The 69588-nt window shown below is 52.3% G+C and overlaps 1 protein-coding gene and 1 long non-coding RNA gene across 4 annotated transcripts in view; both read right to left on the reverse strand.

The window, feature by feature from the left end:
* Nucleotides 1–10059: 10059 nt before the first annotated feature.
* Nucleotides 10060–51380, reverse strand: OLFM1 (olfactomedin 1). Of its 3 annotated transcripts, none has more exons than XM_064171261.1 (6): nt 51140–51380; nt 35071–35220; nt 27218–27373; nt 23237–23456; nt 15341–15447; nt 10060–11992 (listed from the first exon to the last, which is right to left on the reverse strand). In XM_064171261.1, the coding sequence occupies exons 1-6, from the start codon at nt 51203–51205 to the stop codon at nt 11318–11320; spliced, it is 1374 nt and encodes a 457-aa protein (XP_064027331.1). In that variant the 5' UTR covers nt 51206–51380; the 3' UTR covers nt 10060–11317. The 3 variants fall into 3 exon arrangements, with proteins under 3 accessions (XP_064027331.1, XP_064027330.1, XP_064027332.1); XM_064171260.1 differs by lacking the exon at nt 51140–51380 and adding an exon at nt 36970–38185; XM_064171262.1 differs by lacking the exons at nt 35071–35220; nt 51140–51380 and adding an exon at nt 31229–31294.
* A 10010-nt stretch (nt 51381–61390) lies between these two features.
* Nucleotides 61391–69588, reverse strand: part of LOC135190188 (uncharacterized) — a 16119-nt gene continuing 7921 nt past the window's right edge. The window contains exons 2-3 of the long non-coding RNA XR_010308445.1: nt 69354–69472; nt 61391–61466 (exon numbers count right to left, since the gene is read on the reverse strand). This is a non-coding gene — a long non-coding RNA (uncharacterized LOC135190188). The remainder of the gene's footprint in view (nt 61467–69353; nt 69473–69588) is intronic.

Raw genomic sequence — 69588 nt, forward strand, 5'->3', positions numbered from 1 at the left:
CTGATTCTATGATTCTATGATTCTCATTGCAGAATTGCAAGACAACTTTAATTGAATGCCTCCTTCCATAGGAGACTTCCCTGAGCTGAGGTCAGCCCCTCGGAGTGCCCCTTCGCAGCCGCAGTGTGCCTGTTTCACTGTGCCATGCCATGGCCAATTTGGTGGGAAGAGGAGACAGCTCAGGCCATGGAGAGGGAAAGCTTTAACATTGATTCAAAGTGACAGTGCCCTGGTGTGATGTGACTGGTAAATACTAAATTGCCACAGATGGCAGAGTTATGTTTCCTTTCCCCAAGGTCCCTTGCCTGAGTTGCTGGGACTTGCTTGGTGCATTTGAGGAGGGACCCACACTGCTGCTGCAGGTACCTGAGTTTAGTTTGTTTGGGTTTTTTTTGGGTGGTCAGGTGCTTAGAAAGTGATTAAAAAAAAAAAAAGGGGTGGGGGAGGAAATATGCACAGAAGGGCATACAAAAAAGTGATCCAGAAAATGATGAGGTCTTTAAAAGCCAGAGGAGAAAGAGCTCAGCCCTTGTCTGGTGAGAGGGAGATGATTCATAGAATCAGTCAGGGTTGGAAGGGACCACAAGGATCATCTAGTTTTAACCCCCTGCCATGCCCAGGGACACCCTACCCTAGAGCAGGCTGCACACAGCCTCAGCCAGCCTGGCCTCAAACACCTCCAGCCATGGGGCCTCAACCACCTCCCTGGGCAACCCATTCCAGCCTCTCACCACTCTCCTGCTCAACAACTTCCTCCTCACCTCCAGCCTCACTCTCCCCACCTCCACCTTTGCTCCATTCCCCCCACTCCTGCCACTCCCTCACAGCCTCAAAAGTCCCTCCCCAGCTTTTTTGGAGCCCCCTTCAGATCCTGGCAGGCCACAAGAAGGTCACCTGGGAGCCTCCTCTGCTCCAGCCTGCACAGCCCCAACTCTTTCAGGCTGTGCTCACAGCAGAGCTGCTGCAGCCTTCTGAGCATCCTCCTGGTCCTGCTCTGGACACTCTCCAGCATCTCCACAGCCCTCTTGTCCCAGGGGCTCCAGAGCTGGATGCAGGACTCCAGCTGGGGTCTCAGCAGAGCAGAGCAGAGGGGGAGAATCCCCTCCCTGGCCCTGCTGGCCACACTGCTGCTGCTGCAGCCCAGGCTCTGCTTGGCTTTCTGGGCTGCAAGTGCACACTGCTGGCTCCTGCTGAGCTTCTCGTCCAGCAGCACCCCCAAGTCCCTCTCCTCAGGACTTCTCTCCAGCCACTCATTGCCCAGCCTGCATTTGTGCTTGGAATTGTATTTATGCTTGGGATTGCCTCAACCCAGCTGCAGGACCTTGCGTTTTCATTACAAAAAGCATCCTCAAAGCTAGGAGGATGCCGAGGGCCAGGAGGGATGCAGCATCCTATGGACAAAGGCAGTCACACAGATAGCCCAAAGCCTCTCTCTGGGAGTCAGCCAGTGGTCTGAGATGGATCCAGTCCAAAGCTGTTTCTCAGGGTCATTTTTACCTCCTCTCAGAGGACAACAAAGCCATGAAGTGGCTATAGCTGCCAGTGCAGCAGCACTCCTTATGTAACCACTCCTCTGCTCTTCTCTTTTCAGGCTCTTTTTGTTTTTCCATGGAGGTTTTTTTTTTCCTATTTCTTTCTTTGGACAGCTTTGCTTCCAAAGCAGCTTGGGAATCCAAATGCCATGTTCAATAGAGATCAGCTGGTGGCTTTCTGCCATCCCAAAGAACATAGGCACCGTGTTATCGCAGGTGCTCGGTGCCGGGGCTGAGAACAAAAGCCTCTCATCACACATGTCCACTTTGGCACTGTGCTGTTTGTCATGGCTTGACAGGTCTCTCCTTACAGCTCTGCTGCACACCAAAGCTGCTTCCCCACGGTGCTCTGTGTCCTCCTGTGATGCTTATACAACGCACACTTAATGGGATGTGAACTTATTTGTCCTGATGGACCTGGCGACTGTTTGGCAGGAGGGAGAAGGTGTTTGGGGGTTAGCTAAAAACTCTGGGTGCTGGTGCCTGGTCTGCTGCAGAGAAGCTGCAGCCCTGCTTGATGCTTGGGTGTGATGAAGGTAGCCATCTCTTCCCATTTGGGTGTCACTTTCAGCAAATCACCTCATTGCTGCCTGCAGCTGCCTGCAGGGAGGCTGTAGCCAGCTGGGGTTGGGCTTTGCTGCCAGGCAAGCAGCAACAGAAGAAGGGGACACAGCCTGAAGCTGCACCAGGGCAGGTCTAGGCTGGATGTTAGGAGGAAGTTGTTGTCAGAGAGAGTGATTGGCATTGGAATGGGCTGTCCAGGGAGGTGGTGGAGTCTTTGTGGCTGGAGGTGTTGAAGCCAAGGCTGGCTGGGGCACTTAGTGCCATGGTGTGGTTGGTTGGGCAGGGCTGGGTGCTAGGTTGTGCTGGCTGAGCTTGGAGCTCTCTTCCAACCTGCTTGATTCTATGATTCTATGCTTCATCCCTCTCCAAGTCAGCAGAACCATTGCTGTTCCTCCTGCTTCATGTTTGCTCTGCAAATTTGAGGCCGAGCACGACCCTAGGCATGTAAGTTGCCCACTCATCTTCCCCCTTTCATCTTCCACCACAGCAGATAAGGCCATAGACTCATCCAAGGACCTCAGGTGAAGCCCTGGAACAGGCTGCTTAGGGCACTGGTGGCATCCCCATCCCTGGAGGGGTTTGAAAGCCATGTGGATATGGTGCTGAGTGACACAGTTTAGCAGCAGCCTTGGTAGCACTGGCTTGGACTCAGTGATCTTCAAGGTCTTTTCCAGCCTAAATGGGTCCATGATTTTTTTCCTTCTGTATTGCCCTCTGGTAGCTGCACTCTCCCAGCTAACAGCTTGTGCAGTACACTGAATGTAGTCCATGCCCATCTGGCTCTTATTTATTCTTGAGGGCCCTGATCCTTCAACGCACTGCTGGGAGGAGCTGAACCTCAATTGAAGGGTCTCAGCCCCAACCATCATCTGGCAGGGACACACCCAGGGTAGACTGACACAAAGAGGGCTATGTCCATTTACTTTTGCAGTGCTATAAAAGCAGTCATTAGGAAATCAGCTTCTAATTGCCCTCTTAATGATCCTTAACTCTTCCCCAATCCATTCAGGGAGCATCATCTCCGTCGTGGCAGGTACAAAAGGAGAGCAGCTTCGCTGACGATGCTTTATGACTCTATTAAACCCCAGGATTTTCCACGAGTAGCTCCCAGCTCCTCTAGCTGCATTTCCCCAGCGAAGGCAAATGTGTGTGTGCTGGTGGAGGTCCAAGGCAATTTGTAAACACCAAGTATTTAAAAGGCTCACCAGTTCGAGAGAAGTTTTAATTGGAAGCTCAACAAATTGCTTCGCCACATCTCGGTGCTTCAGCATGGAGCTCGCAGATAATGAGGAGCTAATTAAGGGGCCAGGATTCTTCTTCTTCTTCTTCTCCTCTCTCTCTTTTTTTTTATGATAGCTGTCTCCATATGGGCTCTGCATTCAGTGCTTGCAGAGCTAATGAAGGTCACAGAAGCAACAGTAAAGGAAGAAAGGAAAATTTTTAGCTCTCTGTGTTGTGACGATGCTAAGCAACAAGCCAGTAGAGCTGCTTGGGTTTTAGGCCAGGTGCTGAGCAAACTTCATTTAATTCAAGGGGGTGGGCTGGGGAATCATAGAGTTAACCAGGTTGGAAGAGAGCTCCAAGATCATCCAGTCCAACCTAGCACCCAGCCCTATCCAGTCACCCAATGGCCATGAGAAATGTAGAGGGGCAGATGAGAACAGGCTAAGGAGAGAGGCAGCAGAGATACTGCAGGGTGTATGTACTGGAAACAGTCAAGGTCAGGTTGTCTTGTGCTCTGAGCAACCTGATCTAGCTAAACATGTCACTGCTCATTGCAGGGAGGGCTAAACAGGATGACCTCTAACCTAGCACCCAGCCCTGCCCAACCAACCACACCATGGCACTAAGTGCCCCAGCCAGCCTTGGCTTCAACACCTCCAGGCACAGAGACTCCACCACCTCCCTGGGCAGCCCATTCCAGTGCCAATCACTCTCTCTGACAACAACTTCCTAACAACATCCAGCCTAGACCTGCCCTGCCACAGCTTGAGGCTGTGTCCCCTGCTTCTGTCCCTGGCTGCCTGGCAGCAGAGCCCAACCCCACCTGGCTGCAGCCTCCCTGCATGTAGCTGTAGACAGCAATGAGCTCTGCCCTGAGCCTCCTCTGCTGCAGGCTGCACACCCCCAGCTCCCTCAGCCTCTTCTCACAGGGCTGTGCTCCAGGCCCCTCCCCAGCCTTGCTGCCCTTCCTGACCTGCTTGAGGTCATCGTTCTGCTGATGGGATAGGACAAGAAGCAATGGATGGAAGCTGCAGCACAGGAGGTTCCAGCTCAACACAAGGAGGAACTCCTTGCCTGGAAGGGTCCCAGAGCCCTGGCACAGGCTGCCCACAGAGGTTGTGGAGTCTCCTTCTCTGGAGACTTTCAAGGTCTGCCTGGATGTGTTCTTGTGTGCCCTGAGCTAGATTGTGTGATCCTGCTCTGGCAGGGGTTTGGACTGGATGATCTCTTTGGGTCCCTTCCAACTCTTAACATCCTGTGAGCCTGTGAAGGACAGCAGTGGTGTGACACAAAAAAATGAAACAGCTCCAGTTCCTTACTCATTTATGAAGCTGGGACACATCAGGGTTGATGGAGTTGGGGGCAGAACTTGGGTACTGCATCAAAGCAAATCCCTCACAGCTATCTAGCTGAGTGCTTTGGAATTCATCCCTTGTGAAATATTAACACCACACAAACACAACCTCCCCCCCCTCCCCTCCACCAAAAAGCAGGGTCAGATGCTCCTCTGAAGTTGCTGCCTGACTCCCATGCCTAAATTTGGACCAGCAAGCCTCGTGCATCAAATAATTAAGTCATAGGCTATAGAAAGCAATCCTCTGGGATGTACTTGCCTTTGAATGGCTCATCCACTTGAGAAGTAATACACAGCATTAAGGATATGACCATATGGCATCCATTTATAGCCCATTGCACTAGGGGCAAACAGGACAAAGGTACACCCCTCAAAGCCCTTTTTTTTTTGGTTGTGGTGTTTTCTCTCTCTCTCTCTCATCTCATTAACTTTGGGTACATGCTACAGGAGGGGGAAAAAAAAAGCTTCTCTGCCTTTGTTGTGTTCAAGGACGTTTTGTGCTGTTGAGTCCTGGCTTAAGAGAAGCGAGGGAGGAAAATGAGAATCTAAATGTGGCTGTGCCCTAAAGCAAACAACATTATTTTGCCTTTCCCTAATTCAATTTACTGGTGTGTGTGTGTGGATCAATTGTTTTGAAGCCAACCTGGTCCTTTTGTCCTCAGATCTTGCCTAAGGAAGCTGAGTTTGGGTGGTTCGGTGCTTGGCAGCCCTTTGGTGTGGCAGTGTGGCTGGGTGGGGGCTGGCAGATTTGAGCGGTGCTCTGGGCTACCTGAAAACTCCCCCCAGAAGTGGGCAGATTGGCTGGGACAATCTCCATGAACAGCTGTCTACAACTACTTGGCCCCTGTTGGCCAGTTTAGGGTCACCTGTTGTGGTGCTTTCAGGGGTTCCTGTCCACTCTTCCTCACAGCTGCCACCTCTGATGTTGTGTACTCCAAAGTGGCACATGAGATTTAGCCCTTGGTCTTCAGCCCAGCCCTTGGCAGTCCTCTGCCATCAACCTTCTCACTGGCAGGAGCAGCCACTGGCTGTGCTAACCTGCCCTAAGCTTCAAAAAGTGCCTCACTGAGCAGAGACTGAGCTGAGAAGTCAAATCACTGGGCAGGATCAATCCTGTTCCAAGCCAAAGGAGGACAAAAGCCCAGCTGCTGGGACAGCAACCTGCCTTAAAGAGCAGCTCAGCATAGAGTTGCAGCTACCAGCGTTAAGACCATGCAGGAGAATCACCCTGGTGCACTTGAGGAGCTGTGCAGGGAGCAGGTTCCCTGGCATCAGTGCCACCTCATTGATTGCAGCAGTTGCTGGACCCAGCTCTAGATCTATAACCTCAGCCTCAGCACTCTCCCCTCTAATGAGTTTGCACTGAAGAAATGCAGTAATTAAGGAGAAATGACTGTGGCTGCCTTACAGCTGCTTGGCTTTAACAGGTTTCTCATCTGCATCGAGGATCAATACTGCTGCCAATTACACCATGGGGCTCTAGCCCACCTTTCTAGGCTTCTTGGAGGGGAAACCACTGCTTAGGATTGAAGACATTCACAAGCCTGGCAGGCCAGGGCCTTGGAAATGTGGTGTGTAGCACAGACAGGAGTCCTCAGAGAGCTGTCCCCATTCTGGATCCAGCCAGCATGCAGTGCTGACACTGGGCAGTATCTCAGCCCCCTGTGGCTGGCTCAAACACCCAAACATCTACATGTGCAGGATCATTCACTGCTCGTGGTTTAATCCAGCTCTGAGAAAGCACATTGCACTGCTTTTTGTCTCTCCCCTCTCTGCTGATTGTCTCTCCCCTCTCTGCTGCAAAGCCCAGCAGGGCCTTTCTGCTAGGGCTGAGAGGTTGCAATCACTGTGTGCAGTTTGCAGCAGTCACTGATTGCTTAGATTCAATTTTCTGACCTCAGTGCTCCAAGCTACCTTCCAAGGGCCTTAATGAACCAGACTGCCCTGTTCCAAGGCTGAGCCTCATCAGTGACCAGAGCTGTTCATCCACTGCTTGCCTGAAAAACCACCATGCCTGCTGGTGCTGAACATGGTGCCCTGCTTCTCTGCTTGGTTAAGAGGCAACAGCAGTCTAGTGACACCAGAATGAGACCTCTGCAGCTTGCACAGCTACCAAACATTCTTCCTGCCCATGAGATCTAGCTCAGTGGACTCCTTGGGTGGGCACTGAAGGCAGGATGGGTCATGCCCTTTTCCCCTGGGCCAGCTGGGATGTGGGGATTGCTGAGTGCTGCACTCCTTGGGGCAGAATGGAAAGAGAGGACTCACATCTGCCATCAGAAGGAAAAAAGAAGGCACCTTATACCTTGGATCAGAGGGGAAAGACAGGACCCCACATCTTGCACTAGAGGGGAGAGATGGGAAACCTCAACTCCCACCAGAGAAGAAAGCTGGGACCCCACATCTCTCACCAGAGGGGTAAATAAGGAACCTCTCATGTCCCACTGGAGGGGAAAGTCAGGACCTCCCATCTTCCATGAGAGAGGAAAGAGGAGACCTCACATCTCCCACCAGGCAGTAGCAACAAGATGAAGCTGCTGGTGGTGCTGGGCTCTTAGCACACTGAGCCCTGCCACCACGACAGCACAGGGTGGAAATGTGTAAGAGGAGAGCAGAGAGGTGAGGATCTATCAGAGAGGAGCATGTCAGCATTCAGCATCTTAAGCTTCAAAACACCAAGAGCTTTAGGAGTGTTCAGCTGGAAAAGTGTCTCAGATCATTTCAAGGTGCTTGCTGTGGTGCTGCAGCACCCTGTGAGGCTCCTGCTTTGGCAGAAGCAAGAGGAAAGGATTGTGTTGAGTGCTCAGGCCCCAGCAGATGGTTGTCATAATGAGCATCTCAGTGCTTGCACTAAATGGAAGGAGATTTTTACTAGCCTAAGACTACAGCAAATTAAAGATGAGCAGCACTCTGAGAAGGAAAATGATCCCTTTGCATCCAGCAGCCCAAGGCACCATGGCTCCATCTCAAACAAAAGCAACATTCAGCATGATTTCCCCTTGCTGTAGCACTGCTACCAGATGCTGTCACCTCCTGAACTCCACTGGCAGCCCCGGGGATGGGGTGATGCTGAGCACAGCAGCTGGAGCCCCTGTCCACATCAGCAGTGACATTAGCCTCACTGCAGCCACTTTGGCAGCAAAGAGTGGCAGCAGGAACACAGGCAGGATTTCATCTCCTTGAAGGACTATCAGGTCCAAATGCAAATGGGGAAGCAACCCCATGGTGTTAGCCAAGAGCCAAACCCTCCACTTCTATCCTCTCACCCTCAGCTCCTACCTGCTGGTCCCTCCAGCCCCCAGCAGCAGCCACACACCAGGTCATACTTGAGTTGTACTCAGCTCACATTGATTGGAAAGGTAAGGGAAGATGTGAGGAGCAGCTGAGGGAACTGGGGATGTTCAGTTTGGAGAAGAGGAGGCTGAGGGGAGACCTCATTGCCCTCTAGCACTCCTTGAAAGGAGATTGGAGTGAGGTGGGGGTTGGTCTCTTCCCCCAAATAACTGGTGATGGGATGAGAGGAAATGGCCTCAAGCTGTACCAGGGGAGGTTTAGGTTCACTGAAAGGGTGGTCAGGCATTGGAACAGGCTGCCCAGGGAGGTGCTGGAGTCGTCGTCCCTGCAGATGTTAAACACCCTAAATCACATGGAACAGGCTGCCAGGGAGGTGCTGGAGTCACCAGCCCTGCAGATGTTAAACACCCTAAATCACATGGAACAGGCTGCCAGGGAGGTGCTGGAGTCATCATCCTTGCAGATGTTAAACACCCTAAATCACATGGAACAGGCTGCCAGGGAGGTGCTGGAGTCACCAGCTCTGCAGATGTTAAACACCCTAAATCACATGGAACAGGCTGCCAGGGAGGTGCTGGAGTCACCAGCCCTGCAGATGTTAAACACCCTAAATCACATGGAACAGGCTGCCCAGGGAGGTGCTTGAGGATCTATCCCTGGAGATATTCAGAGTCAGCCTTGACAGGGCTCTGGGCAACCTAATGCAGTGGAGGATGTCCCTGCTCCCTGCATGGGAGTTGGACTGGATGATATTTGGAGGTCCCCTCCAACCCAAACCATTCTGTGGTTCTAGGATCCTATGTCCCTGCTTAAGGGATCTTGAAGCTCCCAGCCCAGACCATTCTATGACTCTGTGATTTAGTGGCCATTGAGTTGATGATTGGACTTGATGATCTTAAAAGTCTTTCCCAGCCTTAATTACTCTATGAATCTAGGATAGCAGCTGCTCAACAATCACCCCAAACCCCCTCCACTAGTTCCTGTTCCCCCTTCACTAATTCCCGTTCCCTCCTCACTAACTCCTGCTCCCTCTCCACTAACTCCTGTTCCATCTCCACTAATTCCCAATCTCCCTTCACTAATTCCCCTTCCCCCCTCACTAATTCCTGTTCTCTCCTCCCCTAATTCCCATTCCTCCTAATTCCTCTTCCTTCTCCACTAATTCCCCTTCCCCCTCCACTAATTCTCCTTCCCCCCTCACTAATTCCTGTTCTCTCCTCCCCTAATTCCCATTCCTCCTAATTCCTTCTCCTTCTCCACTAATTCTTAGTCTCCCTTCACTAATTCCAATTCCTGCTCACTAATTCCCATTCCCCCCTCCCCTAATTCCCATTCCTCCTAATTCCTCTTCCTTCTCCACTAATTCCTCTTCGCCCTCCACTAATTCCCATTCCCCCTAATTATTGTTACCCTCTCCACTAATTCCTATTCCTCCTAATTCCTTCTCCACTAATTCCCCTTCCCCCTCCACTAATTCTCCTTCCCCCCTCACTAATTCCCATTCTCCCCCACTCCTAATTCCCATTCCTCCTAATTTCTCTTCCTTCCCAACTAATTCCCCTTCCCCCTTCACTAATTCCTATTCCCCCTTCCCATAATTCCCATTCCTCCTAATTCCTCTTCCTCCTCCCCTAATTCCCCTTCCCCCTTCACTAATTCCCATTCCTCCTAATTCTTCTTCCTCCTCCACTAATTCCCCTTCCCCTTTCACTAATTCCCCTTCCCCCTTCACTAATTCCCATTCCCCCTTCCCCTAATTCCCATTCCTCCTAATTCCTCTTCCTCCTCCCCTAATTCCCCTTCCCCCTTCACTAATTCCCATCCCCCCTTCCCCTAATTCCCATTCCTCCTAATTCCTCTTCCTTCCCCACTAATTCCTCTTCCCTCTCCACTAATTCCCCTTCCCTCTCCACTAATTCCCATTCCCCCTCACTAATTACCATTTCCTCCTCCACTAATTCCCATTCCTCCTAATTCCTCTTCCTTCTCCACTAATTCCTCTTCCCCCTCCCCTAAATTCCCCTTCCCCCTCCCCTTATTCCCCTCCCCCCTCCCTTACACTTGCCAAAGCAAAGACAAGGGAGCAAGCCGGGAAGTCTCCTGGTCATTTTTATTGTTCCTTAGGTAATTGTGGAGAGTACAAAGTTTTCCTCTTTAAAAAAAGAAACCCCAACAAACCACAACCCAAACTGATTACCTTCCCACTTCCCCACACTGTGCTTCCCACGGGAATCTGCTGCCACAGATCTTCTTTTGCTTGTTCATTTACTTCCAGAGAAGCCACTTCCAACCGCCGTTAATGCTATGCAGAGAGTACAACAGGAAGAGGATATTCTGGTAACCATCAGCATGAAGTTCGTTAGCTGTGTAGAAGGGTGAACACTGAATTCAATTTTTATTAATGACCTTTATTTATTGTTCCTTCTTTTGTTTTGGTCCCCTCCCCCCCCCCCCACCTTTAGAAACAAACCCATCATCCATTAACCCCAAACTACAGCATTGCATTTACGACATCCATTGCATTAAACTGGACATGAACAAAGAGTTTATTGGTTTTTGTTTGTTTTGCCACCTCTTGGTAAGTTAAACAGACATACATCATACAATATAGCTGCTGAATACAGAAGTTCAAACAATATGGGTACAACAACTTGTTCAGAATACATACTTGAAACCGTCGTGTTTAATAGTCACTAAAGACACAGATCCATGAGCTACTTCGGGGCTCGGCGCGCTTAACTCTAAGTGACGAGAACACAGTTGAGAGACAGCAGCTGCAATGGAAGGGAAACTAACCTCTGATAAGGCTTGTTCAGACAGCAAGAGCTCCTCATCAGGTCAGCTTGTCCCGCTTCCAATCACAACTCACACCTCCATCACAGCTGACCAGGATGCCAGGGGAATGTCCATGCAACCCACCACACGGAAAAGAGGGAGTCTCCCAAGGATAAGCTTCCAACAGTCATTGCCTTACTTCTTTAGCGCGTACTACAGGTTTGCTAGCGGAACAGAAACGAAACCAAACCCCCAACTGAAGTGGTTCTTTTTAAGTGCAGTTCCAGCTGCAAGGAGATGGTTCTTTGGGAGTCTGTAACACAGGGCCAGGCTTCTAGAAACATAGAGGGAATGCTGATCTCTCAGGTTGATGCTGAAGAATCAGCTGTCGCCTTGGTCTTAATTTCGGCAGCTGTTTGCACCTGTCCTTGTTTAAAGTGTGTTGCCTTGCCCTTAGCATGGGTTTTGTTTTTCCAAAATGAGTTTTTCTCTTTCCCTTCCCTCCCTCCCCTATTTTTTTTTCCCCTTTTAATTCCTTTGTTTGTTTCTAAATCAGTTTCTGAACCAGGCTGGACTACAACTCATCGGACCTGATGACGTGGAAGAGGGTGACGTTGTAAAGTATTTGGTGCCCGTTGTTCCAGGCGTAGAGGGCCCGATCCTTGGGGTTGTAGTCCAACATGGAAATGTGTGAGTACTTGTTTTGGAAGGGGATGTCGATGTACTCATAGGTGGAGGCATTGGTCTGGTAGGCATAGTGCACCTTGGTCCCTCCCGAGTAGCCGTTGGTGACGTAGAGCGTGCCGCAGATGATGAAGGCTTCCCCGGCGCTGCGTTTCGGGTAGCTGGTGTTCCAGGTCTGCAGGCTCTGCAGGGTGTTGGGGTCCAGCTTGCTGATGACAATGTTGCCTGCGTTCTGGTTGGTGGCGTAGACGGCCCAGAGCCCGTTCTCATCCACCATGAGGTCGATGTCCGAGTGGCCGCCCCAGGCGTAGTGGTACATGTTGTTGTAGCCGGCATAATCCAGGCTGCGGGTCTTGAGGATGGTCTCTGTTTTCAAGTCAAACCTGATGATTATGTGGCTTTGGTATTTGTTGAAGTAGATAGAGCCATTGTAGACCACTTGGCCGGTGCCTGACCAGGGGTGGGGGAGGCGGTGGGAGGTGAAGTTGTCGGTGTTCATGAAGTCGGCCATGGATTTGTACTCGCGCACGAAGCGGTTGTTGTGGTAGCTGTCCATGTACCACACCTGCAGGGGCAACAGGAGCAGCAGCTTAGCAAACAGCTGGCACCCACACAAGCAGCAAGGTTGCAAAAGGACTCTGAGATCATCACCTTCAGGGATTGGGAGAATGGGTTGGGTTGGAAGGGAGCTTGAAGATCATCCAGCTCCAACCTCCCTACCACGGGCATGGACACCTCACACTAGTCCAGGTTGCTCAAGGTCCCTTCCTACTGGGGGAGGTTTAGGCTGGATGCTAGGAGGAAGTTCTTCACAGAGGGAGTGATTGGCAATGGAATGGGCTGCCCAGGGAGGTGGTGGAGTCACTATCCCTGAAGGTGCTCAAGAAAAGACTGGATGAGGCATTTAGTGCCATGGTCTGGTTGACTGGATAGGGCTGGGTGCTAGGTTGGACTGGATGAGCTTGGAGGTATCTTCCAACCTGCTTGATTCTATGATTCTACCCAGCCTTCAACACTTCCTTTGCTCTGCTCTCATAAGACCCCACCTGGAGTACTGTGTGCAGTTGTGGAGCCCCCAGCACAAGAAGGACACAGAAGTGTTGGGGCAAGTCCAGAAGAAGTCATGAAGATGCTCAGAGGGCTGCAACAGCTCTGCTATGAGGATAGGCTGTGAGAGTTGGGGCTCTGCAGCCTGAGGCACTTAGTGCCATGATCTAGTTGACTGGATAGGGCTGGGTGCTAGGTTGGACTGGATGATCTTGGAGGTCTCTTCCAACCTGGTTGATTCTATGATTCTGGTGAAGAGAAGGCTTGGAGGAGATCTTGAAGTGGCCTTCCAGTGTCTGAAGGAGGCCCTACAGGAAGACTGGGGAGGGACTATTGACAAAGTCTTGTAATGACAGGAGGTTTAAAGTGGCAGGGGGAGATTGAAAGTGGATGTTAGGAAGAAGTTGTTTGCAGTGAGGGTGGCGAGACACTGGCACAGGTTGCCCAGGGAGGTTGTGGAGCATAGAAGCACAGAATGTGATCTTTGATGGAGGTATTCAGGACCAGGCTGGATGAGGCTTTTCAAGCCAGGTTGGATGAGTTCTTGAGTGACCTGTTCTAGTGGGAGATGTCCCTGCCTATGGCAGAGGGGTTGGAACTGGCTGGGCTTTGAGTTCCCTTCCAACCTAAACCACTCTATGAAACATCCACAACCTCCCTGGGCAACCTGTTCCAGTGTCCCACCACCCTCTCTGTCAATAATTTCTTTTTAATATCCTGTCTAAATCTGCCTTTCTCATGCTTCAATCCATTCCCTCTTGTCCTGTCACTACAAGCTCTTGTAAAAAGTCCTTTCCTGGCTTTCTTTAGTCCCTCTCAGGTATTGAAAGGCTGCTCTAAGTCCCCCCTGGAGCTGCCTTTTTTCCAGGCTGAACAGCCCCAACTCTTCAACCACCCAACCAAGTTCAACCATTCAGTTGAGCCTTTTGACCATCACCTTAGAAACTGAGCTGGGAGTAAAACCCAGAGCCAGGAATGCAACCTGCTGGAAAATGATGTGTCCAGCACCTGCCACCTACACCCTGAATAACACAACTGAATAACAAAGCTTTTCCAGGGGGTGACATGGCATCCTCCCAGGAAGCTGGGAGCTTAAGAGGATCCCTAGGAGTGCTGCATGACCCTCATTGCCCTTCTAGAGGGTAATTAACAGCTTTCCTCTTGCTAAACCCAGCAGGTTCTGTTGCTGCTGCTTTGCAGCCTCACCATGGCAGCGCTCAGTGAGTGATACCAGCTGCTGGGCAGAATTCACTGTCTTGGCATGTGGAAATGATGGATGCAATTCCTCCTTGTCATGGAAATTCAGGTAAAATCCATATTGGTTTAGAAAACTCACATACTTCTGCATCAAAAGCTGAAAGCAAGGCCACTCAAAAGATGAGCAAGACATCAAAACCTTGCTGTAGGTAACTGAGAGGAGGGGGGAGAGATTTTAGAGCAGTTCATTAGGGACATTGTCTAGACTCCACCAAAAAAAGAGGAGCTTTTGTCATATGAAACCAATCCTGAGGCAAATGACAAAGCTCTGCAGTTAGCATCAAGAGGAAACCTCCAGCCAATGAGTGACATTCTGTATGCTGTGGCTGCCAAGAGAGCTGCTTGCTGTAGAAATTGTTTAGGAAGGAGGAGAAAACAAATGAATTAAACAGCAAGAGGGAAGCCTTTAAGGATGTGGATCTGGGGGATGTTGCAGTGCAAACTGCTTTTGCAAGGCACTGTGCAAAACCTGACAGCACTGGCTCTGCAATGGGACTGCCTCCAGGGTCCCTCAGAGGAGCAGACAAACATTTATACCCAGTGTGAGTGTGGCAACTGCTCCTAGCTGCTGGGCTTTGAAAGTGGGGTCTGAAAAACCTTGGAAGGTGGTCTTCCAATTTTTCAGGGTCACCTTCCAAACTTTGAGGGTCCCTTCCAAACTTTGAAGGTTGCCTTCCAACCTTTGAGGGTCCCTTCCAAACTTTGAGAGCCCTTTCCCACCTTTGAAGGTCCCTTCCAACCTTTGAGGGTCCCTTTCCATCTGATGCAGTCTGAATCACTGCTGCACATGCCCTCCCAGGACCCACCACCCAAGCTGACTTCTCCAGAGCATCCCTCGTCTTAGCTGCAGAGAGCTGACCATGAAGCAAAGCTCCCAAAAGAGCTACCCCAGCACAGCCCTTGCTGGTGCCTTCACCCCTTGCAGAAGGATGCTGCAGGCAGCCAAGCTCTGGTTTTGGTTTGCTGCCTGCAAATCCTCAGCAAACAGTTGAGACATTTTCCATTCCATCAGTCATGGGAAGCCTGGATTGATTTTCAGCCAGTTATTGGCCTCCTACCTCCTTGGGATCAAAATTGAATGGTCTGAATGGAACAACAACAACAAAAGACCAAAACAAAGCAAAACAAATCTCTCTGGCTGCAGTCAGTTAATTCCTCACAACAATGAAGGTGGAGGATGGAGAACAACTGCAGTCAGATGACATTATCAGAGGCACCGGCAGCAGAAGAGCAGCAGAGGCTACAATCACAAGTCCCTTTGCTTGGCCCCAGATCCCTCCTGCCTGCCAAACCCAGATGAGAACCCCAATATTTGACTGGGGGGCACAGAGCTCATGGTGACACTTCTGAGATCATTCATGCTCATCACTGCAGAGAGCTTCACCGACCCTGGGAAGGGACTGCTGCGCGGAGCTGCTCAGCCCCCTCCTCTTCCTCCCTCCCTGTGGGCTCCTCAGAGCCTTCCCACTCCTGAGGAGTCCAGCAGAGCCCTAAGAGGTGAATTAAGACCTTCCACAGGGCACAACTTGGGCTTTAGTGCTTGGCTGCAGTGTCCTCAGCCACTCTGGTGGGAGGTGGGAACAGAGAGATGAAGCTGTTGCGGTCTTACCTTGTTCTCTCCCTCGGGGGCAAGAGGGTCTGTCATCCACGAGCCAAACCGGGACCCCGAGGTCTTAATTGTGATGGGGTCACTTATTCCTGTCAGCTTGCCACAAGCTGGAAAAGAGTGCAAGGCTGGTGAGCACCATCCTGGCCACCACCAGGGCTTCTTTGGCCACAGGTCTTTGCCAGCCAGCCCCAGAGCCCCAGGGAGAGACACCAGAGCTGGCCACCACCAGGGCTTCTTTGGCCACAGGTCTTTGCCAGCCAGCCCCAGAGCCCCAGGGAGAGACACCAGAGCTGGCCACCACCAGGGCTTCTTTGGCCACAGGTCTTTGCCAGCCAGCCCCAGAGCCCCAGGGAGAGACACCAGAGCTGGCCACCACCAGGGCTTCTTTGGCCACAGGTCTTTGCCAGCCAGCCCCAGAGCCCCAGGGAGGGACACCAGAGCTGGCCACCACCCACACCACTCTGCCCACTGCTCTTCCTCGCTGGTGGGCAGCTCTGCTTTTATTCAATCAGAGGTAATTAGGCTAAGAACAACCGCTGGATGCTTTTGCTTGTTTCATGCCTCTTAATATCCTTATCACACTGCCCTGAAAAACAAAGCAGCTTTCCTGATCCAGCCACACTGCTAATGTCACAGAAGAGAAAAATGAGAAGGATTAGCCAGGGTTGAGTGGCCAGGTGGAGAAATTGGCTGAATTAGAACATTTCTGCCCCAGTAGAGTGGCTGGAGCCAATATAAAGAGACCAACGTGTCTGTTCCAGCCCTGCTAGAAACAGGCATGCAAAGGAGGCAAAGAAAGAAAGGTAGGAAATTGTATGCAGTGTAAATTTCATCCCTGCAAAGATCATTTACCAGCTTCTACCAGCAGCCACCTTCTCTGTTCTCTATCCTGTCTGCACACTTAGGAGACACTAATGAATTCCTCCTTTCTCCTCCTCCAAGAGAAGAAGCCAAATGCAGCAGGATGGAAAGCAGGAGGTGGAAATGTCCCAGGGGTTCCTCAGGAGCTGCTCTGGGAATCCTGCCCAGACTCAGCATCCCCACAACAGGGACACACAGAGCCATCAGCCAGGTTTAGAAGCATCCCCAAGTGCTCCACACCGTTGGTTTCATGCTATTGCACTCAGTGGGGGCTTGCCAGCACATTTGCAAGCTCAGTTCTGTGTCTGCCTGTGTTTTTAATACCTAAACAGGAGATGAAGCAGCAGCATCTCTCCTCCAGCTTGCTACGCCGGTTGCCCGTGGCAGGTTGTTTCCCTTCCCTGGTTCTGTCCCCTGACACTGAACCCAGCATCTCCCTGAGGACACCCTCAAACAGATGCCTGCAAAGCTACAGCCTCAGCCATGCCTGGAGTTCCTGTTGCCAACAATATCCCCAAGTCTCAGCAGCAAAGCTGCTGCTCTGCATTTTGGGAATGAGGGGCAGTGGAGATGAGGATGCTGCAGGAGAGACTGGGAGTTGGTGTGGGATGGTCTGGTGCTACAGGAGTGCTCATTTAAAACCTGGACACATCCAGGGCAGAGCTGCTCCTGAGCTAATGGAAGCAGCAGCAGCAGGGGGACAGCCACAGGCTGGAGTTCAGGAGATGTTTCCTGACTTTTTTCATGTGGAAGCCTCTGGCAGGCTGAGGAAGGGGAAGGTGGTGGCGCTGGGATGAGCAGCTGCCCTGGGTGTTAGGTTTGCTGAGCTGCACTGCCCAGTGAGGGGCACCCCAAGGCCAGGGCTGCAGGTGGGAGCCTGTGGAGGTGCTGCTGAGTTCTTCCAGCTCAGAACAAGATTCTTGTGCTCAAAATTACCAAGTAGAATCATAGATTGGTTTGGGTTAGATGGGACTGTTAGAGGTCATCTTCTTTAGCCCTCCCTGCAAAGAGCAGTGACATGTTTAGCTAGATCAGGTTGCTCAGAGCCCAAGACAACCTAACCTTGGATGTTTGCAGCACATGCACCCTACAGTGTCTCTGCTGCCTCTCTCCTTAGCCTGTTCTCATCTGCACCTTTACATTTCTCATCATGGCCACAGGATGACTGGATAGGGCTGGGTGATAGATTGGACTGGATGATCTTGGAGCTCTCTTCCAACCTGGTTGTTTCTATGATGACACAGCTCTGAGCTGTGGCCAAAAAGGCTACCTTAGACTGGTGCATAAAACAGATAAAGATATCCTTGCTATGCATCAGCACAACATGGCCAAAGGGACCATCAATCTCCCCACAGCCTTCAGACAGCAGGCAGATAAAGAGATGCCACCAAAGAGCAGAGAGCTTTCCTGGCCTCACTAAGACATAATGCAGGGGAATTGGTCCTCCTGCTCGTCTGCTGCATTCAAAAGCTCAGCTCAGGAGGAGAGCAAGATGTTGACAAAGGGATGCAAGGGGTTAAAATAATAAATGCCCTAATGTCTTGCAAATTAGCCTTGCAGAGGAGCAGCCTTGCTCTAATCACAGATCTGCTCAACACTGCCTTCCATTATCACAGCCCTCCACTGCTGCCACTTTATCTCTCCCTTTCTATTTCCCTGGAGAGAAAGGTTGTGTAAAAGCTCATTGATATAAAAACAGGGAGGGGGAAATAAAGCAGCAAAGCAGCCAGCAGCAGCTGATAAGGCTGAAGTGGTCTTGTTTGCAAGCAGCGAGGCTGCGTCTGGCACACGGTTAGCTGGAGGCACAGCCACAACAGCTCTTCAGCCATGCAAGAGGGTTGCTTTTATGCAGGGCAAGGGGTTTTCTGCCTTGGCATAGATCTAACAGAGGCACTCAGGTGACAGGGGCAAAGTTTAAAAGGCATTTCTTAAGCCCCCCTGGTTGGCAAGGTCCTGGCAGGTCTCGCCGGCTCAGGGATGGAGAACTACAGCCCCAGAGAGCCTCACTAACTTCTGCTTCTGGACTCCATGGTTCTGCTTGGCCTGCTCCACTTTGCCATGAAGACAAAATCTAATCCTCCCCATCCCCACCCACCACAGCAGGAATTGGCCTTCAGCTGATGGCTCATGCCTTGCCCTTGCCTCTGCTACCTGACTGGGAGCTCCTTTATCCCCAACACATCTGGGACAGGCTGGCAAGGCTCTGTCCCAACCCCTGCACTAGGGAAAGCTTCTCCTATCAGGCAAACACTAGCCTGGGGAGCACATCCAAGTGAAATTCCCCCTTGAGTCAGGCAGTGACAACCTCTCCACTGCTCCAAGGCTCCTGTTAGGAGCACTAATGGGAACATTAAAATCCCTGTATAAATAGTGATCCTTCAGAGAGTAAACAGAATAACAGATTGACTGTGCCATTATTGATTCCTTTCTCCCTTCACACACATGCCAGGCTCAGGAAGTGTTTTCACTATTGATCCATCAATAACACTTAGGAAAGCCAAAAATGCAAACCAGGACTTTGTCCAGGAAGGAAAAGGCTGCTGCACTGCAGAGCATACTAGAGGATGGGGAGAGGGAAACTGGATGGGAATGTAGCAACATTCCCTTCTCTTGTCCTATGCTTACTGCAGCAGCTCGCTGAGCCTGTTCTGGGGGCTCTAAGCTAAGGCATTCAAGCTCAAACTTGATGGGGTCCTGAGCAATCTGATCATAGAATTAATCAGGTTGGAAGAGATCTCTGAGGTCATCCAGTCCAACCTAGCACCCAGTCCTGGACAAGCAACCAGACCATGGCACTAAGTGCCCCAGCCAACCTTGGCTTCAACACCTCCAGGCACAGAGACTCCACCACCTCCCTGGGCAGCCCATTCCAATGCCAATCACTCTCTGGCAACAACTTCCTAACAACATCCAGCCTAGATCTGCCCTGCCACAGCTTGAGGCTGTGTCCCCTTGTGCTGGTGTTGATAGCTTGGCAGAAAAGCCCAACCCCACCTGGCTACAGCCTCCCTGCAGGCAGCTGCAGACAGCAATGAGCTCTGCCCTGAACCTCCTCTGCTGCAGCCTGCACCCCCCCAGCTCCCTCAGCCTCTCCTCACAGGGCTGTGCTCCAGGACCCTCACCAGTTTTGGTGCCCTTCTCTGGACATCTTCCAATACCTAAATATCTCTCTTAAATTGAAGAGGCCAGAACTGGACACAGGACTCAAGGCCTGGCCAGTACTGAGTACAGGGGGAAGAATCTCTAGTTGGAGATGTCCCCCCTCACTGCAGGGCAGCTGGACAAGATGACATCTGAGGGTCTCTTCCAACCTGATGCATTCTGTGATTCTGTAACCCTGACCTCTAGCAAGCAGACACTCAGCACTGCTGGCCTGTGCAGGAGCAATTCTAAGCTCAAAGTTGCTACTTGAACCATCAGGTGGATCCCTTTGAGCAGCTGATTTGCTGCAAACAGCAATCCTCAGCAAACAGGACCTCAGCATGCGGCAGTGAAAGTGTCTGGGAGGTTGTTAGCCAAATTTAGCTCAATTAAGTGCCATTTCCACTGGTGTGTGCTCCAGAGCAATCAACACCATTGGAAATTCAATCCATGCTGCTTGCTGTTAAGTGACCAAATAAATCACCCTCCTGGGTGAGCAGCAAACCCTCCCAGGTGAGCCCTTGTAAGACTCAGAGTCCATCTCTGCCAGCACCCAGGGGTGCTGCGATGCCCTGAGGTAGAAAGGTTGCCCTGACCTCATGGTTATAGAGAGGGCAAGAGAAGAAGTGGCACAGCCAAAAAGCCCAAAGAAAACCTCAAAAAGATTCCCCTCAAACCCTCAGAAGCTTCTAGAAAATGTTGCCTGCAAGAGCAAGGATGAGAGCTCAGCCTTACCTGGGCTGCTGCCTTGGGTGGATGTCCCAGCTGGAGAACCTGAGCATGAAGGGGATGTGATGAGCCAAGACCTGGCCCAGAGCAGAAGGAGCTAATGGTCCAAGAGCAAATTCTGTGGTTTATGAAGGTTTTTAGGGAGCTACTTCTTAAAGCCTCCCCAGGAGGATCATTGCAGCTTCTCTGCTTCTGGTGGAGTCAGCTTGGGCTGGGCAGCTCCACCAGGGCAGGCTGTCCAGGGGCTGTGGGATGGGTCTCTTTAGAGAACTATCCCCAGGAAAGTAATCCTGCAATCCCAGTTGTAGAATTTTTGCTGCTGCTCTTCCCTCTCCATATCACCCACAGCTCCTTTTCATCCTCAAGAGATGGGCTGAAGGGATGCAGCAAGCAGATCCCTCCTTGGCCACCATCTCCTCTCTCCACGCTCTCCTCTGCCTTTGACAGGGGAAGAAGGGGAGAAGCCATTTGCAGGGAAGAGCTGCCTTGTGCTGGCTAAGTGAGGCTCCCAAGGGGGTTATTATGTAACCTAGGTCAACTGGCCACTCCTGGGCCTGTTCTCCACCCTTTCTTACCTTACCCACTGCAGGACTGTCAGCCCTGGGACGTTTGCATGGTCTCCACATGACAAACCTCCAGGCGCTGCTAACACAGCAAGCACCAAGTCACCACCTCCATCATTTCTGTCAGGGAGAAATTCAAGTGAGGAAGGACAAGGTCAGGACTTCCCTGACAAGCCCCAATCCTGCTGCCTTCCCTGTGGCCATCACTGGGCAAGGAGAGGGACCACAGACACGGAGTGGAAAGCAGTGGCACAACTCTCCTCAGCCTGTTCTGCCCCTGAAGCAAAGCTGGGCGAGTCAGAGCTCATTAATAAATGAGAAACCAGGCTCTGCCCTCTTGCTTAGCTGGGGCAGGGGTGGCCAGACCTGCCTGCCAGGCAGCTCCTCAGGGCTCTCTGGGTGCATGACTTGTAGTTCAAATACCTTTGAGCATCCAGACTCACGTGGAAATTCAATTCCCTCTCTGAGTTTTCGAGTGAGAAGTAATTTATAGAATCATAGAGTAGGTTTGGTTGGAAAAGACCTTCCAGATCATCAAACCCAACCATTAACCCAGGTCACCACTAAGCTACATCCCTCAGAATCACAGAATGTCAGGGGCTGGGAGGGACCTTGAAAGCTCATCCGGTCCTGCCCCCCCTGCCAGAGCAGGATCACCCAGAGCAGATCACGCAGGAACACATCCAGATGGTTCTTGAGTATCTCCAGAGAGAGCTATTCAGGGCAGCCTGTTTCAGTGCTCTGTCACCCTCACAGTGAAAAAAATCCTCCTCAGGTTCACATGGAACCTCCTATGCCTCAGCTTCCACCCATTGCCCCTTCTCCTGTCACTGGGCATCACCAAGAGGCTGGCTCCAGCCTCCTGGCACTCACCCCTTACAGTGAGGAGGTCACCCCTTCGTCCCCTCCTCCAGAGAGGTGGTGGAGTCACCGCCCCTGGAGGTGTTGAAGCAAAGCCTGGATGAGGCACTTAGTGCCATGGTCTGGTTGACTGCATAGGGCTGGGTGCTAGGCTGGGCTGGATGAGCTTGGAGGTCTCTTCCAACCTGGCTGATTCTATGATTCTGATTCTCTCCAAGCTAACAAGCCCCAGCTCCCTCAGGCCCTCCTCGCAAGGAAGATGTTCAACTTCCTCAGCACTACATCTGCACAGCTTTGAAAGCCCTTCAGGGATGGGGACTCCACCACTGCCTTCAGCAGCCTGTTCCAGGGCTTGACAATCCTTTTGTGGAAGAAATTGCTCCTCGTGTCCATTCTAAACCTCCCTTGGCAAAACTTGAGGCCATTTCCTCGCATCCTATCCCTTGTTACTCAGGAAGAGAGACCAACCTCCACCTCACTCCAACCTCCTCTCTGGGACTTTTAGAAAACAAGGTGGTCTTTCCTCATCCTCTTTTTATCCAGGCTAACCAACCCCACTTCCCTCAGCTGCTCCTCACAAGCCTTGTGCTCTGGAGGGGCTGTACAAGGTGTCAGAGGACAGGATGCACTCACAGGGGGAACAGAGGGCAAGTGTCTGCTTGCAAAAGTGTGGAGGCATCTAGAAACAAGCAAAAGCAACCCCAGCAGCAGAGACAAGAGAGAAACAAAGTGTTACCTTGCCAAGGGTACAGAGTGCTCAGAAGAGATCAGATCTTCCATGGAGTTACCTGAGAGTGTAATTTCCTACGTGCTACCGAAATAGACTGCAGAGCAGTTAATGTGTTTAGGTTATCTAAATTGCTTAACAAGAAAGTCAATAATGGAAGTAGAAATTAAATCAAGTCAGAGCTAGGCCAACCAACGGTGGGAAGATCTCCTGCAGCTGCAGAAGGCAGTGCCCTCCTTCCCCCCTTCTCCACCCTCTGTTCGGGGTCAGGGGCTGGCTTCTCAGCGGTGTCTCCCCGCAGAGGACCCACAGGCTGCAGTCAGTTAAGACTCCCTGGATGAGATTACAGCTGAATCTCTTGATGGGTTAAAGCATCGCTGGTTGGGTGGGGCTCCATCTCCATTCCATTCCACCTCCATTCCATTCAGGGAATGGCAGAGATGGGGAGGATTGACATCCTGCACCGGGCCAAACCACCAACCCACGCCAGCTCCCCCATGCTCCTCTCAACAGGGGACTTGCAAGATGCAAAAGAAAAGGGAAAGGAAAGGAAAAGGGAAACTGAGTCACAGCCTGCAAAAACACACACACACAGAGGCTACTTGGAGCTGTGTGTGGAGACCTTTGCTGGCCTGCTAGGTCCAGCAACAAGAGCAGACAGGGATGCAGAAGCGAAATGGGTGCATGTGTTGGCTTTGCATAAGCGCCGCTTGCCAGGCGCCACCCTCCGCTTATGCAAACGCTGCCCACACTCACATGCCTAGGTCAAGGGCCTGATCCTGAAGCACTTACACCACGAGCAACGTGGCTCACGCAAGCAATCCTCAGCAGGACTACCCCCGAGGCGAAGGTTACTCATAGGGTAACTGTTTACAGGATCCAACCTGGCTGTGCCAGCTCATCCCTCACAGCCAGGCCAAGCCCAGGGAGATGTCCACTCTAACATCTCTGCCTCCGAGGAGGGATGAGGGCTTGGTGCTTTTAGCCAGTGCCACCATGTCGTTCTGAGCCTACCTAATTTTTGCATGCATGCACGAAGCCTTTCTTCAAGATTTGACACTCTGTTCTGAAGCTCTTCGTAGTCATAGGCGCCAATCTCTTCCTGGAGTTCGTTTAGAACTGACGTCAGATTCTGGACCTCCTCTTTAAACTGCAATACCAATTTGGCATCGGCTTTGTACTCTTCCAACACTGGTATCAAAGGCCTAAGTTCCTCCATTTTCGCTTTTATTGCCTGCAAGGTTAAAATAAGCTTGGTTCAGTGCTATGCTTGCAAAAATCTGCAACACTCTGCCTTTGACCTGGTCGCTTTTTTTTTCCTACGTGGAGCGCAAGGTTTGATTTAGTCCCACCACTATTAAGCATTCCAATTGGCTTTAGGTTATGATTTGGGTCCAAAAGGATGGCTTGGGAAAGAACAGTATTAAACAGGCTGCAGAACACCAAAATATTTGGGAAAGGCCTTTATTTGTCATCTTTAGAATGCAACATCTTAGGGTTACATGCTTCAGGTCACATACACAAAGAGTTCGGTGGTTGGGTGGTTGGGGTGGGGTTGGGTTTTTTTGTGGTGTTTGTTTTGTTTTTGTTGGTTTTTTTTTTTTTTGTTGGCTTTTTTTTTTTGTAGGGTTTTTTTTTTTTGTCTTTCTTTCTTTCCAAAACAAAAATAATCATCATCATAATTCAAATCAAATCATATATATTATATCTTCTATATTATATATGCATTGACAAGGGTTTCAAACTAGTCGTGAAATGCATCTACCATCTGCATGCAAAGGAAGGTCTCGGTTGGGAGATTCAAGGTTCCTTAGGGAGATATGGTGCTAATTTGGAAAAGAATTGCAAGGAGGGGAGGGAAAACAACAAAAGAAAGGAAAGGAGGAAGGGGAAAAAGGAAAAAGATTAAAAAAAACAAAAAGGAAGTAAATCAATGCATGGTGCAAAATGCTCTGTGGCCCTCTTTTCATGGTTACATGGGAGTGAACTGCTTCTTCAGTCACTGCAGCATTGAAAAAACTTGCTTTTAAGTTAGCCCTGTAAGCAAGAAAATGAAATACTGTTGAGGATCTAGCTCACTAACCTGCCTTATATAGATAGCCATTCATAGACAATTACTCTTAACAGAACTAAGGAGAGAGAGAGAGAGAAAGAGAAAAGGAAAAAAAAAAAACAACCAACCCCAAAAACAACCCAAAACCAACACGAGAGCTCCAAACCACTCACATTTTAATGCTGGCATTAGCAGAAACAAAATGCTGTGGCTGTTAGGGGGACAAAAAAAAATATGCTGCTTTGGCAGCAAATCAGACCAGGAACAACAACAATATATATATATATATATCTAAAAATGCTGCTTTGGCAGCAAATTAGACCAGGAACAACAACAACAACAATATATATATATATATATGTATATATAAATGATGCTTTGGCAGCAAATTAGACCAGGAACAACAACAATATATATATATGTATATATAAATGATGCTTTGGCAGCAAATTAGACCAAGAACAACAATATATATATATATATATATAAATGATGCTTTGGCAGCAAATTAGACCAAGAACAACAACAACAAAATATATATATATATATATAAATGATGCTTTGGCAGCAAATTAGACCAAGAACAACAACAACAAAATATATATATATATATAATAAGGAGGAAAAAAAAACCCCAACACAATCAAAATCCCTTTGCTAATTTTTGCCTTCTTTTGCTAGAAAGAACATTAAAAAAAATAAAATCCAAGTCATTATTAAATTTATTTCAGAGAAATGAAGACTTTTTTTTTTTTGCATACAAAAAGCACTGACTGTGATTTTTTTTGGGGGAGGGGGAGGGGAGGGAGGTTGTTGTTGGTGTTGTTGGTGTGTTAAATGATGGCCTCCTTTAACGGGCACAGTAGGCAGCATTTTGTTGAAGGTGCTTTGCTCCAGCAGCTAATGAGTAGACATCAATATGCATGCACCTAGCCCTTCATGAAGCATGGATGGATGCCTGGGTGCTGCTCCAGCTGCTGCCCAGCAGGGTGTCAGAATTCAGGGTTGGGGGTAGCTGGCTTGGGGGGAGGGGGGGGAGGTGGGTGTGAAATTTGGGTCTCAAGCTTATTTTAGTTATGCTCCTTCCCATCCCATCCTATTTAAATCAAGAAGGGTTTTACCCTTCTCTTCTGGATCCTTTTCTGAATCCTTCAGGAAGGCTGGAGAGGAACTTTTCATACCACCTCCCTGGGCAGCCCATTCCAATGCCAATCACTCTCTCTGCCAACAACTTCCTCCTAACATCCAGCCTAGACCTCCCCTGGCACAACTTGAGGCTGTGTCCCCTTCTTCTGTTGCTGGGTGCCTGGGAGAAGAGCCCAACCCCACCTGGCTACAGCCTCCCTTCAGGTAGTTGTAGACAGCAATGAGGTGATGGAGTTGCTGTGCCTGGAGGTGTTGAAGCCAAGCCTGGATGAGGCACTTAGTGCCATGGTCTGGTTGATTGGCCAGGGCTGGGTGCTAGGTTAGACTGGATGAACTTGGAGGTCTCTTCCAACCTGCTTGATTCTATGATTCTATAGGACTTTTTCCCCTCCCTTGCTGCTTGCATGTGGGGAAGGAGTTTGCTTATTTACTTGCAGTTGTGGGTACAAGCACCTTGGAAGGCAATGAGGAGGATTAAAGTGATCCAGAGTGGAAGGAGTTGGGGAGGAAATAATATTAACAATCATAGAATCAGTCAGAGTTTGAAGGGACCACAAGGATCATCTAGTTCCAGCCCCTCTGCCATGGGTAGAGACACCCTGCCCCAGATCAGGCTGGCCAGAGCCTCATGCAGCCTGGCCTTAAACACCTCCAGGGACGAGGCTTCAACCACCTCCCTGGGCAACCCATCACAAACTCCTGCTTTCATCAGAAAGATTGCTCTTACATCCAGACTGCAGAGCTAAATTTAGGGTCCTGCAGTAACTGGAGATGGGGGAAGTGGAGGAGGTGGAATTGGTGAAAAGTTTTTTTCAGAGCCTTCCTCCCAGCTCTCTCTGATCTCATCTTGGTATTTTGGTCTTGAATGTACAAATTTAAAACTCCTGCTTCAAAACAGCAGGCAGCTGGGTTGAGGTTGGCAATCAGCTGGGTGGCTGCTCAGAAATATCTCCAAACTCTGCTAGAAGCCAGCTCAATTTCTTTTTTTTTTTCAATAAGGTCTCTTAATCCAAAGCATGACTAAAATTCAAGGTGCCCAAATATTGCTGACAGCTTCTTTTTGGCCATTTCATTGGTTCTCAGATCAAGGTTCTTGACAGCTTTGACCACAGCTTGCAGCAACAGATTCATTTCAATGAGCGGATCTTGGCTTCTCATTTGCATGCCACAGACAACCCATCAGAAGGGGCAGGCTCTGCTGCCAACTCCATTGCTTCAGTGTTGGATGTGTGCACACCCAGGAGATGTGCAGTTTGCCAGCCCAGCTGCAAGAGTCACACTCTGGTTTGGATTTTTTTTTTTTGGGGGGAGGGATTGATTTGTTTGACTGATTTGATTGCCACAATCACCCCAAAGAGGGAAATGAGCTGGTGACAGCCTGCTGGGGTTTGCCATGTGCTGCAGAAATGGAAATGGAGCCCCAAATCCTGACTCTTTCCAATGAAGTCATGGCCTGGGCTGCCTGGTTGTGGAGGGGAACCCAACTCATGCTGACCTCAGCTGCCCCAGGGTCTTCCTGCAGACCTCCTCTCATGGAGGCACTTAGGTGGTTTGTGGGTACCAAACCATCAAGATTGATGCTTCCACCCTTAGCCTTGTGGCTGAGGAAGTGATGCCACAACCTGGATCTGGCCATGCTTTGGGTAGGAGGGAGCTTCACAGGTGGGCAGCCAGCAGTGCAGTGTAGAACTGGGCTAGTGGCTACATGAGCTGACAGGGACAAGCATGCAGACCACCAGCCACCCTCAGCAAACCCCTGGCCACAGCTTGGTTAGTGGTTTGGAAAGCAGACATACCTTAAACTGCCTCGCCAGGTGCTGCTTGTGGCTTTCTTCCACTTGCTTAAATTTTGTTTCCAGTCCCCTCATCTGATTTTCCATCTTCTCCACGTACTGTAGGTCTCTCTGAGTTCGCCTATCCAACACCTCTATCGACTGGGACATGTTTTGCACCTGCCAGAGGAGAAGGGACTCATTAAGAAGGTGCTTCCCCAGCAGCAAAGGCAGCCCTGCTTGCATCCCAGTGCTGAGTGCTGACCTTTTCCTACACAGCCAACAGAAATAAAGGGTAATCAGCCCATGCATTATTTACCAGTTCATCAACAGCAGCTCCCAGTATTACGACCTCATGCTCTGAAAGAGAGCAAATTGCTTGCACCAACATTTATTCTGCCGCGCTGCAGAGACTAATTCAGCAATCACACATGGAAATAAGGGCTGGAGTCAAGGCTGAAACACCTCACTCTTTGATGGCCTCTTGGAGAGGCTGGAGCAGCTCCTGCCATGGCACAAGGGGCAGCTCTCAGGTGAGCAGAAGCACTCTTGCTGAGGTGCACATCATCATCGTTTCTGCGTGTAGGCAGGCGGCGCTTTGCTGAGTGTCTAAGTGCAAAGTTAACTCCTGGCGAGTGAAAACGTCACTATCCCAACAGCCCTACTCTTCGGGCAGCTTCTGCCACAGCCAACCCAGCTGCAGCTGAAGGCACCCTGAAGCTGGGAAGTACCATGAGGACGAGGTGTGTGTGCCCTGGCCCTACCAGCGCCTGCCCACTCGGGTGCTTGTGCCGCGCCGGCAGCTTTCCTAGCCGAGCGATGCCGCATCCCGGCGGCTCCCCGCACTGCTCCCATCTGCTCCTGAAGGAGGAATGATGCAGGGGAGCTTGGCTGGGCTCATCGTGAGAAAAAGAGCTGAAGGTGTAAGGAGGAGAGGGAAATGCTAGCTAGGCTGACCTGATTTTGAAGGTTGGCTGCCATCTGATTTATTAGGATATTCTCTTCTCTCCCCCCCCCCCTACCTTTTTATTTCAGGCTGGGAGAGGATAAAGGAAGCTCTGCCTTAAAGCAGGAGCCTAAATACCTATTTAGCAGGAAGCCACAAGTGTAATTTTAGGTCTTTGCAGGAGGGATGGTTGTGTTTGCACACGCTGGGGCTCAGCCCACGGCTGGTGCTCCCGCCGCTGCTGCTGCGGCAGTGCCCGCGGGACTACGGCTGTCGGCACCGGTAGGGATGATGCCCGAGCCTGAAACGAATCAGGCATCCGAGCGTGCTGCTGCGTCAGGGCCCTCGCATTAAAGGCATCTTGGTTCCAGTCTCTTCCTCTGTGGGTGTCTAGCAAAACCCAAATGCAAGCCAGCACCATCTCTGCGCGTCCCCTCCGAGGCGCCTCCCAGAGCCCAGGCTGCCACATCCGCTCCCGTCTCCGTCCTCGCCAAAGCCAGGCGCAGACAGGCTGGCATGGGGAAGGGAAAGGATGGTGCAAGTGCAGTCTTTGCTCCAGCAAACCACACTGGGCTGCTGTGACTTACCTCAAGTGACAGAGCAAGGGGGCAGCAGGACACTTGCATGCAGCCAGCTCTCGGAGACTGCTTGCTGCAACCAGCCGGGTGTTTGAGACACTGAGTTGTGTCAGAGTCAGAGCAGAGTAATCCCAGAAGCACAGAATAGTAGAGGCTGGAAGGCACCTCTCCAGAGATCATCCAGTCCAACCCCTCTGCCAAGGCAGCATCACCCAGGGGAGTTTGCACTGCTGGTTGTTTGAGACACTGAGTTGTGTCAGAGCAGAGTAATCCCAGAAGCACAGAATAGTAGAGGTTGGAAGGCACCTCTCCAGAGATCATCCAGTCCAACCCCTCTGCCAAGGCAGCATCACCCAGGGGAGTTTGCACAGGAATGCATCCAGGTGGGTTTGGAAAGTCTCCAGAGGAGACTCCACAACCTCTCTGGGCAGCCTTCTCCAGGGCTCTTCCACCCTCACTGCATAGAAGCTTCTCCTCATGTTGAGGTGAAATCTTCTCTGCTCCAGATTGCAGCCATTGCTCCTTGTCTTAATGGAGAGTCAACACTGGCCTGCTGTCCAGGGTGAGATTTTATGTGGTCAAAGCCAGAGCTTAAATCCTGCTCAAGCTTCCCTGTGGATCAGCCTGGCATGCCAGCTCAGAAAGGGCTGTTCCAAGTCCCACTTTAAGGCCTGAATTGGGATGAATCTTTAGCTTTGGGCAGTTGGACAAACTGGTGGAGCAACAGCATGAAGCATCTTGAGGGCTATTTTCATGGTCCACAGGAAGAATCAGCAGAGAGACAGACTCAGCTGATGAACCAGGCCATGAGAAGTTCATCTTATCAGGGTCAAATGCCAACTTTGGCATCTGAATCTCAGAAGTGATCAAAATGCCCATTTCTCATGCACAGGGACAAGAAAACTAGTTCAGGGAACTCTTACAACTGCACAGGTGACCTGTCTTGCAAAGGCCACCAGTCAGGGGACGTTCTGTAGAAGCAAGAGCAACTGCTCCAGGGGCCTAATAGTCTTCCTCAGCAAAGGTGAAGCTATTTTCAGTCTCTGAACCCTGACACATCACCCAGAGATGAACCAGCATCCATCCTGCCAGCCACCAAGGACCTTCTTAGGGAGGCATGAGGAGCAGGGAAGAGCTAAACGAAGCTCTCTTGGTTTGAAGAGGTAAAGAGCAAACCTGAGCTCAGCCTCTGTGGCTCCTGTTTAGCCATGCCTCCCTCAGGGTCCACGAGCTCTCAGCAGGCATGGTTGGGTGCTAATTTACCTGAGCTGGATGTGGAGGAGTTTGAAGACCTCTTTCTAGCCTGAGGCAGGAGCTGGGAAGTCTTAGACAAGCATGACTGGTCTGCAGATATTTTTATTCTGGTAATTCACTCTCTCCTCTTCTGAGACACAGCAAAGTCATTGCAAAGGGATGGAAGAGGAATGACTTACAGGGATCACACTGATCTCATTTACTCCACTAATGCCTAACCCCAATTAAAGGCAAAGCTGAAAGCAAGCAGCAAAGAGTGTTTCTGTGCTGATACCCTGGTGTCTGACCTCTGAGGGGGGTTAGAAGGGGTTCCTTACGCTGCCTTTTGGATGCTGGGGAGGAAGCACAGACTGAAGGGGAACACATTGGAGCATCTCACTCAGGCTTCTGCTCTGAATCACCTCCAGAGGAGTCTGCCAGTCCCCTGACTGCAGAGGAAAACATCCTCCTCACATGTCTCTACACTGAGACACCTAAAACGAACTGCTGTGCTATTTTTGGGGACGTCCAGACTCTCTCTATTTGTTGTTGCTGTTGTTTTCAAGCAGGCAAGATTGGGGCCAGGCTTGTAGAAAGTCAGTCTCTATCACTCCTGATCTCTGACAGTAATGTGTGCTTCATCAGCTCAAGACCTACTCGTTTCCCTTCAGTAGCATATCAGAGCCTTGATCCAGCAAAGTACTTGGGCAAATGATTAGATTTCAACCAGATGGGTCACAGCCTGGACTTAAGCATGTGTGTGAGTGCTCTGATGAACCCAGCCCCAAGGACACTGTCTCTCTAATTCCCTCTGCTCCATCCATTAGCTGCTATCCTCAAATATCAGCTAAAATGCTTTTTGCCTCCATGGGTGGAGCACAGCCTCTCAACATGAAACCTCATTTCCCATCAAGCTACCATGAAAGAGATACCTGTGAGTGTCTTGAGGGAACACAAACCAGAAAAGTCAATTTTAGCATTGGAAACAGAAAATTGATACAAATGAACTTTCCAGGGCTGCTCTTGTTTGACATTGAGTTGTTTCAGAACGAAACCAGAGTCAAGCTTCCACTTCTGCCAAGTACTTAAGCTCATGAGCGAGCAGAAAGCAGCAGCTAAGCATAGAGGAGCTCAGTCTGAGAGGCTCACCCAGCACCCATAGGTGATGCTAAAATGATCATGAACAGAGTAGCCTAATCCTAACAAACCGGGGGGCCACCAGGCCCCCCGGCCTTTGAATCCACTCCCAGTCACCCAGTGCACACCACAGGGACTCACCAGTGACAATGGGAGGAGGATCCCTCTGCCCAGCTGGGCAAACTTGAGGCTTTGCCTTCCTAGGGCCCATTAAATAGGGGAGTGAGCAGAAGGGCAAAGTGGTCACACCTGGGGTGGGAGGAGACTCCAACAGGACCCAGGTGCTCTGGCTTTGGGGGATAAAAGGGGCAAATGCAGTGGGAGGGAGTGCTGAAAGGAGGGAGGTGGAGGGGAAGAAGCTGGTGCACAAGCCCTGTGAGGAGAAGCTGAGGTTGTTTAGCCTGCAGAAGAGGATGCTCAAGGCAGACCTCGTTGCTGTCTGCAACTACCTGAAAGGGAGAGTGTGGCCAGGTAAGGGGATGGTATCTTCTCCTGGGCAACCAGGGACAGGATGAGAAGGCACAGCCTCGACCTGTGCCAGGGTGGGTTTAGGCTGGGTGTTAGGAAGAAGTTCTTCACAGCAAGAGTGATTGGCATTGGAATGGACTGCCTGGGGAGGTGGTGGAATCACCATCCCTGGAGGTGTTTAAAAGGAGACTGGATGAGGCACTTAGTGCCATGGGTTAGTTAATTAGAAGGGTTAGGTGATAGGTTGGACTTGATGATCTTGAAGGTCTTTCCCAACGTGGTGAATTCTGTGCTGGAAATGAAAAGAGGAAGATGGAGGGAAAAGGAGGAAGATGGAGAGGAAGAGAGGAAGATGGAGGAAAGAGGGATGAAAAGAAATAACAAAAATGAAAACTGGACTGTAAAAACCAAGCAGGTGGTCCTGCCCTGGCAGGAGGGTTGGACTAGATGATCTCCATAGGTCCCTTCCAGCCCTAATATTCTGTGATGGTGACCCTAGTAGTAGTCAAAGCCATGGTTTAAATCCTGCTCAAGCTTCCCTGTGGATCAGCCTTTCATGCCAGCTCAGAAAGGGCTGTTCCAAGCCTCCTCTTTGGGCCTTGAATTGGGATGAATCTTTTCTCCATTGGGCAGTCAGACAAACTGGTAGAGTACCAGCACGAGGCATCTTGAGGGAGATTTTCATGGTCTACAGGAAGAATCAGCAGAGAGATGGACTCAGCTGCTGGACCAGGGCATGAGAATTTCATCTTCTAAGGACTGTAAAAGTCAAATCAAAGGCTGAGAAGAGATGTCTGTGTCCTTCCTATGTACACCTCGGCGTGGATATCAAAGGAGCAGAGAGAACTGTTTAATCTGGAAATTAGTGCTGGCAAAGAACAAGAACTGGCAGGAAGCCAAAGATGGTTCAACCATCAGAGGAGGAAGTCCTCCCAGATAACAGGGCCAAGAAAAAAAACCACCCAACCCCAAAGAATCATCTCTTTGAAGATAAAACATAATCTGTTTATGAACAAGAGCGAGGCGATGCCTTGGCTTGGGTGCAGTCCAAGGTGTGGACTCAGCACCTGACGCCAGGCTGGAAGGACTCCGTCTGCTCCAGCCAAAGATGAGCTCAGACACTTGGGTGTCAAAAGAGGGACTGAACAGTTTGTGCTGCCTCTCCTCACCTCCCTCAGTGCCTGCTCTTTAAACTGATGGGGTGCCCAGGATTCGCTCTTCACTCACAAGCAGCACAGATGCCCGTGTCCCTATGTGAGGGATAGATGGGATCTTGGTAGCTTTGAACCTCAAAGTGCGTTCAAGCTGCTGAAGCCTCTGTGCAGAGCCTTGCAGCTGGGATGCAGGGATTGGTTTGTGTAGACACACACAGGCAGAGGACACACACACCACACACACACAGAGCTGGTTTCTTGCCCATCAAAGCAATGCCTTATTACATCTGCAGGTGACTGCCAGGTCTCCTCCTTCGAAAATCCAAATGCAGTTTACCTCTTTGCCTCAATTAAGCTGGCAGAGAGAAATCAGGAGGGTTTTTTTTCCCCATCACAAAGCCAGAGTTAAAATGTCAGAGGAAAAGGAAGGAGTTTTCAGGTCTGAAATCCTTCCTGAGAAGCTGGAAGCTCTTCTCTGTGGTCGGGTTTTCCTAGGGGGCTGATGGTTTCAGCCTTCCTCAAGGAGCAGATGTCTGGCACTAAAGAAGCCTGTTCTTTATTTTGGGGTTTTCATCTAGGTTAGTGTAGGAGTGAGATGCAGACAGAGCAGCAGGTACCACATCCCCACACACACACACACGCCTGGAAACCCCTCTCCTCCCTCACCTTACCCATCAGCAGCCAGAGAGGGGAAAACCCACCCGGTGCAGTCTGCTGCTTTGAGGCTAACTGGAAGATTTTAAGGGGGAAAATTAGATGATAGGCTGTGAAAAGGAAACAAATGGTGATGTCTACTGCACTCATAGGCTTGCTGAGATGGCTAAAACAAGAACACAAACATAGATAAGACAGTGTGTGGGTGTCTCTGGCTGTGCCTGTGCTTTCTCCCTGGGCCTTGTGCTGTGTAACCCAACTAATTCTGCTTTTAACTCACCCCTGCTGATCCTCACAGCTCACCTTGACTGTAAGGTATACTCTGGGGTAAGGTAGAGGGGTGGAAAGGAGGTTTGGGAGATCCTCCTGGGGTCTCTGATTTCTGGGAGGGTTGTTGTGTTTCTGTATTACTTTGAACTTGTCTATTGCTGCCTACAGCTGTGCCTCTCTGCTTGTACATTGTGCTAAGCTGTGACTACAAAGCTTCATTCCTTAACTTCCAGCTTGGCTGAGTCCAGTCTGGGTGATGTCATAAGAGTGGAGGGGTGGGTAACTCCCAAACTGTCACACACAGCCACCTCTCCCAGGAGATGTTAGCCCAGGTCTCATGCACCCAGCTGGCCTGTCCCTTAGCAGAGGGCACAGGGTCAAACCCTGCTCTTTAATGCTTATTGAGCAGCTCTGGGAGCTCGATGGCTGTCGGATGCCCACATCAGCTGCTGATCTAATGCCTGCAGCCTCTCAGACCAATGTGGTGTTGGACCCATTGCTGTTCTTGCTTAGGGAAATAAAAAGCTTGAGTGGGGGATTATTTTTAGAAGCCTCTGACATCCCAAAGAAGTGGTTTAGGTCTAAATGGTTCCTGCCTCAATTTATTGTCCTTATCAGGTCAGGAAAAGAGCAGCTAAGTGTAGGTTTAATATCGTTACCAGTGACTAAGACATCAGCTCCCTGGAAGCAGCAGGAGAGAATTTATTTGGTCATGCACAGCACATGCCAACACAGCGTTGGGGCACGAGGGATAATTACACATCCAGCACAGGAGTCCACTTATATTTTAAAGAGAGGAGCACCATTTCCCCAGGAAAAAGCATTTCTTCAATGAGATCTATTATCTGGAAAATTTCTTGTTATCAGGGAGCGTTTCCCTAATGAGATTCTTTGATCTCCTTGGACAGCAGACTATTAAAAACTAATCAAGTGGATGTCAACATCAGAAAGAAAACCACTAACTGTCATTTCCCTGCTATTTGATGTTGACAGCTTGTGCTGTTGGAGTCGACCTTTTTAATATCAGCCTGGCTAGGGATGCACAGGCTGGGGGGTGGGGGAGGTTTAATTCTATCTCCTCTCATCTGGTTGAGGCTCATCCTTTGAAACTGCTTGTGTTAACGTAATGAAAAAGAGGGAAAAAAAGACTAAATTACATCTTTTTTTTTTTCCCTTTTATGGTTCAATACCGTTGTTTGGATGTTAGCAGTTTTAACTCTATCTTAGGCCATGGTCCTTTTCCCTCTGTGCCTCAGAAACACTTAGGTGATTTACCCTGCCAGCCGTGGTTGATGATTCCCCACCACACACGTGGGGATGACCCCACGGTGGGGGTCCATCTTCCCTGGAAACCACAGCTCAGGCCAGCTAGCTCGTGTTTGGACCCCCCCCCCCATATGTCATGCCAAACCAAGCCACCTTTCCCCAAAGTGTTACCTTTTCTAATAGTTGTCTCAGCTGTTTTGTCCTGGCATCACGCGAGCACATCGTCTGCTGAGGTGCCACCACTGTGCATATACAACGTCCCTCGCTATCCTGGGCAGAGCTGTAGACCTGCCAGCTTTCCTCTGGGTTGGTTGGCAACACCTAATTAACACAGGGAAAGAGGGGTTAAGTAATTGGGGTGAGGCCTGGCAGGGGTGCGGGAGGTGACAAGGGCAGAGGGGAGGAAGCAGGAAGGATGTGGCAGATGCTGGAGCTGTGCTGGAAGAGGAGGGAGGTTCCTCCCAGGGCCCAGCTGGCAAAATTCACTTGTAATGCAAAAATATGGATTGAGGACAAAGGAAAGAAGGGGCTGAAAAGGAGAGCAAGAGCCAGAGGAAGGGAAAGCATGGACCCGAGGAAAGCCACAACACTGTAAGGGCTGTAGAGTGCCGTAAGGCATCGAGAGCATCAGGGTGGAGAACCCACTACTGGCGTTGAAGCACTTGACTTCTCCTTGACACCACGAGCAGGATGTGCCCAAGCCACCAGCGAGGATATGGTGTCCTGGCTGAGGGCTGAGCAGTGATCAATGTGTCTCTGCAGAGCTCTCCTGGATCCGGCAGCTTTCCTGAGTAAACGGACACCGGGAGTTGCATTTCTCTCCCCTCCCCTGCCAGACTCTCCTGGGCATGGGGGGGTTCACCAACCATTCATTTCTAACTGAATGGTCTGTGGGTCAGGGCAGGCAGAGCCCAGTGCTTGTGCCCTGAGAAGCACGACAGCAAAGCAGGGATGCGGTGTGGAGGGTGCAGTCAGTGCCTCCATCCCAGCCTCCAGGACACGCCGCAGAAAGAGAGCCCAGCCACAAACACAGCACATTCCCCAGCACCTCCCCTCCCTCTCTCCTTCCCAGTACCCCCCCTGGTGCTCTCCAAACCATCTCTGATCTTAATTTTTCCTTTGATCTCCCAGCACTTTGCAAAAATACATTATTTAATCACAATTCAGCCTCGGATCGCTTTGAAGGTGGCACCGTTTTGCCAACCAGGAGGGAAATGTTCCTCCTACTCTTTGGATATCAGGAATAACCTTGCCAATACCCATGCTGACAGACAGGCACCCAGAGAGACAGCCAGACAGACAATCTGAGCCACTAACTGAGGGGGGGGGGAAAGCTAACAGTGGGTCTCATAACCCCAAACCCAGCTTTGCTCACCATCAGCAGAACCACTGCATGAACGCTCGCCCTGAGAGAGCAGAGCTGCGATGCCTCAGCTCGGTGAGAAGGCACAAGCATGCAACCCGGAGGCAAGAGCTGCCCCTTTTTCTCCTCCCCTGCTAAAGGAAGACAGACTGAAGGATCCTTTCTCCCAGGCATTTCCAAAGTGACAAGACCAGGCACCACACCAGCCCTCCAGCAAAACAAGGACAGGAGCCACGGCACAGCCAAAAATACCCTGCAACTTCTCCGCTGCATTTCCCCATCCCGTTCACGACCGCGGATTAAAGGCAGAGAGGGGAGGGGGGAAGCACTCCAGGACGCGGTCATGGGGGTGGTAGGCTGATGGTTGGACTTGACGATCTTAGAAGTCTTTTCCAACCTTAAACGATTCTTTCATCTCGCAGGGCTTGCACCTGCTGCCCTAGGGAAGAGCCAGATGGGCGAGGGAGGTCCATGGGGTACTGGGGAGATTCCGGGGGTCGGTCGGGGAGGTCCTGGGGGTACCGAGGACGGCATTCGGATAAGGAAGGATTTAGGCAGACCGGAGGACATCCAGGCGAGGAGGGACCGGGAAACTGCTCCGGGAGGCAGGGATGCTCCGGACAGCCTCTCATCTCGTTTCCCGGTCCCATCCCCTTCACGCCGCCGGCCTCCATCCCACCACCCCCCCACCACCACCACGCACTTACTCCCGTGCTGCGGTCCAAGGTGCCGCCCGTGGCCGCCGTGAGTTTGGTGGTGTTGAGCCCCACGAGGGAGGGCAGCGTCTGCGACATCCAGTTGGTGATCATGGCCATGGTGCTGAGGACGACTCCAATCTTGAGTAAAGGCACAGACATGACTGCGGGGGGTGGCGCAGGGCACCCTTCATTCTGCGCCGGCACCGGGCTCCATGCCGCTGGGGACGGGCTGGACCAACCGCCCGGCCACCGCCACCGCCTCTCGCCACCTGCCCATCGTCCGGCGCCTCCCCGCCGCGGCCCTGCCCGGCGCTGGTGCCGCCGATGTCTGTGCCGGTATCGCCGGTACCGTTCTCGGTACCGGGGCTGCTTCCCTCAGCCCGCAGCAGCCACCTCCGCCGCCGGGCGAGCCCCAGCCGGAGCGGAGCGGAACAGGAGGCTGCAGGAGGCGCGACGGGACCGGGGCGGGACGGAGGGAGGGGCTGGAAGGGGAGGGGGCGGTGTGAGCAACCGGCGAGACTGCGGAACGGGTGGGGAGGATGGATTCGGGGAGGAAGAGCTGCTTGGGGAAGAGAGAATGGAGGGAAGGAAGGGAGAAAAGATTTGGGCAGAGAAGAAGCTGGGGAGAGAGTGGAGGAGAGGGGAAAAGAATTAGAGAGAGGCAGAAAGCCTTGGGGAAGGGAGAGGAGGATTTGGGGAGAGGAGAAGAGATTTGGGAAGGAATTAGGGAAAGGGGAAGAGATTTGGGAGCGGATGAAACACTTCGGGAGAGGGAGAAAGAACTGGAGAGAGGCAGAAAGACTGGAGCAAGGGAGAGAAAGGTTTGGGAAAAGGAGAAAAGATTTGGGAAGAGAGGAAAATTAGGGGAAGAAGAAAAGATAAGGGGAGAGAGGAAAATTAGGGGAAGAAGAAAAGATAAGGGGAGAGAGGAAAATTAGGGGAAGATTTAGAGAGAAGGGAGAAAAAATAAGGAAAGAGGAAAGGATTTGAGGAGGGTGAAAAGAAATAGGGAAAAGGGAAAAAATAGGGGGAAATTAAGGGAAGAGGAAAATATTTGAGGAGGGGGAAAAGTTAGGGAAAAGGGGAAAGATTTGGGGAGAGGGAAACAGGGAAAGGGAGATAGATCTGGGGAGGGGGAAACTAGGGAAAAGATTTGTGGAGGAGGGAGATTATAGAGAGAGGAAAAAAGAGGGAAAGGGGGAAAGGTTTGGGGAGAGCGGAGAAGATCTGGGGAGGAGGTGGAAAAGCTTCGGAGAAGGAGGGGCAGACTGGGGGGGGGGCGGGCGGCGGCTCCCCCGCTGCGGCGCGGCATTGCAGCGCCCTCTGCCGGCTACAAACGGTACCGCCGGGCGCGGCTGCGCTGCGGGTCCGGGAGCGCTGCGGGATCGGAGCCGAGGTCGCTGTGCCACTCCCATGCCACCAGTCCATGAGGTGTGGGACCCAGGTGGGGCACCTGGTGGTCCCCAGCCCTGTGGTCTCTCTGGGCGGGGGGTTGCCAGAGCATCCCCTATAGATTCACTCCTCCCCTCAGCACGCTCTGCAGCCACAGCCTTCCATGGGTACGAGGACTCAAGATGCTTGAGCTAAAGCATAGAATGAACCAGGTTGGAAGAGACCTCCAAGCTCATCCAGTCCAACCTAGCACCCAGCCCTAGCCAGTCAACTAGACCATGGCATCAAGTGCCTCATCCAGGCTTTTCTTGAACGCCTCCAGGGATGGCAACTCCACCACCTCCCTGGGCATATTGTTACATGAACTGGTAGCCAACATGAATGAGATACAATGACTAAGAATAGCTGAAATTTGCATTTAAAACCTTTAAAACACAATTTAAAGATTCAGATTTCACCGACACTTTGGAGCTCTTACAAAACAATCAAACCACCCCAGCAGCCCTGCTCTTGCTCTGTTGCCAGCAGGCAGGGCTGCATGGCCAGGAGAGACAGGACAGCCAGAACAGCTCAGCCCAGAGTTTGAAGGAAACTCTTGGTTTGTGTCTGTTGTGGCTCTGAGACAAACTGCCGAGGACCCCTGGGGGCTGCTACACTGCAAACACCACACAGCCCATCCATACCTGGCATATGATCTGCAGTGAGAGAGGTGCCTTGCTCACAATTCAGGTTTGCTGAAGGCATTTGCAGAAGCCTCCTGGTCCCTTCAGAACAGAGACCTGCAGTTCCTTGCACATCCTTCCCTAAGCAAACCTTTAAACAGCCTGTGCAAAGCAAGTTATGACACTCCAGAGGATAGAAGCGACACCTCTCACTCTGCTGGTGCAGCACTGGTCTCAGCATGTTGGAGCAGCCAGCACCACTCTGCTCCTGCACTGCTCTGTGGCTTCACCATCCCTGCTCTGCTCAAGGAAAGCCACTACATTCCCACTAGAGTCTCATCAGCCCAGTCACACATCTGTCCCATCTAGAGCTGCTCTTTGATGGCATGGCTCCTCGAGGGCATAGCTCCCAAGATCCCTTTCCCAGAAGGTGTCTGGGTTGTGGCTGAGAGGGCACTGAGGAGTCCCAGGCCCTTACCCACAGCACTTCCCTGCCCTACAGCATTAAGGCCAGTGTGCAATCAAGCCCCAGCTGAAGAAGCAGAGAGATGAAGTGCTGAGCTGGCCTGTCCCACCTTAACGGGACCTTGCCCCTAGCTGGACCCTTGGTACGAGCTCATCCCAGCAGCTCTCAGCACAGTTGATCTGGAGCAGAGTGGTGACAGCCAAGCAGAGCTGGTTCTGCAGAGTGCTGGGGAGTCTCTGAGCAGCACTGAAACGAAAGCACATTCAGCAAGTCCACCAGGTGGAGAAAAAGAGATGAGTTACGGCAGGAGCACTGAAGCCAGCCTGGAGCCTGCCCCGCAGATAACACGCAGAAGAGTTGGACGTGGCAGTGGCTGCTGCCTCTCCCTTCCCAGCACACTCTGACCTTGCCACCTCTGCTCCTTCTCCTTGCTCAAGCCAGACCAGCTCTCATCTGGATAAATCAGCCAGCTAACAGCTCAACCTGCTGCCGAAATCAAATCCCTGTCCTGCTTGGTGCTCCCAGAGTAGCTAAACTCCTTCCACCTCATGAAACAGGCTTCACCCAGCCTGGGTGCCCTTTCCATGGCCAGACTGCCACCAGGTCATGCTGAGGAGCTCAGCACCAAGGAGATGTGTCAGGCTGTGGCTGCAGGAACAGGTTCTTTAGGGGAAAGCTTCAGATGGCTTTGACCCTTCAGAACAACTCCCACCTCTCCATTCTCTTCCAATTCAGCCCATCCTGCTCTTACAGTCCTTCTGCTGTGCTCAGCACTGCAGCAGCAGAGACCCTGACTGCTGATTTCACACCATATGAAACACTGAAGTGCTGCACTTAAATCATCTTAACATCCATTCTGAAACTGAGTTTGTAAGTAAAGTTTATCCCCTGTATTTGTCTGCTCCAAGCACACAGAAAAAGGGAATTAGCCCTAGAGATGCTTTACTGTTCAGAATGCTGCTCAGCAGGGTAAGAAACACTCCTCTGCTGTGCTTTGGATTCCACCTGGGCTAAAGTAAGACTCAATTTCTTACCAGTGCACCCAGGTGATTTCATTCTTATGCACTTCAAACACTTCACAATGATTAAAGCTTCTGCAGACAGGGACCAGGGAGGTATAGAGAGAGGAGCAGCAGCCACAAGTCTCTACTAAGGAGGAAAGTTCATCACTATCAATCTTTTCCCACCTCCTGGCACAGAAGGTCTGTGCAGGTTGGGGGGGAGAGTATGCTTTGGGAGTCAGCAGAGCTGCTCTCCTTCCCTGGAGCAAACTCCTTCATGCCAGCTGAAAGAGGAGCTGTGTGTGCAGTAATGAGGGAGAGAGAAACCCAGGGGTCTATGGAATGGCAGAATCAGAGAACTGTTTTTGTTGGAGAAGGCCTTGAGGATCACCCAGCACTGCCAGGCCACCACAAAACCATGGCTCTCAGCACCACATCTATGCTGCCTTTCAATCCATTCAGGGATGGAGACTCCACCACTGACTGCCCCGAGCAGCCTGTTCCAGGCTTGACAATCCCTTTTGGGAAAGAAATTGTTCCTCATGTCCAACCTGAACCTCCCCTGGGGCAACTTGAGGCTGTGTCCTCTTGTCCTATCACTTGTTCCTATGGGTAGGAGGCAAACTCCTTTGTTATCTCTTGCTTCCAGTGTTTAAAAAATAGCCAAAAGCAGCAAGTTTTGAGAGTCTCCTCTTTGCTGGTAAGATAAAGAGAGCTGAGGTAGGGACATCAAGAGATGAGCATCTCCTCCATACCTTCTCAGCAGGTTCAGTGACTTAATGCATTAATGCCCTGCACCAGGAGCCTGACAGCCCTGAGCCCAGAGGTTATAACCCACAGTGACAGAGTCTTGGCCCTTTCCCAACGTCTCAGGATGCCCATGGCATGGCTGTGCAAACAGAGCCCACAGCAGCTGGCACAAAGCAGAGAGATGTGAAAGGAAAGAGGCTCAGGTAATGGCAGGAGTGGGGGGAATGGAACGAAGCTGGAGGTGGAGAGATTCAGATTGCACTTGAGGAGGAAGTTGTTGAGCAGGAGAGTGGTGAGAGGCTGGCAGGGGTTGCCCAGGGAGGTGGTTGAGGCCCCATGGCTGGAGGTGTTTGAGGCCAGGCTGGCTGAGGCTGTGTGCAGCCTGCTCTAGGGTAGGGTGTCCCTGGGCATGGCAGGGGGGTTGGCACTGGCTGCTCCTTGTGCTCCCTTCCAACCCTGCCTGATTCTATGATTCTCCCAGAGGTGATGCTGCTTCCCTTCTTTTGGCCATGGGATTATATCTGAAGGGGAAAAGGTGGAGGTCACCACTGTAACCACCACTGTGCATCAAGCAGAAAAATGACCTTTCTCATCTCAGTGCCTTAGAATAGGTGATCTGCTAACATGGAAAGCTCTTCCCTACCCTGATGATTGCCCTGGTTTTAGAAGCCCAACACAGCAATGGAATGAAACACAGCCAGCAAAAAACCAACAAGGACACAATCCTGATGTGGGAGACCTGACATGGCCCTTGCTCAGGCTAGAGCAAATGAAAAGAGATGCTGCTAAAATCAAGGAGAAGGATGCTCAGATGACTCTGTTGACCTGATGGCATCTGTTGCTGGGTCTTTCCAGGGCAAAGCAGAATCTGGCCATACAAAAGCAACTTCCCATCACAACCTCTGCACAAGTCCCCTCAGCACCAGTTTTCCTAGAATCATAGAATCAGGCAGGTTGGCAGAGAGCTCCAAGCTCAGCCAACCCAATCTAGCACCCAGCCCTGCCCAACCAACCAGACCATGGCACTCAGTGCCCCAGCCAGCCTTGGCTTCAACACCTCCAGCCACAAAGACTCCACCACCTCCCTGGGCAGCCCATTCCAATGCCAATCACTCTCTCTGACAACAACTTCCTAACAACATCCAGCCTGAACCTGCCCTGGCACAGCTTCAGGCTGTGTCCCCTTCTTCTGTTGCTGGGTGCCTGGCAGCAGAGCCCAACCCCACCTGGCTACAGCCTCCCTGCAGGCAGCAGCAGACAGCAATGAGCTCTGCCCTGAGCCTCCTCTGCTGCAGGCTGCACCCCCCCAGCTCCCTCAGCCTCTCCTCACAGGGCTGTACTCCAGGCCTTTCACCAGCCTTGTTGCCCTTCCTGACCTGCTTGAGGTCCTCTTTCTGCTGATGGTTGTTTCATTTTATCTTGTCTTTTTTTCTTTGCACAAGGCATTGCCTTGAAAAAAAGTAAAACCAACCTGATGATGTCCCCAAATCTTTCCTATCCTTATGTTCTTGCTGCAGCCACCCTCTCAACAGGAGCCAGGGGTGCAGAGCTGCCTTCTTGGTGCTTCTCTTGCTGTAAAAGCAGGGCAAGGTTGGGGGTGGGGGAGGGAAGAATCAGGAAAAGATGAATTGTTAGGGAACAAAAGATCCTCTTTGCATGCATACATTCTGAGCAGAGAAAGAAGAGGGATGACAGATGAAAGCAAGGAACAGGGGCTTCCAAAATAGCTACTTAGTGGAAAGTTCTGCTGCTGGGAAGCGATCATGAGGAATTGGATTGTCTGCCTAAAAGGAGCCCTGCCAGGGTCAAGGTTTGCAAGCCTGGTCACCTCCTCTGCCTCTGTGTGTGCAGGACACGGTGGTCACTGTCTCCCTCTCCTGGCTGGTCCAGAGAAGAGGTGCTGAGCTTCTTGTTGCTCCCAAGATTAACGTGGAGTTGGTGCCTGTAGCCCACAGCCAGAGTGCTCCAATTTAATGCACAGCAAGAGGATGGGATCTGCTTCACGCCTGGAGTTTAACAGCCTAGGATTTTGGTGGTGGTCCAAGCTGGCTCAGTCAATGCTGGAGGCACCTCAGCTAGCACTCAGCATCTCCAGTGAGGAGGATGTGTCCTGCTGAACTGGTAGCCCAGCGGAGGGCAGTGCCTCAGGCACATTCCCAGGGCTGGAAGAGCCTGTCCTGGGAGCACAAGACCCACGAATTTGGCAGGTTCTGCTCTGGTATTGCCCTTCAATAAGTGGGACAGCTCCTACCCCAGCTCCTCTCAGGTCCTCCTCCTGCTAGAGACTCACCAGATGTGCCACATCCTCTGGCCAAGGGCTGTGGGAAAGGTCTTGTCCTTTCCACAAAGACCTTACTGTGTAACTTGAGGAATCCTTCTTGGATACTTGGCCTAAGTGACTTTTCTCTAGAGTTGTGGCTGGAGAGGCTCAGAACCATCCTCTGGAGGACTCTCCACAGCCACCGACTCTTTGCATCCCTCCTGGAGCCCTGAGTGATGCCAGGCCACTGCCAGGTACTGCTGTACTTGCAAAGGAGTATGCACACAGCATGAAAAGGACCACAACTAGCACACACAGCTGAGAAAGCACCCATAAAACCAGGGTGAGATGCTGCACTCCCTGGCACCACAGCTGAATGCCACAGGGGTGCTGAGCAGCTCTGGCAGGGGTGTCCCTACAGCAGAGTGTGGAGCTGCCAGTACAGCCCAGCCCTGTCTGCTCAGCAGGCTCAGTCTAGGGCTCCAAATCAATCCCAGCACCACACTGGATGGGCACTTTGCCCCTCTGCTTTCTGCTCAGCACCTCAGGGCTACAGACAGCCACGAACTGTGCTCATGACAGAAAGATGATGCTTCTCATCCCACGCAACTCAGGAGACACCCACCCCCTTCCTTCGTGTTCCCCATTGCCTGGGCTTGTGCAGGAGCTATCCAAAATCCCTCTCTCCAGCCTGTGGGCTGTGAGCAGTGCCAGGCAGAAGAGGCAGCCTACCTACCCTCTTAAGGAACACATTCTTTGTGCCCATCACCTTTGGATCGTGGGGCAATCCTCTCTTGCATCTGCTGTGGGGTATGAGAGTCACAGCAATAAATGGTGCCAGGCTGCCTGATTCTGAGGTCTGACATCCAACTTCCCTTGCTCCTCTGTCTGCTTTTGGCACTGTTTGTGATGCCATCACTCACAGAAGCCTCAGCCCTGGACCCTGACACCTCTGGCTTCCAACTTTCCTTGCCCCTCTGTCTGTTTCTGTCAGTCTTTGTGGTACCACCACAAGCCTCAGTCCTGGGGCTGGACCCTGTTGCCTCGGCACTGAGCCAACACAGAGCAAGCTCTTCAGCTCCCATCACAGGAAGGGGATGGATGGACAGATGGGGAAACAAAGCAGGGAATAAAACAGCAACTGAAGCCTCCAAAGTGCTCTGGAAACAGTGACCATGATGCTGCAGGTCACTCTGTGTGAAATTGCCTCTGCCTAGTATCATAGAATCATAGAATCAAGCTGGTTGGCAGAGAGCTCCAAGCTCAGCCAGCACAACCTAGCACCCAGCCCTGCCCAACCAACCACACCATGGCACTAAGTGCCCCAGCCAGGCTTGGCTTCAACACCTCCAGCCACAAAGACTCCACCACCTCCCTGGGCAGCCCATTCCAATGCCAATCACTCTCTCTGACAACAACTTCCTAACAACATCCAGCCTAGACCTGCCCTGGCACAGCTTCAGGCTGTGTCCCCTTCTTCTGTCCCTGGCTGCCTGGCAGCAGAGCCCAACCCCACCTGGCTACAGCCTCCCTGCAGGCAGCTGCAGGCAGCAATGAGCTCTGCCCTGAGCCTCCTCTGCTGCAGGCTGCACACCCCCAGCTCCCTCAGCCTCTCCTCACAGGGCTCTGCTCCAGGCCCCTCCCCAGCCTTGCTGCCCTTCTCCAAACACCTTCCACCACCTCAACATCTCTCTTGAATTGAGGGGCCCAGAACTGGACACAGCACTCCAGGTGTGTCCGGTTCTGAGCCTGGCTCTAGGAATGGGCACATTTTGGGATCAGGCAGTTGTGGACTCCCACTAGACAGTAGAACTACTCCTTCTGCACACAAAACACTCTGCAGCCTTTACTTTTGATGCTCACATGGTCAGCAGAAACACTCTGCAGCAGAAACAAACCTGCTCCTTCAGCTGGAACAGAATCACCTCCTTTGAAGCTCTTCACTTTGCTGGATCTGTGCTCAGCTAAAGCTGCTCTTGGCATTAAGCTCCTGCTCTAACCACCAGTACCAGCATGTGTCAGAGCTTCTGGGCTCCAGCAGAGCCCATTACTGTCAGTGCAGCTTTCATGGGCACATCACTGGGTTCCAGTTCCTCAGACGCTTTGGTTAGGGAGGGAATTCTTTTCCTAGGTCAGTCACACACCCCCCAGTCCAAGAACTTGTTCTGCATCTTGCTCCACAGCATCACTGCTGCCTGCTCCTGGAGCCAGGGCTGGCACTCTGCTGCTACCTGCCACCCTGCAGCTACCTTTCCCAGGATATCTTCTGCATTTTGGTTGGTTTTGACTCCTGCCTCCTGGGCTGCGATGGGGAGAGGAGCTGGGAGCCAGGAGCTGGGACGTGAACAAGGAGAAACCTTCTCAGGACTGAAATTAGGGACAAAGCCAGTCCAGAAGCTGGAAAGAGTGCTCCTGGGTTCAGCTGCTGGAGGGCAGTGGGAAGCAAGAGCTACAGGCTACAAAAGAAGAAAAGACAAGTCAGGATTTTTAGATGCTTCCCCCACCCCAGATGAGATTTGCTGCTGCTAGGACACACCTGGGGCTCTGTGCCTCAGTTTCCCCAAGTGCATCTTCCCCTTTTTGGGTAACTGCTTGACTATCTCAACCTCTTGACCATCCTCTTGCCCTCCCAGGCCTCCCAAAGAGTCTCCCAACGAGCCAAAGTGCCTGACCAAGGCATCTACAGATCACATCCCCCAGGAGGGACACTTCTTGAGCATCCCTGTCCCTGCCTTGTTCCCTACTCTGTTTTGTTTGTAGCTTCTTCACAGCAGAGCAAAGCCAACACTTATCACTCATAACTCCACAATTAGCTTCTACCACTGGCAGCACAAGTCTCCAGCCTTAATCTATCTAATTCACTCAGAGAGTAATTAGTTTTGTATTACTTTAAGCAGTGATGCTAATACTGATTACAAGGCCTGATAATGAGGAATAAATACAACCCAGGGCTGAAAATTACCTTTCTCTTTTATTGGTTAAAGCTGAAGTTAGGGACATTAGACACAAATTGGTTTATGAGCTGAGGCAGCTGCCTCCTGTTCCAGGCTTGCAGATTTGCAGCTTAAATCCTAGCAGTTTCCATGTGTCTCCCTGAGAGGGAGAGGGAAGAGCCCAGTCCTCAAACTAGACACTGGAGAGTCTGCCATGGATGGAGGGGAGCAAGCCTGCTGAAGCTGGGTGCTGCTGGATGGATGGATGGAGGGGAGCAAGCCTGCTGAAGCTGGGTGCTGCTGGATGGATGGATGGATGGAGGGGAGCAAGCCTGCTGAAGCTGGGTGCTGCTGGATGGATGGATGGAGGGGAGCAAGCCTGCTGAAGCTGGGTGCTGCTGGATGGATGGAGGGGAGCAAGCATGCTGAAGCTGGGTGCTGCTGGATGAATGGATGGAGGGGAGCAAGCATGCTGAAGCTGGGTGCTGCTGGATGGATGGAGGGGAGCAAGCATGCTGAAGCTGGGTGCTGCTGGATGAATGGATGGAGGGGAGCAAGCATGCTGAAGCTGGGTGCTGCTGGATGGATGGATGGAGGAGCAAGCCTGCTGAAGCTGGGTGCTGCTGGGGTAGAGAGTCAGCATGGGGAGGGCAGTGTGCACACCTGGAAGCTTCCATCCCACCCTTACTCCTGAAAACATCCCCCCAGCAGGGACACAGAATCAACCAGACTGGAAGAGACCTCCAAGATCATCCATGATGTGCTTGGAAGAAAATCAAGGCTTGGCTTGGGTTGGATTTTTTTTTGATTTATAGAACCCTTACACCTTTTTTGGTGTATAGAAACCTTAAATGGTTCCTAGCTGCCTGGAGAGAAGATTTAATCAATGTTGATACATGCCTGGGAGATGGGGTCAGGAGGTGGGGACAGGCTCTGCTCACTGCTGCCTGGGATAGGACAAGCAGCAATGGATGGAAGCTGCAGCAATGGATGGAAGCTGCAGCACAGGAGGTTCCAGCTCAACACAAGGGGTAACTTCTTGGCTGGAAGGGTCCCAGAGCCCTGGCACAGGCTGCCCAGAGAGGTTATGGAGTCTCCTTCTCTGGAGCCTTCCAAAGCCTGTCTGGATGTGTTCCTGTGTGCCCTGAGCTAGACTGTATGGTCCTGCTGTGACAAGGGGGTTGGACTGGATGATCTCTTTGGGTCCTTTCCAACCCCTGACATCCTGTGAGCCTGTGCTCCAGGGTGACCTCTTGCAGGTGAGTGGGTGCCTGAGCAGCCCTTGCCCAGCTCTGCACCTGCAAAACCTTGCATTGCTCAAAGAGCTTTCCACCGGCAGCATCCCAGCAGCTCACCAACCAGCATCAGGCACGATAAAGGCATGGGTTGGACAGACAGACAGGCATGCAAGCAGATGGCATCCCAGACCCCCTCTGCTGATCCCCCTGGCTGTACTCCAGCAGCCCAAATCCTCTGGCCTGCTGGCAGCACTCTCCTGCTGCATGTGACAAGCGGATCCTTAGAGAGCGTAAGTTGGCTCTGCTCCTTGATGGCAGCAGGACAGCCACCCTGGGGCTCGCTGAGCAGGAGACAAAGCAAGCAAGGCCAGTGTTTTATCTGCTCAGAGAGGCATGCACAGCCAGAGCTGCACCCCGAGGTGCCCAGAGCAACGGCCCTGCCCTCCCCCTCCACCCCATCCTGGCACCTGTGCCCCAAACCGACCTGCTTAGCCCAGCCAAAATGTTTATCATTGCAGGTTTTCATCACTGACCTGTGGAGAGCCAAGGCAAGGCTCAAAAACGAATTAGGAGACCTTTGGCAGCCAGAAGAAACCCCCAAGCCTTGTGCAGGTCTTGCTCTGCAGCTTGGGCTCCTGCCATCCTCCTCAGCCCTGCCTGCAGGGGACATGCAGGAGGCAGAGAGGCAGGCAGAGGCTTCTGCAAGGGATGAGGTTGAGGGAGGGGTTGGGGGTTAGGGGTGTAGAGAAGCTCTCTTGTCGTTTCAGACAGGTAAAACTAAAACCTCTAGGCAGGTCTCAAAGCTCCTACCAAGGCTGGGGATGCAGCCTGCAGTGCATGCATCACCCATGTGCTCTCCAGCAGGCACAGGCATCCTTCCTCCCACCCAGGGGGACCATCAGAGGATGCTGCAGTACCGAAGCTTTGAAGACAGCTCCCTTTCCTCCAAGAGAAGAGCTTTCCCAGCAGCCAGCTGGAACGACAGCCATGTGCTCCCCCTCTCCGGTATCATTTAGCTGCTGTCCCTTTCCCCTTCTCTTCCTTTCCTGTGCACTGGCCTGCCGGTGTCACTGCAGGGAGGGAGAGGAGGGGACAGCAGCAGCTTCTGCATCATCAGGGAAAGCTGCCTAAATCAGCAACCTCTCTGCCCTGAACCTCCATCCTTCCTCCCCCCAGCCCCCTCGGCACGGGATCTCGGTAGGTGATGGGAGAGACTCAACACACGATGGAGATGTGACTCCAGCACGGAATTAACCGGGGAAGAGCCGCCGAGCTGGGCGGTGCCTGGGCTGAAAGGCAGGTTTGGGGATTGCATCTGGCAGCTGGGCTAGAGAAATGAGATGCTAAAACTCTGAAAGAGCTCTGCAGTGCCAAGCGAGTCAGCAGGCAGGCTGGCAGGAGAGCTCTGCATGGCCAGCGGGCAGGGCCTGGCAGGGCTCTGCTACCTGCAGGCACCCAAGAGCCCAGGTAGATGCTGCAAAGCAGAAACCAGCCCCGGCAAAGCAGCTCGGCAAAGCCAAGGCTTTAAAAGCAAGAGCTTCCAGCCTCTCCCCTCCGCTGGGCTGGGAGGTAACTCTGCCAAAGTCAGCTGGCAGCCCCCCAGCCCAGAGCCAGTTGGGTTCCCCACCCCCACGTAAAGTTGGGTGAGAAGTTGGAGTGCTGCATCCACCAGCGAAAAGAGAGGGCAGGAAAGGGAAGCAGCAGCACAGCAGCAGCCTTGGCACGGGGGGGGGGGGGGGGGGGGGGGGGGGGGGGGGGGCGCAACTCAGCGTCCTTGACACAAGCCAACAGAGCAGAGCAATGGCAGCCCCAGCACGGCTGGTGACAGCCCCCGGGGCTGGGGAGTGCCCCCCCAGGTGCTTCCCTGGGGCTAGGCAGGAAGAGAGGCTGGAGGCACAGCTGGGCAAGGGGCGGCTTTTGCTACCTCGCTTTGCCACCCTGCCGGCATGGCCCTGGTGGGTTGTACCTCTGGCTGGGTGGTGAGGATCTCCCCCTCCCCCCTATTTTTGCTGACTCCCCGGCACTGCTGGCAGCCGCTGGCTGCTTTGTCCGGCGCAGCGCATGCGCCCCCCGCGCATCCTCTCGCACACAATGAGCTGCTCCTGGATGCTCACTGGCAGCTCTGCTTGCTTCCCACCCCTCCTCGTCCGCACAGCTCTTGGATGGCTTTGTTTTCTGCTCCCTGACACACACGCACCCCCCTCCTCTCCCCAAAATCACCTCTCCGAACTACCACCTTTCTCCGCAGGGCTCCATGCAAGGAAAGCAGCTCTTTGCTTGAGCCAAGTCTTCCTGGGGGGGCAGCAGAAATACTCTGAGGGTGCACAGCCAAAAGGCTTCAGCTGCTGAAACTTCAGCAGTAGGGCAGTGACAGGAGAGAACATTGTTAGGAGGAGAAAGGAGGGGAGGGGAAATCATCTCCACGCAGCACTAATTGCTCCTGCACCGAGAAGCCTCCACTCCCCTCCTATTTATAGCTGGTTTTTGTCTCGGGTTTTATTTCTTCTCTTCCAGGCAGCAGCACAATTAACCCCACAAGCCAGAGCATCCTCTTGCAATTACTTTTCTTCCTTTCCTCAGTAACTGGGGGAACAAAAATAAACCCCAACCCCAAATCCACCCCAAAGCAACCTCCTTGCCTGCCTCTCCTCAATTATGTTCCAGAAGTCCAATGGAGTTTCATTGCCACTTGCAAGAGCTGGCTTGTGTGTGCCTCCGGGCCAGCCTCCCCCTCCCCGACCCCATTATTCCCTCAGTTCAGGGGTTGGGATAGTAAAAGCAAGCATTAAAATCCATCCAAACCAAGAGGGTGGGAGAAGGAGATAAAGAAGATGCTCCTCTCTCCCACCAGCCTGTCACAGAGAGACTCATCAAGGGACATTAAAATGTCACCTAAACCCAGCAAAGTTACCCCTGCATGAGGAGCTGGTCTGGAGCTGGGTGGGGGGTGGGGGGTGACAGGAGAAATCTCACCTTGCACTCCCAGCTGGTCCCTGCAGGGACCCAGGACAGGCAACCCCAAACTTCACCGATCTGAGAGCCTGGCAGTGGGGGGTCTCATTGCCCCACTTCTGCCCCCCACCCCAGCCACTCATGACAACTTTCCCCTCAAGTGGGGTGAGCAGGAGGATCTCCCCTGCCCCTCATACACCCTCAACCTTCCCCAAGAAAATCAGGAATGAGGTACACTGGAACAGCCCCTTCGGGGGTCCAAACTCCTGAGCACCCCCACAAACCCCACCCGGGCAGGGTCCACCTGCTCCACGAGCTGAGCAAAGAAGGATGCTCAGGGATGAAGGGATGAAAGGGGAAGGGTGGGGGGAAGGGTGGGGGGAAGGCACCAAGATGCAGCTTCTTACTCCAGTTTTCTTTTGTGCTCTCGAGGTTTAACAGAAAATGGCGTTGGGGAGAAAGGGAGAGAAGGCAGAGGGGGTGGTGAGGGGTGGGGTGGGGGGGAAAGGCAAGAGATAAACCTACTTGAGTGAGTTCTGTGCCCATCAGGATGAGGAAGCAGAGGGTCAGGAGCTTGCTTGCCGGTTGCATCTCTCGCACCCAATCCTAAGCACCTCGCATACAGATCAAGCTCCCCGGCGAGCCTCCCTGTGTCGATCCCTGGGCTCCTTCGCTGCCTCCTCTCTCCTTCAGTCTGATTACGATTTGAATGAAAATAAGAAAGATAGGAAGGGGGGGAAGGAAAAAAAAAAAAAAACCAAGCAAGGCAAAAAAAAAAATAAAAGGGGGGGGGGGGGAAGATGAAATTAAATAAGGAAGAACAAGGGAAAAAAAGGATGATTAAAAATCAGGCTGCTCTTTTTTGCTGTTGTTGTTGCTGGTTTTTTTTTTGCCCAGCTCTCAGCACCTCCAGGATGCAATGCAAGAAATCAGCTCGGCAGAGCCTTCACTTTGCATATTTATTGGGATCTGAGGTTCTATTCCTGTGCTCTCGGTGCTGAGCTCCCTGCTAAGGGGAGGGAAAAAAATATTTATTATATAGATATTATTAATTTTTTTTCCCCCCCCTCCGATGGCTCCTCTTCATCAAAAGATATTTGAGAGGAGAAATCCGGCAGAGCCCGAAATGATTATCGCTGCTATTGCCAAAAGTTTGCCTTGCAAAGGGAGGGGAAGGGGTGGGGGGGAGGGAGAGGAAGGGAGGGAGAAGGGGGGGGATGGTGATGGGGAGAGGACAGGGATTAAACGGGAAGGAAAAAAAATGAAAAGGAGTGGGGGGGGTGGGGGGGGGAAGCAAAGGAAAGGAATTGGTAGGGCTAGGAGCAGGGGATGCTGTGGAACAGGATGTGACATCAAACCGAGGCGGGGGAAATTGAACTGCAGACCGTAAAGGGAGAGAGGGGAAAAGCAGCACCCGAAGAGGCGGTGTGGGGTGAGGGAGGGGTAGGGGAATGCTGCGGTTCCGAGAGGAGAGGTGATAGGGGTTGAGCAAGGGGTTAATGCCCTCCCTCCCTTGCTTGCTTGCTGCAGCCCTGGAAGTAAAGGATTTGCTGAGTTGCAAACCTCTCTCCCCAGCCCTGCCCGGGGTTGGTCAGGGGAGGGTAGTGCAGAGGGATCTGATCCCACACAAAGTACCAACCTCCGAGGGATGCAAAGGGATCTCATCCCCCTCCCACAGCACCAACCTTCCCCCTCTTCCAAAGTACCAACCTTCAGGGGCTGCAAAGGGATCTCATCCCCCTCCCAAAGCACCAACCTCCAAGGGCTGCAAAGGGATCTCATCCCCCTCCCAAAGCACCAACCTCCCCCCTCTTCCAAAGTACCAACCTTCAGGGGCTGCAAAGGGATCTCATCTCCCATAGCACCAACCTCCAAGGGCTGCAAAGGGATCTCATCTCCCTCCCAAAGCACCAACCTTGCCCTCTCCCAAAGTACCAACTTTCAGGGGCTGCAAAGGGATCTCAACCCCTTCCCAAAACACCAACCTCCCTCCTCTTCCAAAGTGCCAACCTCCAAGGGCTGCAAAGGGTCCTCCATCTCCCTCCCAAAGCATCAACCTCCCTCCTCTTCCAAAGTGCCAACCTCCAAGGGCAGCAAAGAGATCTCATCCCCCAAAAGACATCTTTGGGGTGCAGCAAGGGGATGTTTCCCCTCAGAGCAATACCTGCTGTAAGCCTCAGACCCAAATCAACTTGAGGCAACATGAACATGGTGACAAACTTCTTCTTCTCTTCATTCCTCACAGCTGCTCCCAGCACTCTGCAAGGGTCCTGCTGCTGCAGCAGGGGCTGGCTGGGGGGCTCTGCAGGCAGTGCCCAGCTCACACTGGCCTGGCTGTGCCCTTCCCAAGGTCTGTGGGGAGTGGTTATCCCTCCTTCCTCTCTCACATGCGTTCCCTGAGTGCTTTCCAAGCCACTTTTCCAGGAGCTCCTAACTACTGTTGAGTTTCTGGGGGTGCAGGTGAATGGCATCACTCCCTTCTCCAGAGGTGAGGAGTGGAAGACAGATCTGCCCTTCATGATGGTGGAAGGAGCTAACTGAAGTCATTTGCCACAGGCCCACAATTAGCAGAGACCCCCACAACAGGACCTTCCCCCTTGATTGCTCATTGCAAAGGATTTCTTCTTCTGGAGCTCTCTGGTACTGCTTAGACTGGTCCAGCAGGTAGAATCTCTGGAGCAATGAACCATTGAACCAACTGAGGCCTTTTCCAGCTCCTGGGTCAGCAGAACTCAGGTGATGGAGGCTCTGTGAGCACAAACAGCTGAGAACAAAGTGGGAAGAAAAGACTTCTGTGTGTTGCCATCAGCAAATGCCCAGCAGAAGGTCACCCCAGACCTCCTAAGAGGGGGGTCCAGCAGAACCCTACAGCTCCAGACAGCTCTTCTGTAGGGAGTTAACAGAGAGAGAGCTCAGACAAAGGCAGTTCAGGGAGCAGCTGCAGGCAGCTGGAGTGTCTGACTACCCCCACTTTAATGTACTTCCCTCAGCACCTCCCTGTAAGGTCAGTGCTTTATAGCCCATAAAAGCTGAGGACCTTTAGAAAGCATTAAGCTCCCCTTGACTTTAGCAAGAGCAAGCACGATGAAGCCAAATGCTTCAGTGGTACAACAGGGTTTGAACACATCCTCCCCCCTGGGGCTGAGTTCTTTCACCACGGGCATCACCTTCCCTCTGGCAGGGACTGCTTGCAGTGGGATGCCCTTCCCATGAAGCTGGTCTCCAGAAAGCAGGAGAAGGAAGGGACACAGGTGTGGCTGAGTGCAGCCTTTAAGGTGCCACCAAAACCACCTGAGAAGCTTCCTATTAACCCCATGACACAAGGCAGAGTGTGGATGGGGCTCAGGATGCTCCATGTGAGGGCTCAGGTGCAGCTGGAGCTCACAGGGCTTAAAATAGATTTGAGAGGTGCAGAAGACTGGCAAGGAGAGCTGCTGTCACACAGGGATGAGATCAGCATCACCCAAAATCACAGCAACCACAGAGGTTGGCACAGCCTCTCTGGGCAGCCTCTTCCAAAGCTCCAGGACCTTCCTAGTAAAAAAAGCTCTTCCTCATGTTGAGGTGGAACTTCTGTGCTCCAGTTTGTATCCTTTGGCCCTTGTCCTGTCACAGGGCACCACTGAAAAGAGCCTGGCCCCTAATTCCTGACACTCACCCTTCAGCTATTGTATACACTGAGCAGGTCCCCCCTCAGGCTGCTCCTTTCCAGGGTAACCAGCCCCAGGGCTCTCAGCCTCTCCCCCTCATGCTGATGCTCCACTCCCCTTGTCATCCTTTTGCCCTCCACTGGACTCTCTTCAGTAGTTTTCTGTTCCTCTTGGGCTGGGCAGCCCAGAACTGGACACAACACTCCAGCTGAGCCCTCACTAGGGCAGAGGAGAGTGGCACAAGGAGTTTGAAGTGGAAGGTGTCCAGAGAAGGGTGACAAAGCTGGGGAGAAGCCTGGAGCACAGCCCTGTGAGGAGAGGCTGAGGGAGCTGGGGGTGTGCAGCCTGCAGCAGAGGAGGCTCAGGGCAGAGCTCATTGCTGTCTGCAGCTGCCTGCAGGGAGGCTGTAGCCAGGTGGGGTTGGGCTCTGCTGCCAGGCAGCCAGCACCAGAACAAGGGGACACAGCCTGAAGCTGTGCCAGGGCAGGTCTAGGCTGGATGTTGTTAGGAAGTTGTTGTCAGAGAGAGTGATTGGCATTGGAATGGGCTGCCCAGGGAGGTGGTGGAGTCTGTGTGGCTGGAGGTGTTGCAGCCAAGGCTGGCTGGGGCACTTAGTGCCATGGTGTGGTTGGTTGGGCAGGGCTGGGTGCTAGGCTGGGCTGGCTGAGCTTGGAGCTCTCTTCCAACCTGCTTGATTCTATGATTCTGCCCAGAGAGGTGGGAGCTGCCCCACCCCTGGAACCATCCCAGGGCAGATTGTTTGGGGGCTCTCAGCGACCTGCTCTAGCTGCAGATGTCCCTGCTGACTGCAGGGGGGCTGGACTGGGTGACCTTTAAAGGCTCCTTCCAACCCATCCTGTGCTTGCATAACTTCAGTTTGAGTGTCTCAGACCTCAGAACAGAAGAACACCCCCAGACACACCTTGTTTTCCACAGTGGCCCCAGAGAAAGCTCTGCAGTGGCAGCACTTCCAAGTCAGCCACAGCCTGTGCCCAAGAGGGACTCTTCTCACCCTCCTTTGCTTTTATCCACAGCCACTCCATTGACCTTCATGGTAACAGTCACAGCTTGCACCTGGGTAAATGACAAAAGCATCAGCTCTGCAATTTGTTTTAATTTATGCCTCTTCTGAAGTCTTTCCTAATTAAGATCAAGAACCTTCTTATTGAACTGGAGCTCCAGGCTGGAGCCTGAGGCCTTGTGAAGTCCTTCCTCTGGGAAAGAACTCCACTCCTAGGACATAGATCACAGAAACCCAAAGAACTCAGAGAGTGTGTGACACAGCAGAGGAGCCTGGAATCACAGCAGAGGAGCCTGGGACCATGTCAGAAGAGCCTAGAATCACACCAGAGAGCCTGGCATCACAGCAGAGGAGCCTGGGACCATGTCAGAGGAGCCTGGGACCATGTCAGAGGAGCCTGGAATCACAGCAGAGGAGCCTGGGACCATGTCAGAAGAGCCTGGAATCACAGCAGAGGAGCCTGGGACCATGTCAGAAGAGCCTGGAATCACAGCAGAGGAGCCTGGGACCATGTCAGAGGAGCCTGGAATCACAGCAGAGGAGCCTGGAATCACAGCAGAGGAGCCTGGGACCATGTCAGAGGAGCCTGGAATCACAGCAGAGGAGCCTGGAATCACAGCAGAGGAGCCTGGGACCATGTCAGAAGAGCCTGGAATCACAGCAGAGGAGCCTGGGACCATGTCAGAGGAGCCTGGAATCACAGCAGAGGAGCCTGGAATCACAGCAGAGGAGCCTGGGACCATGTAAGAGGAGCTTGGGACCACAACCTGCATCTTGGATCTTACCCACACATTGGCAAACACCTCCAGAAACCTGACAGGGTTCAAGATCTGCAGAACCTGCCCATGGAGTGCAACAAAAGGGACTTCAGCTCCTTGCCCAGCAAAAGGAAGAGCTGGGAGGAGGCTGCCCAAGGGAAGGTTCCTCTACATGAAGGCTCTTTTATCTGCTAAGTAAAGTCCTAAGAGAGAGTCCAGAGTCTGGAGCAGAAACAGGAGCTGCTTTTTCCCTCAGGGGAAGATAATCAGACTGTGAAGCAACTCACACAGTGCCCTCTCCTCCATCACTTGACACACTTAAACCTGAGCCCAGAGCCTTTCCAGCCTGCATCCCAGCTCCCCCAGAAATCACAGGGGAGTTGCCTTTGGCTCACCTCTGCCGCGGGATGCAGGAGAGGAGATCAGGACACTTCTGGCTTCTCATCTCCGTTTGTGAGGTGCAGCTTAGGCCAACCCCTAAGACCACACTGCCCTCCAGTGCAGTCCACTGCTGGCATGCAGATGTGCTGCTGCTGCGATGCCAGGGTGCAGCCTGGTGGAGGAGCATTGTTCGGGCAAGGCACGGCAGGGGACATCAGGGAGTGGCAGTGGGTGAAAGGGGGTGGCAGAGGATGGCAAGGGGATGGAAAGGACAGGCAGGGGGTGGCATTGGGTGAAAGGGGGTGGCAGAGGATGGCAAGGGGATGGAAAGGACAGGCAGGGGGTGGCATTGGGTGAAAGGGGGTGGCAGAGGATGGCAAGGGGATGGAAAGGACAGGCAGGGGGTGGCAGTGGGTGGAAGGGGATGGCAAGAGATGGCAGAGGATGGAAAGGAGATGGCAATAAGTGACAAGGACAGGCAGGGGATGACAGTGGGTGGACAGGGATGGCAGGGGATGGAAAGGGGGATGGCAATAAGTGGCAAGGACAGGCAGGGGATGACAGTGGGTGGACAGGGATGGCAGGGGATGGAAAGGGGGATGGCAGTAAGTGGCAAGGACAGGCAAGGGATGACAGTGAGTGGAAAGGGATGGCAGGAGATGGATAGGGGATGGCAATGAGTGGCAAGGACAGGCAGGGGATAGCAGTGGGTGGAAGGGGATGGCAGGGGATGGAAAGGACAGGCAGGGGATTACAGTGGGTGGAAGGGGATGGCAATGAGTGGCAAGGACAGGCAGGGGGTGGCAGGGGATGGCAAGGGATGGAAGGAAGCCCTTCCTCTGTCACAATATGGTCAGCTGGACACTGCTATGCACTGTGAGGACACAGATGTGTGGCTCTCTCTGGATTTCAGCAGGCTGCTGACGTTCCCCTGACCACCAGTGAGCTTCTGCCTGTCCTTGCCTCTCCAGGGCTGGCTTCCAGCCTGTCACAGTGGCCCTCACAGAGCCTCCTCGACTGGTCTCCCTGCACAGAGCCAGCTGGTGGCTCTTAGCCCACCCAGCCTGGTTCTCTCTGCCCTTTTTGAGGCTCTGGATTTAAAGAGCAAACCTCTGCCATTTCTCCTCAAAGAGCAGGCTGATGAGCTGCCTGGCTGGGAGCTTCCCTGGCTATCTCCTCTCACCTCTCTGAGAACCCCTCGTGGAGCCAAGTGCCTCTTGCTCACTGGCATCTTGCTCTTTTCTCTCCTCACTGAGATGAAGGCTGTGCCAGCAGTGATGGAAACAGCTGCTCAGGGCTTTGTTACCTGCAGAAAAGCAGACTTTTTAGACAAGCTCTCTTTTCACACTCAGTTGTCCTGCCTTTTGGATAAGCTCAGTGAAGCTGCCTTCCTCTCTTCTTGTTTGTACCCTTTGCCCATAAATCTTGGTGTCAGGCAGGGGGGCTGGAGCTGGATGATCTTTCAGATCCCTTCTCTGTGATTCCATGACTCTGTGATTTCGTCATTCTGCCATCCTGTGGGGTTTGTGATTCTCTGGTTCAGTCATTCTGTGGTCCTATGATTCCATGCTAAGAGGGACAGGAGGGCTGGAAGCACCTCAACAAAACTCTACACCCAGCCTGCCCATGGCCACTTCATGTCCTTTTTCCTTTCCTTACAAAGGGAAAATAGGTTTGGAAAAAGAACCTTTTGGCTTTTTCTCCTTTGTCTCCTGGATGTTTACACAGCAAATAGACCAAAGTGGCTCTGGGCCCTGACCAAGCAGTGCTGTGCTCCAAGAAGTAAATGAACACACTTCCTCCTCTTCCATTACCAACTTCTGTAGCATCCCTGGAATCAGAGAATCAAACAGGTTGGAAGAGAGCTCCAAGCTCAGCCAGCACAACCTAGCACCCAGCCCTGCCCAACCAACCACACCATGGCACTAAGTGCCCCAGCCAGGCTTGGCTTCAACACCTCCAGCCACAAAGACTCCACCACCTCCCTGGGCAGCCCATTCCAATGCCAATCACTCTCTCTGCCAACAACTTCCTCCTAACATCCAGCCTAGACCTCCCCTGGCACAACTTGAGGCTGTGTCCCCTTCTTGTGTTGCTGGGTGCCTGGCAGCAGAGCCCAACCCCACCTGGCTACAGCCTCCCTTCAGGATGCTCCTGCTCAGCTCTGCTCCCTTTGCAGGGGAGAAAAAGGCAGCAGAGAGCTGCAGGTGCAGCTGTAAGTCTCCATGCACCTCGGGCAGAGCATCACCATCCTGCGATCCAGCAGTTACCAAGGTAACAGCACCAACATCTTTTTTTCACCAGGAGCCAAGCAAATTGTCAAGGACCAGCAAACCCCACACCCATTGGCAGGATACATGGCTCTGTGGCCCCAGGGCTACAACTATTTGCAGGTCATTTGCTTTTCCCTTTCTTCTTCCCAGCTTGAAGGGTGATCCCACATGTGCACAAGTGCCCTTTGTGCCCACAAATCTCTTCTGTGCCTTTGTCCACTCACAACAGAGACATCAAACTGATGCAGCAGGTTTGGCCAAGACATACCAGGAGAAGCATAGAATCAATCGGGTTGGCAGAGAGCTCCAAGCTCAGCCAGCACAACCTAGCACCCAACCCTGCCCAACCAACCAGACCATGGCACTAAGTGCCCCAGCCAGCCTTGGCTTCAACACCTCCAGCCACAAAGACTCCACCACCTCCTTGGGCAGCCCATTCCAATGCCAATCACTCTCTCTGACAACAACTTCCTCCTAACACCCAGCCTGAGCCTGCCCTGGCACAGCTTGAGGCTGTGTCCCCTTCTCCCAGGCAAGCAGCAACAGAAGGAGTCCAACCCCACATGGACCTTCCATATTGCATCCCCAAACCTGAGCCTGCTCTTTGCTTTGCTCTTCAGCTGCCCCAGCTGAACATACAGAATGATGGACTGGTTTGGGTTGGAAGGGACCTCCAAAGGTCATCCAGTCCAACCCCCCTGCAGTAAAGAGGGATATCCACCATTAGATTAGGTTGCCCAGAGCCCTGTCAAGCCCTGTCCTCCAGGGTTAGGACCTCAACTACTTCCCTGGGCAACCTGCTGCAGTGTTTCACAGCCCTTATGGTACAGAACTTGTTCCTAACATCCTACCTAAATCTTCTCTTCTCCAATTTCAAACCATTGCCCTTTGTCCTATCACTATAGGTCTTTGTAAACAGTCCTTTTCCAGCCCTCTGCTAGGCCCCCTTATGCCTCCCCATTCAGCTTGCTGGGTTCCCAAGGTACAAAGGGTTGAGCAGAAGCTGTTTCCCTGTTCCTGGCTCTTGACAGGGGTCTTGACCAGAGCCCAGCATGAACTATCTCCACTAGGATACCTCTGCTCTGTCTCCACTAGGATACCTCTGCTCTGTCTCCACTAGGATACCTCTGCTCTGTCTCCACTAGGATACCTCTGCCCATAGCAACTTCCTGCCAGAGCTTCTGTCAGCTCCTGGGGTGTTCCCTTCTTGCCTTCACTGCTCACAGAAGAGGCTTCTTGGACATAGGCCACACTGGTCACAGGGGTGAGATGGAAGAGGCATGGATTAGCCAAGGCAGAAGGTGGCAGTATCCCCAGCTAGGAGGGACCTTGAAGCAGCTGAAAACAGGAGCTGGAGAAGACTGTGCTTTGCCCTCAACACAGGCAGAGCATGCTTGGGCTGAGGGACTCAAGCACCCCAACATCAGTAGGTGGTGGGGAGCAGAGCTGGGGGTGGTCAGCAGCAACCTCTGCCCAGGATGGGGACAATGCTTCAGCAAATGCCTTCCTGTAGGCACCACGGCCAGAGTCTGCTGAGAATTTGGCTGCATGATGACTATCCAGATGGACACTGGAAAAGCTGCCTCAGTGTCTGCCTGCCCTGAAGTGCTGAAAACAACCTAGAGTTGATCTGTAGCAAATTCCAGGGTTTTATCTCCTTCTCTGAGGAGCTGATCTCTTGGGCAGCTGCTCTGGAGTCAGTCAAGTCCACTTCTCCTGCATCTTCTGCTGCTGTTTCAGCTCTGGGAGCTCAAAACACAGCCAAAGGACAGAGGGGATGGGAGTGAAAAGCAAGATGCATGCTCTGGTGGGTTTATTTTTTCCACTAAGAAAACATCTCTCATTCTTTGCAGCATTTTACCTTGCTGCTCAGAAGTGGGTTGAGGAGCAGACACTGCCAGACTTCAATTCATCCACTAATGCTTGAGGGATTCCAAGTGAGAAGAGGGCAGTAGCCAGCAACGTGCAGGAGGAGTGGGTAAGAGCCAGCTTTGTCCATCAGCAGGAAGGAATAGTGCAGGGGCTGAAGAAATGGGAAGGCACAGAAGAAAAATGATAGGAAGAGAACTGGCAAAGACAGACCTGATGGCCAGAGGAAAACCAAAGCCCATCCAGCTTGGCTTTTGGATGGCCTTGGCAGCTTGTCTCTTTGTTTGCTGCACTGAATCAAGGGTGGAGTGGACGAAGTGGCCAATGGATGAGGCACTTGGTGCCATGGTCAAGTTGACTGGGCAGGGCTGGGTGCTAGGTTGGACTGGATGAGCTTGGAGGTCTCTTCCAACCTGGTTAATTCTATGGGTGTGTGAGACAGGAACCTCAGTGGACTCCAGCTCGGGTGGCAGCCTCAGTGCTGCAGCCAGCTCCACGCCTCCGCTTTCTGGGAGCTGCTGAGTCCTTTCCCCACGGAAGCCTCAGCCCTCCTTGGGTGAAGCCTCAGATAACCCCAAGGCAAAGGCTGCTGTCAGCCACAGTGCCTCAGGCAGCAACAGCTTTGTTACAGTCTTCTCCCTGTCGTTCCTCCTGCGTTGCCTCTGCCTGCTGCAAGCAGCGTGCAGGTGTTTTGCCTTTTGTGACTCCCCAGAGCCTGTACAGCTGCAGCCACCACCTCCAGATGCTTGCCCAGCCAGGTCCATCAGCAGCTTTGTCTTCTCCTTTGCTTTCAGGTATGCCTGTTGGGTATTTTTTTTTACTTACCCTTTCATCAAGCACCTCAGTCCAAACCTTCCAGGTGGAAATTCGTTTTGCTGTTTTAAAATAGTAGATCAGTGCCTGCAAAAGAGAGAGAGGGGATCAGTGCCTGCAAAAGAGAGAGAGGGGATCAGTGCCTGCAAAAGAGAGAGTGGGGATCAGTGCCTGCAAAAGAGAGAGTGTGGATCAGTGCCTTAAAAAAGAGAGTGGATCAGTGCCTCTAATAGAGAGGGGATCAGTGCCTTTAAGAGAGAGAGTGGATCAGTGCCTCTAAGAGAGAGGGGATCAGTGCCTTTAAGAGAGAGAGTGGATCAGTGCCTTTAAAAGAGAGGGGATCAGTGCCTTTAAGAGAGAGAGTGGATCAGTGCCTCTAAGAGAGAGGGGATCAGTGCCTTTAAAAGAGAGGGGATCAGTGCCTCTAAGAGAGAGGGGATCAGTGCCTCTAAGAGAGAGGGGATCAGTGCCTCTAAGAGAGAGGGGATCAGTGCCTCTAAGAGAGAGGGGATCAGTGCCTTTAAGAGAGAGGGGATCAGTGCCTTTAAGAGAGGGGATCAGTGCCTGCAAAAGAGAGAGAGTGGATCAGTGCCTGCAAAAGAGAGAGTGTGGATCAGTGCCTGCAAAAGACAGAGTGTGGATCAGTGCCTGCAAAAGAGAGAGAGGGGATCAGTGCCTGCAAAAGAGAGAGAGGGGATCAGTGCCTGCAAAAGAGAGAGAGGGGATCAGTGCCTGCAAAAGAGAGAGAGTGGATCAGTGCCTGCAAAAGAGAGAGTGGGGATCAGTGCCTTAAAAAAGAGAGTGGATCAGTGCCTCTAATAGAGAGGGGATCAGTGCCTTTAAGAGAGAGAGTGGATCAGTGCCTCTAAGAGAGAGGGGATCAGTGCCTTTAAAAGAGAGGGGATCAGTGCCTCTAAGAGAGAGGGGATCAGTGCCTCTAAGAGAGAGGGGATCAGTGCCTCTAAGAGAGAGGGGATCAGTGCCTCTAAGAGAGAGGGGATCAGTGCCTCTAAGAGAGAGGGGATCAGTGCCTTTAAGAGAGAGGGGATCAGTGCCTCTAAGAGAGAGGGGATCAGTGCCTCTAAGAGAGAGGGGATCAGTGCCTTTAAGAGAGGGGATCAGTGCCTCTAAGAGAGAGGGGATCAGTGCCTGCAAAAGAGAGAGAGTGGATCAGTGCCTGCAAAAGAGAGAGAGTGGATCAGTGCCTGCAAAAGAGAGAGTGTGGATCAGTGCCTGCAAAAGAGAGAGTGTGGATCAGTGCCTGCAAAAGAGAGAGAGGGGATCAGTGCCTGCAAAAGAGAGAGAGGGGATCAGTGCCTGCAAAAGAGAGAGAGTGGATCAGTGCCTGCAAAAGAGAGAGTGTGGATCAGTGCCTGCAAAAGAGAGAGTGTGGATCAGTGCCTGCAAAAGAGAGAGTGTGGATCAGTGCCTGCAAAAGAGAGAGTGTGGATCAGTGCCTGCAAAAGAGAGAGAGGGGATCAGTGCCTGCAAAAGAGAGAGTGTGGATCAGTGCCTGCAAAAGAGAGAGAGGGGATCAGTGCCTGCAAAAGAGAGAGAGGGGATCAGTGCCTGCAAAAGAGAGAGAGGGGATCAGTGCCTGCAAAAGAGAGAGTGGGGATCAGTGCCTTAAAAAAGAGAGTGGATCAGTGCCTCTAAGAGAGAGGGGATCAGTGCCTCTAAGAGAGAGGGGATCAGTGCCTTAAAAAAGAGAGTGGATCAGTGCCTCTAAGAGAGAGGGGATCAGTGCCTCTAAGAGAGAGGGGATCAGTGCCTCTAAGAGAGAGGGGATCAGTGCCTCTAAGAGAGAGGGGATCAGTGCCTCTAAGAGAGAGGGGATCAGTGCCTCTAAGAGAGAGGGGATCAGTGCCTTTAAAGAACAGATCAGTGCTTCTCTTGGCTTCTGCAGTATCCAACCATGTCAAGGGCCTGAGTGAGGGAGAGAACCCACCCACGGCAGGCAGAGCTGGTGCAAGAGGACAGACTTTTCTGAAGCACAGAATCACAGAGCACTCTGGATTGGAAGGGACCTCCAAAGCTCATCCAGCCCAACCTCCCCTGCAGGAAGCAGAGACATCCTCAGGTTGTCCAGAGCCCTGTTGAGTCTCACCTTGAATATCTCCAGGGATGGAGGTATAACCTGTTGCAGTGCACCACCAACCCTCATAGTAAAGAGCTTGCTCCTAACACCCAATCTAAATGTGCTCTTCTCTGAGGCCATTGCCCTCGTCCTGTCACTGCAGGGCTTCATAAACAGTCTCTCCTCATCCTTCTTGTTGGCTCCCTTAAGGTACTGGAAAGCTGCTGTGACCTCCTCTTCTCCAGGCTGAACACCCTCAGCTCCCTCAGCCTGCTTTTGCAGTAGAGATGCTCCAACTCCCTGATCATTTCTGTGGCCCTCCTCTGGACCTGCTCCTCTCTGCAAACACCTTCCCTTCCACAGCACTTTGAAGTGGTTTTTGCACTCATTTCCTCCTCCATGGAAGAAAACAAACCCCACATTAGCAGATTTGAAAGGGTTTGCATGCTTCCCAGCAGCCCTGAGCTCACACAATGCTTCATGATAACAAACTCTCTCTGCTTATCCAAGCCAGGCAAAACCTCCAGCATGTTCCTGCTGTTTCTGACTCCTGCAGGGAATCCACACCTTTGTACCACATTTTCCTAGCAACAGTTGGGGTGAAGGAGGATAACAACTAACATCAGAGGCTCAGCATGCCTGAGACACCCAGGGAAGGTTGCCTTGTGCAGTTTAGCAGCCTGACCTCTTAGAGCTAGCACTGAGTTGGGTATCCTTGATTGAGAAGTTCCTTGCTTCGAGAGATTCAGGAGGTAAAAAATATAGCTGGAAAAGGTGAGAGCAAAGTGGTTTGCACAGGTTACTGCTCTGACTGTGGTGTGTGGATTACAGGCTGTGATCCTGAATGAGAACGGAGGGAGGAGAGAGGGAAGGGAGGCAGGGAGGAGAGAGGGAAAGGAGGGAGGCGAGAAAGAGAGGAGGAAGGGAGGGAGGCGAGAGAGAGAGGAGGAAGGGAGGGAGGAGAGAGAGAGAGAGGAGGAAGGGAGGGAGGCGAGAAAGAGAGGAGGAAGGGAGGGAGGCGAGAAAGAGAGAGGAGGAAGGGAGGGAGGCGAGAGAGAGAGAGGAGGAAGGGAGGGAGGAGAGAGAGAGAGAGGAGGAAGGGAGGGGGGAGAGAGAGAGAGGAGGAAGGGAGGGAGGAGAGAGAGAGAGAGGAGGAAGGGAGGGAGGAGAGAGAGAGAGAGGAGGAAGGGAGGGGGGAGAGAGAGAGAGGAGGAAGGGAGGGAGGAGAGAGAGAGAGAGGAGGAAGGGAGGGAGGAGAGAGAGAGAGAGGAGGAAGGGAGGGGGGAGAGAGAGAGAGAGGAGGAAGGGAGGGGGGAGAGAGAGAGAGAGGAGGAAGGGAGGGAGGAGAGAGAGAGAGAGGAGGAAGGGAGGGAGGAGAGAGAGAGAGAGGAGGAAGGGAGGGAGGAGAGAGAGAGAGAGGAGGAAGGGAGGGGGGAGAGAGAGAGAGAGAGGAGGAAGGGAGGGGGGAGAGAGAGAGAGAGGAGGAAGGGAGGGAGGAGAGAGAGAGAGAGGAGGGGGCAGGAAGGTGCAGGCAGCAGCTTCTGTTGCCGCAAAGCCCCAGGCCTGCACTCTGCTGGGTTCAGCTTTTTTGGCCAACTGCTGAGAAGTTCAGAGTCAATCTCAGCCTCTCCCAGGGCCCAGATTGCAGATTGGAGCATCTAGCCTGGAATGTTTTCATTTCATTTGAGTCCACATTATGCTGCCTGCATATGGTGGCACACACATTTCATTGCATGCAGCAGCTGCTGCTTTGCTGTTGAGGAGGGAATACACTGAGTGCATTACAGGATCCTTTGGTCTAGGGTAACTGCAGGGGGGTTTAACTCCCATTAGCCTTCATTTTCAACCTGGTTTGCTAAGGAAATGAAGCCTGTGACATCCCCTTCCACAGGCATGCTGGTGGATGTTGCACACAGCAGAGGATCACAGAGCAGTAGGGGCTGGAAAGGACCTCTGGAGATCATCTACTCCATCCCCCCCCTTGCTGCTTATGTCAGAGAGCTCAGAGCTAGGCAAGCAAAAGTAGCTGAAAATGAAAGCCCTGCCCAAATGTTTTTCCTTAGCTCATAACTGAGTCAGCCTACAAATGCATCCCTGGAACAGTGCTAAGCTTCTAAATCCCAGAATCCCAGCATGGTGGGGGTTGGATGGGACCTCTGAGGATCATCCAGTCCAAGACAACTGCTAGAACAAGGTCACCCACAGCAGCCTGCACAGGACCACAATGGCCAGGTGGATTTGGATGCTCTCCAGAGCCTCTCTGGGCAGCCTCCTCCAGGGCTTCAGCTCCCTCACAGCAAAGAAGTTTCTCCTTAAGTTCAACCTCTCTTAGCTTCTTGCTTGTACCCTTTGCCCCTTGCTGGGCACCACTGAGAAGAGTCTGTCCCCACCCTTTGGCTCTTGCTGAGCATTGGCCAGATCCCCTCTCAAGCTGCCCTTCTTCAGGCTAGACAGCCCCAGGTCTTTCAACTTTTCCTCCTCACATTGGTGCTCCAGACCCCTCATCATCCTCATGGCCCTCCATTGGACTCTCTGCAGTAGTTCCCTGTCTCTCTCTTGAACTGGGGAGCCCAGAACTGGACACATCCCTTCTCCTGTCCACCATTCTTCTATTTCAATGCAGGAGGGGAAAACTCATTTGATTTCTTCTCACACTGCACAGAATCACTTCATGGGGCAGATGAAGTTCATGACACAGGTTGATGAGTGCTGGGGAGCCACACTGACAGAGCACTTTCCCCTGAACACCTCTGATAAAGCCTTTCTGAGGCAGAACCTGGGCAGAGTTATCAGCCAGGCTGAATGGTGCTGCTCTACACAGGGACAAAAGCCCACCCCAGTTTGGATTAGGAGCTGATTAAAGCCCACAGGTGATTCCAGCTTTGCTGACCTGCCTGCTAGCTCACCCCATGGGGCTCCAGTTTGCTCAGCTCTTTGATCCCATTCTGTGCTTCTCTGCTCCACAACCTCCCTGGAGGTGTTCAGGACCAGGTTGGATGAATCCTTGAACAACCTGTTCTAGTGGGAGGTGTCCCTGCCTATGGCAGGAGGGTTGGAACTGGCTGATCCTTGAGATTCCTTCCAACCTGAACCATTCTAGACCCAGCACAACCATACTCACCTCACTGCCTCGGTGCCAGGCTGCTGGGACCTCAGCTGCCCCACTGGCTGTGCCCACCTGAGTGGAAGCAATGCCTGGGGTTGATGCCAGGTGTAGCCAACACCTCAGGCTCCACACAGCCCAGAATTCATGAACTCTGCTGTGACACAGATCCAGATTTGGCCAAGTAGAGCCATAAACAGCACTTAGTGATGCATAATAGATGAAAATGGCTCACGCTGAGCTTTTGGATACAGAAGGATTTTTCTTCCCCCTTTTAATGCTATCACAACATTTTCCTGCAGCCATGCAAGTGCCATCATAAATATTTAAAAGGAGGTTTAAAAGACTCAGTCTGTGGGGATTGAATATTTATGGCCACCAAACCCCTGACCTTTACATTTAGGGTATGGCATATATCAACCAGCCCTATTAAACTCAATACCTACAGGTCAGCCTAGGGAGCAAATCCAGACTGGAACCTCCTTTTGTGCAGTGCCTGGTGGGAACAGAGTGCAGTAAACTGGGATTGCAGCTGAGATGTGGAAGGATGAGGAAGATGTCTGAGGGTATAGAATCAGGCAGGGTTGGAAGGGAGCACAAGGAGCAGCCAGTGCCACCCCCCCTGCCATGCCCAGGGACACCCTACCCTAGAGCAGGCTGCACACAGCCTCAGCCAGCCTGGCCTCAAACACCTCCAGCCATGGGGCCTCAACCACCTCCCTGGGCAACCCATTCCAGCCTCTCACCACTCTCCTGCTCAACAACTTCCTCCTCACCTCCAGCCTCACTCTCCCCACCTCCAGCTCTGCTCCATTCCCCCCACTCCTGGCACTCCCTCACAGCCTCAAAAGTCCCTCCCCAGATTTTTTGTAGCCCCCTTCAGATGCTGGAAGGCCACAAGAAGGTCACCTGGGAGCCTCCTCTGCTCCAGCCTGCACAGCCCCAACTCTTTCAGGCTGTGCTCACAGCAGAGCTGTTGCAGCCTCTCAGCATCTTCCTGGTCCTGCTCTGGACACTCTCCAGCATCTCCACATGTCTCTTGTCCCAGGGGCTCCAGAGCTGGATGCAGTACTCCAGGTGGGGTCTCAGCAGAGCAGAGCAGAGGGGCAGAATCCCCTCCCTGGCCCTGCTGGCCACACTTCTGCTGCTGCAGCCCAGGCTCTGCTTGGCTTTCTGGGCTGCAAGTGCACACTGCTGGCTCCTGCTGAGCTTCTCCTCCACCAGCACCCCCAAGTCCCTCTCCTCAGGGCTGCTCTCCAGCCTGGCACTGCCCAGCCTGGATTTGTGCTTGGCATTGCACTGGACTGGGTCTCTCCTTCTCTTTGCTAGGGAGCAACCCAAATTCCTCATGGGCTTCACTTGTCCATCATCTAAAGCAGAGTGATTAAAACCAATGGGGTGCACTTGGCTCAGGTGTTCCATGAAGGAGGAAAAATGCAGTACTGGGACTAATTGGGAGTGGATTGAAGTTTGGAGAGAGCAGATTTAAAGTGGATAGTAGAAAGTAGTTTACAGTGAGGGTGAGACACTGGCACAGGCTGAGGGTCATGAGACACTGGGACAGGTTGAGGGTGCTGAGACCCTGGCACAGGTTACCCAGGGAGGTTGTGGAGCACAGAAGCACAGAATGTGATCTTTGATCACATTCTGTGCTTCTGTGCTCCACAACCTCCCTGGAAGTGTTCAGGATCAGGTTGAATGAGGCCTTGAGCAACCTGGGCTAGTGCAAGGTGTCCCTGTTCATGGCAGGATGCTGGAATTGGATGATCTTTAAGGTCCCTTCCAACCCAACCCATTCAATGAGTCCCTGAACTGCTTATGGTTACAGAGAGGTTCCTCCAACCAGCTCCGCTGCCTTGGATAGATCCTGCTATGGTGCTGAGTTCCCCATGACACGAAGTTGGGTGTGCTCTGACACAAAGTTGGGTGTGCTCAGCCCAATCAGGAGCTCAGCACCATCATTCAGGATTTTTCCAACAGACCCATTGCAGTTGAATACTCCAATCAGAGCCAATCAGGCATTTTCAAGCCCACCGTGCTTCCCAGCTGGCACATAAGGCTTTTGTTTCAGTTCTGGAGGACTGTGACTCACCCTCTGTGTTTTCCAGTTAAAGTCCCACATCTCCTCTGCTCACTCAGCTCATCAGTCCAGCACTTTCCTCCCCAAAACCCCTACCCAAGACTCAGCTAAACTCACCCTGGAGAGAGGTGGCCACGAGGAGTGCGCTTGATGCTCTGCCCTGCACTTCAAGAACCTACCCCCCCCCCAGTCCTGCCAGCGTTGGGGAGATGATGCTGGGGCTGAGAAGACAAAGCCAGGAGGACAAAGGCAGGCAGTGCTAGGAGCCAGGCCTGGATCTCAGGTTGGATCCAGGATGGAGGCACAGCAGGAGGAATGCTCAGCATCCCTGAAGTTTGTGCGTGGGGGGGGGGGGGTGGTGTTTGTTTTGTCGAGTAAGGCAGGAGCCTCTCAAGAGCTCCAAGGCCCTTCAGATCTATTTGTAGTCAGGGGTTTGAAAAGCTCCTCTGATGTATTTTGCATATTTAAAAATAAGAGAGAGGAGAGGAGAGGAGATGAAAGGGAAGAGTTTGTGCACAGCAAGCTCCGACCTGCGAGCACAGCGCTCCCTGGGACCACGGGAAGGTGGCACCTGATGAAGTCCCATTCAGGCTGCTGGCAAAAGGCAAGAACCATGAATTTTTAATCCAGCTGGTGTTTGTTCTTGGCCTATTCCTGCCCTTTTGTTTTGCCTGAGCCTTTCATTCTGCCTCCACCAGGAAGAACCTCCCTCACCTGCCAGAGCACCCAGCAGGGATGCGCTCCCTCGTACAAGCAGCGTTTCCCTCTCCTCCTCTGTGCACCTTCAGAACCCATCTGGATGTGTTCCTCAGTGGTCTTCTTTGGTGAGCCTGCTACAACAGAAAGGTTAGCATAGAATCAGGCAGGGTTGGAAGGGACCACAAGGAGCAGCCAATTCCAACCCCCCTGCCATGCCCAGGGACACCCTACCCTAGAGCAGGCTGCACAC

The sequence above is a fragment of the Pogoniulus pusillus genome, chromosome 35, assembly GCF_015220805.1.
Source record: "Pogoniulus pusillus isolate bPogPus1 chromosome 35, bPogPus1.pri, whole genome shotgun sequence".
Classification (NCBI taxonomy): domain Eukaryota; kingdom Metazoa; phylum Chordata; class Aves; order Piciformes; family Lybiidae; genus Pogoniulus; species Pogoniulus pusillus.

Bases quoted from the DNA above. Each gene is read 5' to 3' on its own strand.
- OLFM1 (XM_064171260.1), bottom strand. From the start codon at position 37,119: ATGTCTGTGCCTTTACTCAAGATTGGAGTCGTCCTCAGCACCATGGCC. The intron at 27,374-35,070 runs GTAACACTTTGG...CTCCTCTGGCAG, and splicing joins TGAGACAACTATTAGAAAAG to GTGCAAAACATGTCCCAGTC. The intron at 11,993-15,340 runs GTAAGACCGCAA...TTGCCCCTGCAG, and splicing joins CCCCCGAGGGAGAGAACAAG to GTGTGGTACATGGACAGCTA.